The sequence below is a fragment of the Macaca nemestrina genome, chromosome 7 (assembly GCF_043159975.1).
Source record: "Macaca nemestrina isolate mMacNem1 chromosome 7, mMacNem.hap1, whole genome shotgun sequence".
NCBI classification, from domain to species: Eukaryota; Metazoa; Chordata; class Mammalia; order Primates; family Cercopithecidae; genus Macaca; species Macaca nemestrina.
The window spans coordinates 133,015,248-133,080,651 of NC_092131.1; the positions used below are offsets into that span (position 1 = coordinate 133,015,248).

Sequence of the window (65,404 nt, forward strand, 5' to 3'; positions counted from 1 at the left end):
AGTACGCCATGCTGCACTGTCCCTGGACATGACCACCTCTCTTTCTCTCTCTGCTGGAGCTCTGAACTCCTCCATGCCAGGCTTCCTCCTACATGACTGGCCTTCTCTCCCTACCTGGGCTCTGACCATGCCAGGACTTCCACTGTGGGGATGCTTTACTCACCTTTCTCAGGCTCTGATAATACTGTTCTAACCTATTGCAGCTGCCTCCCCCTACCTCACCAAATCCCCATCATGTGGCATGTTCTTACTAGCCGTTTATACATCTTCCTTTGTCAAACGTCTGATTGGGTTTTTGCCCACTTATAAAGTTGTTTTTCTTGTTTATTGGTTTGTAGGAGTTCATATATTCTGGATCCAAGTCCTTTTTAAATCAATACATTGAGAATGTTTTCAACCACACTGTGGCCTGCTTTTTATTTTCTTAATGGTATTGAGCAGAAATTTTTACTTATTACAAAGTCCAATGTGTAAGTTTTTAATTTTATGGCTAGTGTGCTTTTTTGTGTGTCCTGTCTGAAACACTTACCTAAATTCAGAAAGATATTCTCCCATTTAAAAATAAATTGTGTATGCTGTGAGACAGAGGTCAAAGTTATTTTTTTTAATGCAGATATCCAGTTTTCCAACACCATTTATTGAAAAATATATTCATTTCCTGATGAATGACCTTGGGTCTTTTGTCAAAAATCAATTACCAGGTGAACATGGTGGTTCACACCTGTATTCCCAGCATGTTGGGAGGCCAAAGCGGGAGGACTGCTTGAGATCAGGAGTTCAAGACCAGCCTGAGCAACACAGTGAGACTCTCTACAAAAATTTAAAAATTAGCCAGGTGTGGTGGTGTGCACCTGTAGTCCTAGCTACTCAGGAGGCTGAGGTGGATGATCACTTGAGCCCACGGGACAGAGGCTGCAGTGAGCTATAATTGTGCCACTGCAGTGCAGCCTGAGAGAGAGCAAGGCACTATCTCTAAAAAATAAACAAGTAAATAAATAAATTGCCATATATTGGAGATTCATTTCTGGACTCTATTCTATTCCATTGATCTGTAGTCTATCAATACACCAATATCCCATGGTACTTGGTTACCATAGCATTTATTTATTCATTCATTTAGAGACAGAGTTTTGCTCTTGTTGCCCAGGCTGGAGTACAATGGCACGATCTCGGCTCACCACAACCTCTGCCTCCCGGGTTCAAGCAATTCTCCTGCCTCAGCCTCCCAAGTAGCTGGGATTACAGGCATGTGCCACCACACCTGGCTAATTTTGTATTTTTAGTAGAGGCAGGGTTTCTCCATGTTGATCAGGCTGGTCTCAAACTCCTGACCTCAGGTGATCCGCCTGCCTCGGCTTCCCAAAGTGCTGGGATTACAGGTGTCAGCCACTGTGCCTGGCCACTATCGCATTGATAATCAGGTGGTATAAGCTCTCCAATTCTGTTCTTCTTTTGCAAGATTGCTTTTCCTAGGTCTTTGAATTTTCTATATCTAACTATGTGTATTGAAAACCATGAGTCTACAGCAATTCTTTATTTTTATTTTTAGTAAAGACAGGGTTTCCCAGCCTATTGCCCAGGCTGGTCTGGAACTCGTGGGCTCAAGCAATCTGCCCACCTCTGCCCCCTAAAGTGCTGGGTGGGATTACAGGTGTGAACCATCATGCCCATCTATGCCAACACTTCTAATTCCAATCCAATGCCATGTAAATATAAATTCTACACTCAGCTTGATTTGCTACAAAAAAAGTACTGCTTGGTATTTCGATCGGGATTATGTTGAATCTATATATCAAATTGGGGAAAATTGTTACCCTAATAATACTAAATTTCTATTCTATGAACATCATATATTGCCATTCATTTAGGTATTTGCTAAATTTTCTTACAATGTTTTATAGTTTGGAGTATAAATGTTTTGAAGATATTTTATCAAACTTATTCTCAAATATTTTATACTTCTGAAGAGTATCATAAGTGGTATTTTTAAAGTTTATATTTCAATTGTTTGTTGGTAGCATATACAAATATAGTTGACTGTATATTGACTTTGTATTACACATTTTTTTTTTTTTTTTTTTTTTTTGAGACGGAGTCTCGCTCTGCTGCCCAGGCTGGAGTGCAGTGGCCGGATCTCAGCTCACTGCAAGCTCCGCCTCCCGGGTTCATGCCATTCTCCCAATATTTTTAAATTTGCTTTTCAGTTTTAGTATTTTTTCATAGATTTTTAAGGATTTTAAATGTAAACAATCATGACTGCCATAAAGACAGTCTTGCTTCATTCTTTTTCAATCTGCATACCTATTTCTTTTTCCTGTCTTATCACACTGGCTAGGACTTTCAATATAATGTCAAACAGAAGTGGTGATAATGCATAGTCTTACCTTTTCCTAATTTTAGGGAAGTATCATTCTGGCGCTGTCACCCATGCTGGAGTACAGTGGCACAATCTCAGCTCACTGCAATCTCTACCTCCTGGTCTCAAGCAATCCTCCCACCTCAGCCTCCCACAGCTTGGTTAATTTTTTGAATTTTTTTGTAGAGACAGGGTCTCACTATGTTGCCCAAGATGGTACATTTAATTTTCTACTTATGTTATAAACCTTGCAAATATTTGTTATAATTGTTGTTTTAATAGTAAATGGTCTGCTGTGAGGCATGCTGGCTCACACCTGTAATCCCAGCATTTTGGGAGGCCAAGGCAGATGAATCACCTGGTCTCATTAGCAGTTCGAGACCAGCCTGGCCAACACAGTGAAACCCTGTCTCTACTAAAAATATAAAAATTAGCCGGGTATGGTGGCAGCTGCCTATAATCCCAGTTACTAGGGAGGCTGAGGCAGGAGAATTGCTTGAACCCAAGAGGTGGAGGTTACAGTGAACCAAGGTCATGCTACTGCACTCTAGCCTGGGTGGCAGAGCGAGACTCCATCTCAAAAAAAGAAAAAAAAGGAGAATGGTCTTCTTTCGTATTTACTGGGCAGGATGACATGGGATCATTTTCTTTTGACCTGATAAATTACTTTAGGATTTCTTCTCATGTTAGTCTACTAGGTGTGCAACTTCACAGTTCTTATTTGTCTGAGGACATTTTTTTCACTTTCATATTTGAAGTTTTTTTGTGGTGGAGGGTAACAGAATTCTAGGTTGACAGGGTTTTTGTTTAGCTTTGTATTTCTTTCAGCATTTTAAAGATGTTATTGTCTTCTGCTGTCCATAGGTTTTTGATAAGAGATCAGTTATCTTTACTGTTGTTCCCCAAGAGAAATTGTATCATTTTTTTCTCTGACTGCCTTTATTGTTATTATTATTATTTTTGTTGTTGTTGTTGAGACGGAGTCTCACTCTGTCACCCAGGCTGGAGTGCAGTGGCCGGATCTCAGCTCACTGCAAGCTCCGCCTCCTGGGTTTACGCCATTCTCCTGCCTCAGCCTCCCAAGTAGCTGGGACTACAGGCACCCGCCACCTCGCCCGGCTAGTTTTTTGTATTTTTTTAGTAGAGACGGGGTTTCACTGTGTTAGCCAGGATGGTCTCGATCTCCTGACCTCGTGATCCGCCCGTCTCGGCCTCCCAAAGTGCTGGGATTACAGGCTTGAGCCACCGCGCCCGGCCTATTATTATTTTTTTTTAAGGCTGAGTCTCACTCTATTGCCTAGGCTGGAGTACAGTGGCATGATTTCTGCTCACTGCAACCTCCGCCTTTCCGGTTCAAGTGATTCTCCTGCCTCAGCCTCCCGAGTAGCTGGGATTACAGGCACCCACCACCACGATTGGCTAACCTTTGTATTTTTAGTAGAGGCGAGGTTTCACCATATTGGCCAGGCTGGTCTCGAACTCCTGACTTGAGGTGATCCACCCGCTTCATCCTCCCAAAGTGCTGGGATTATGGGCATGAGGCACCACGCCTGGCCCCGGGCTGCTTTTAAGATTTTCTTTTTGGACCAGGTTTGGTGGCTCATGCCCATAATCCCAGCAGTTTGGGAGGCCAAAGAGGACGGATCACTTGAGGTCAGGGGTTCGAGACCAGCCTGGCCAACATGGCGAAATCCCATCTCTACTAAGAATACAAAAATTAGCTGGGTTTGGTGGCACGTGCATGTAGTCCCAGCCACTCAAGTGGCTGAAGCACAAGAATCGCTTGAACCCAGGAGGTGGAGGTTGCAGTGAGCTAAGATAGTGCCACTGCGCTCCAGCCTGGGCAACAGAACAAGACTTTATCTCAAAAAAAAGATATTTTCTTTTTATCTTAAGTTTTCAGAAGTTTTATTGTGCTGTGCTTAGGTGTGCATTTATTATCCTGCTTGAAGCTTTTCAAATCTGTGGACTTTATCATTTATTAGATTAGGAAAATTCTCAGCCATTATTTTTTCAAGATTACTTATGTTCTTTCTCTTTCTCTTCTCTTTCTAAATGCTAATTACACATACGTTAGACCTTTTGCCTATGCCCCACATCTCTCTGTTATTTTTTATCCCCATTATGTTTTTTCCTTCTGTGTTCCATTTGAATATTTTATATGACTATTTTTGAATCTAGACTGGTGCTGTAACCATTCAAATAGTTCTTAATTTCAGATATTTCAACTTGCATTTATAAATGTCCATTTGACTCCTATTCAGAGATTCAAATGATCAGTTAAAGTACTTTATCTTTTCATCCATGTTATCCATCTTTCCAATTTTTTAAAACATACTCATGATCATTATTTTGAAGTCCTTGTCCACTAACTCTTGTATCTGAATCATTTCTGGGTCTGCTTCTTTTACTGTTTTATCTCATGATTGGTTGTTTCTTCCTTTTTCTTTTTTTGTTGCATGTTCAGTGATTTTTTTTTTTTTTTTGTATGCTGGATATAGTGATTAAAACAGTGGATGGGCTCTAGATTATATTCTTCTGCATGTTTAATCTTGTTCTAGCAGCAAATTGAAATTTAGCCCTCACATGCCATAATTGACACGTCTTATTTGAGAATTACAAAATTGGATCATGATCATATTGTAGCCTATCAAAGTGCTCTAGAAATTTTCAGTGGTTTACATGAAGTGGTCATGGGTGTCTGGAGCACCCTGAAACTGTATCAAAGTTGTACATATTTCCAAACACTTTTATTTTATTTATTTTCAAGATATGCAGCAAGTTTAATACCTGAAGGTTAACAGAAATGACAACAGGACACAGATGCAATGCTACAGTAAAATGGGGCTGGGGGTAGAACAGGGCAGAGGGACACTGGATATCATCACAACCACCAGTGAATGACTCCTCTGGTGCCCTGAGGTCATGAGACACTTGACTGTGTCACAAAGAATGAAGTAAACGAACAACTCTGAAAGACAAGTAAGGTGGCAGCATTGCTGAGATTAGACTAGGGGCCAGGGCCTGGAGCTTTGTCACAGAGTGTTGATGCTCAAGCATGCCTGGGCTCAAGAGTGTCTGGTCAGCATTTTAACATAAGGAGAAGGGCTTCTTCAGGACATACTCCCTTCTCTTAACACGAGGTGAAGAAACCCATCTCATTCTGGGTAACGGGGCCCCATAATACCTTGGTCTTTTGATACACAGCAGCACTACACACAACTGTGCCCCCCAGCCAGCTTCACTCTGTCTGCTAAGCACCCACTTTGCAAACGGATCTCAAACAGAGAGAAGAAATCCAGAGGAGGTGGGAGGAGCACAGTGGTGGGATTTGAGGAACAGGAGTTGGCCAGAGAGCAGATGTGTCCCATGTCAGGTCCCTCCTAGGCATGGTGAAGACTGCTATCGCTCAGAAGCACCTTTTCCCCAAGTTTGAAGGCTGGCATCCCAAGGTAGGGGCGGCTGGCACAGCGGAAACTATCGCCCAGATAGCAGTTTCCACAAGCTGACTTGGGTTGGGAGCTCATCTGCTCCCTTGACTTCTCTTTTTCCAGTTCTTCAGCAAGGCCATGGGTGCAGCTCTGGCAGGTCTTCCTTTTTTTCCCTTCCCCACAAGCAGTCCACAGGGGAGCCAGATCTGGCTTCTTCAAATCTTCTGGATCCAGCAGCTCCTCTGAGTCAATGAGAGCCATGTTGTCATCCTCCATATCATTGGCTGAGAGGGTCCACAGCTTGGCAGCAGCAGGGTACCCAGCAAGCTTCACTGAAGATGACGTCTTGGTGATGGAAAGCTTAAGCTAACTAGAAGAACCTACTTCAAAGTTTGCTTGTTTTTTTTGCTTGTGATCTGAACAAACAGCAGGCTGTCACTTTCATGACCCAGGTGTTCTTGAACAGACTGTACCTCCTCAGGGCTTAAGGGCTCCCACGGCAGCTCTTTCACTTCCACAAGACCAGAAGGAGTCAAGGCTGAACACAGCTTGCTGTCTTCGCTTTGCTATTGTTACCTACAGCTGTCTCTATGGTTCTTTCAGAAAAAGACATCCACTAGGCTGAAGGATCCCGGCGATTTCAGGCAAAAATCTCAGCACTGTGCAGAGTGGTACTTCCCAGGCCTAAACCCAACAAAATAATGTCAAAGCTGGATTATTTGTGGGCAGACTGCAACAGGTGGCTGATGTTTTCCACAGACACGCGGCCTTTATTGCCAGTTAACATTTGAAGTTTATCCACCAGATCTTTCAGAGCCTCCACTGGGGATGACTTATCCCAGACCACTGCCATAAACTGGCTAGCAGAGATCCCGAGGTCTGCCATTCCTGCAGTTCAGTGCTGATGAACCTAAAAACTGCCGCCTGGGCTCGCTCCCAGCTTCTCCTCAGTCGTTGACCCCACGCAAACATTTTCAAAATGAAAAGCCACTCTCGTGTTCTCCTCCCTCTGTGCACTTTGCTGTTGGGGTGACAAGGCATCTAAAGATGTTTCTGGCTTTTTTTTTTTTTTTGGTAAGGTGGTGTTAACTATGTGGTTATTGGCTAGAAATTCTAAGTTATCAACTGTGTGTGTATATATGTATATATTATATATAAAATACACGTATATATTATATATAATATAATGTATATGTATATAATATATGCATATATTATATATAATATATACCTATATATAATATATACACATTATACATATAATACATGTATATATTATATATGTAATATTTATGTAATATATGTAATGTATATATTATATTGCATATATGTATATAATATGCATATATAACATATAATATGCATATATTGTATATTTTATATATATTTGTAAAAAGAACAAAACAAACGAGACGAATTCTTGACACTCCCTGCTTGGCGTCGAGGCAGTGGAGAAGATGCCTTTTGGAGGGGCGGTAGCTCAGGGCGTGCACTGCGAGGCTGGGCCTGTTGACTCTGCAGTGGCATCCATTTAGCTTCAGATTGTCTTGTTTCTGTATATAGTGACAGCATTCTGCTGCCATCTTAGCTGTGGACAAAGGGGGATCAGCTGGCATGAGGAGCTTTTTTGTTTCCTTTTGTTTTAGTTAAGTGCGGTAGTTTTTAAACTTTGTTTCTAAACAAATTGTAGAACTCTTCACTGTCAGCAAAGCGAAGAGCCACTGTATGAATGAAAGTTCAAGAATCTTCCATACTTAAACACAATTTGTTATTTTGTTGTTATTTTTTGTATGTTTAGAATGTTGAAATTTTTTGAGGTTAAATAAATGGCATTACATTAAAAATAGATAAATAAGTAAATAAATAAATTTAGCCTTCACTCCTACTGTGTAACACTGGTAATTCATGGTCCATAATCCTAGGATGTGGGCTTTCCAGTCTCTGTGAATACCTCGGCATCCATGAAGGTTTACACATTGTACATTAGAATGAGCCTAACGGCTTGCATATCCACATTATTGTGCAACCTCTGAAATCTCTGTTCAGCTCTCAGCCTCCCAAAAACTATTATCTGCTAGACATTCTGAAGTCTTGCCCTGAAAATACAGATCTTAACAGTGCGCTGAATAGCTGAGGGAAATTTTAATGCAATTTGCGAGGGCTCCTTTTCTGTAGCTCCTGTCTCCTTGCCCTCCAAACCCAACTGTGTTAGAAGGCCTGAGCTCCAATCTTTGTTTCTTCTGCCCAGAGACACTGCTGCTCTCTCTTTGGGCTCCATCTCTCTGTGCTGGGATGAATGTGAGGTTGGCCACAGGCTTCCTTTTTCTGAAGGATAATAATCCAGTGACGCATGTTGTCATTTTACGTAATGTGTCTAGCTTCTATTGTTGTTTACATCAGAAAGGTGAATCCAATACCAGCTCCTCAATCATGACTGGAACTGGATGTCAAGAAATTTATTTTTTTAAAGGAATAAATTTGAAAAACCATTATGCTTTCCCCATCTCTAGTTGTAGTGCACGGCTACACATAAAAAGGCTCTTACCACATACTCTGACTAAAATTCAGATTACAAGTTGTATTTTCCTGGCCAGTTCTAAGAGCCAAGAAAGTTCTATATTTTTATAGGGTTCTGTCTTTTATTTTCATACCTTCCATAAAACACTTAATCATGGCTGGGCGCGGTGGCTCATATCTGTAATCTCAGCACTTTGGGAGGCTGAGGTGGGTGGATCACCTGAGGTTAAAAGTTCGAGACCAGCCTGACCAATATGGTGAAACTCCGTCTCTACTAAAAAGTACAAAAAAATGACCGGGTGCGGTGGCTCATGCCTGTAATTCTAGCACTTTGGGAGGCCAAGGCTTGTGAATCACCTGAGGTCAGGGGTTTGAGACCAGCCTGGCCAAAATGGCAACACCTCGTCTCTACTAAAAATACAAAAATTAGACAGGCGTGGTGGCGGGCACCTGTAATCCCAGCTACTCAGGAGGCTTAGGCAGGAGAATCGCTTGAACCCAGGAGGTGGAGGTTGCAGTGAGCTGAGATCACACCACCACATTCCAGCCTGGGCAATAAGAGTGAAACTCAATCTCATAAAAACAAAAAACAACCCCCAAAACGATTAATAACAAGATAGAATATATTTGACCTAATCTTTGAGGATTTTTCTATTATTCCTATAAGAGGAATAAAACTTTAAAATTTACTTTTCTTTTTTTTTTTTTTTTTTTTTGAGACATTTGGTTCTTGTCACCCAGGCTAGAGAGCAATGGCACGATCACAGCTCACTGCAACCTCCACCTCCAGGGTTCAAGCGATTCTCCTGCCTCAGCCTCCCGAGTAGCTGGGATTACAGGTGTGTGCCACCATGCCAAGCTAATTTTTATATTTTTAGTAGAGACAGTGTTTCATCATGTTGGCCAGGGTGGTCTTGAACTCCTGACCTCAGGTGATCTGCCGGCCTCAGCCTCCCAAGTGCTGGGACTACAGGCGTGAGCCACCGTGCTCGGCCAATATTGATTTTCATAATAATAGCACACTATAAAAAAAAATATTTCTTAGGTCAAAGACAGAACATGGAAGTACAAGTGCTCAGATTTCCTTCAAAAGTGAAATAAGAGGGAAATAGATGAGTTTTGTCACCCCATTTTTTTCTTGCTTTTTGGTGAAAACAAAATCTAAAGGAATAAAAGCCGTGCCCAAGTACCTTCACTAAAAATGGCTTGTACACAAAATTAGATCAGAGTTAGGAAGATCTGTAATTCCTATTTCTCCTACAAATTGTCTTTTAAGACAATTCAATTCCTGGTTAGGGCCCTAAAATAAAAGACAATTCCTGGGTAGGAGCCCAAAATAAAATCTTTATAGTAGAAAAATCTTCTGTTATGGTCATAGAAACTGGAATTTATTTTTGTTTCCTTCATTTTGGAAAGAATAAACAAGTTACTTAGCAATCTGTTTCCCCAATACCCTATTGTTATTTACTTGACATTGAAGATTAAAGTTATTTAAACGTTTCGGCCGGGCGCAGGGGCTCAAGCCTGTAATCCCAGCACTTTGGGAGGCCGAGACGGGCGGATCACGAGGTCAGGAGATCGAGACCATCCTGGGTAACACAGTGAAACCCCGTCTCTACTAAAAATACAAAAACTTAGCCAGGCGAGGTGGCAGGCGCCTGTAGTCCCAGCTACTCGGGAGGCTGAGGCAGGAGAATGGCGTGAACCCGGGAGGCGGAGCTTGCAGTGAGCTGAGATCCAGCCACTGCACTCCAGCCTGGGTGACAGAGCGAGACTCCGTCTCAAAAAAAAAAAAAAAAAAAAAATAATAATAATAATAATAAAGTTATTTAAACGTTTCAAAGATACTTTTTAAAGTCTGGAGCTCACTATGTTTAAAGTATTCATTAAGTCATTAAATATATATTAAATATTTAATGTTCAAATAATGGAGGGGTAATAAAAATGAATCAAACATTTTTCTTCAAGGATTTATTGTAATTTTGTGGGAGAGGTAAATAAGCACAGCATGTGGAAGAAAGCAGCCACTTGCTATACTTTACAATGTTATGCAAGTTCAAGGAGAGGAAAGCTCTTGTTTGTGTGGGTAAAGTGGATCAAAGGTTTCAAAGGAGGCAGTGATATCAAATGTGGTCTTAAATTTTGGGTAGAATTTTGAGTGGTGGGGAAAAAAGGAGAGACTGTACAGGTGCAATAACTGCATAGTCAAAGAGAGGAAACAAAAAGGAATAATGGAAGGTCTAATTTGCCTGGAAATTAGGAGATAACACTGGAAAGGTAGTGTGAGGTCTTCTCTGGGGAGTTTTAATGCCAGGTTGGGGAAAGCAGGCCACAGGGAACCAGAGAGGCTGTTGTTGACCAGAGGAGCACTGGAACTGGAACTCAGAAACATTCATCTGGCCACAAGACCACATCAAGACCTCAGGGCCAGTGCTGATCTAGGCAAGACTTTCCAACTACCCAATCTTGAACAAGGTAGTGAATTCTCATAAAATTAAATTCAATGTAGAGGAGTGTCCTATATTCTAAAGCTGAGTCCTCTCTACATTACCATTCTTAAAATAGTCTATAGAATAAAAGATAAGTTTTTTAAAGAATGTCTTTATCTGGCAAAATTAAAAGTTTGGAATTCTATGTTGGTCCTAAACCCTTTTTTGAAATGTTATTGGTGAGAAAACCCAAAGCCTGGGAACTCTTAGCACACGGTGCCAATTTAGACATGAGAGAGTGGGGCGAGCTTGCTTGGATAGCGTGGTGAAAAAGTGGGGCTGGTAGGAGGAAAGGTAGTTGGAAATTTAAGAGGACGAGGTAACTATTTGGTTATGGGAGTCAACAGAGGACAATTCCAAGGGTACCATTAATCAAAACAGGAGAGCCAGGAGGATAAAGGTAGTTTGGTGGAAGCAGAGTAGGCAGAGGCTGGCAAGGAAGAGATTCATTTTGGAAATGTCATGTAGTTTGTTCCTGTAAGACAGCTGTTTGGAAATGCCCAATGAGCAATTAAAATGTGAGTCTGCAGCTTGGGAGGGGACGGTTACTTATTGATGAAACAACAGGCATTTATTTTATACTTACTATGAGCCAAGCACTAAGTTTGGGGGAAAGAGACACATTTACATGTTATTCTATAGACTCCCTTGCACTGACCTTTTCTTCAATAAGTACTTGTTAATATAATCCTTCTATCTGTTTTATGTTGCTTTGAACATGTAAGCCAAGATACAATGGAAATACAATATTCACATTTACAATTGGTCTACAAATGAATAGAAAACTAAGACCGAAAAAAACCTTTATTATTGTACTAGTTACTAGCATAGGCTACAGTAACAAACAGATACAAGCACATAATGGCACAGCCCCATAAAAGTTTCTTGGTCACAATTCATCTCTTGGTGGACAAGTAAATAGGTTGCTGAAATGACTCTTAAGAGATACAGCCTGAGAGGGGGTCCACCTCATAAACACAAGGTTTCCAAGGGTCACTGCATCTCAGTCAGTATGCAGTGGCACTTTCAAGCCTTTAAGTGGCAGCATCACTTCCACTTATAATCAACAAGCTAGAACCCAGTCACATGGCCCCATCTAACTGCAAGGGTCATCTAGGAAACATAGTCAAGTTTTGTGTTCAAGGAGAAGAGGAAATGGATTTTGTTGAACAATGAGCAGACTGCCATAATTTTCATTAAATTATCTGAGAAAAAAAGTTAAATTATAAGAAATAAAACACTGGGTCATGAAGAACACTTAGTGTACCAATGAACAGAATCTTTAGCACTGATTCTCTGAAGTAATTTGCACTTATAAGGAACTTCTATCCAGGTAACAGTTAAACCATGTTTTATTAGAAACAAAACAGCTGAATTCCAATATTGTTCAGAGTCCTTGCAAGGGTGTAATTTGTTTTTTTCTAGCTGAATAGTAATCTAAGCTAACTGATCTGAAATGATGGGAAAGAAGACAATATTCCAGTATTAATATGTTTTCTACAAGCACATCATTGATAATCTTCCTCTTTGTTCCCAGGAATATAGGCCTCTTCAATGTGTTTGTGGTTTTTGCATTCGCTTCACCATCAGCATTTTTTCTTCACAATTGTCCTTCAATGACTGCATCCTGTTATGAACCCTTACTTAGCCTGTGACCACTTGCCTACTTCCAGATTTTGACTAAATTCTCAAACCCTTCATGTTAGTTCTGCACTTGAGCCTGAACTTGTGCTCAGAGTAGCAGACAGAAATCCATTAGCAGTAATCCATCACTGCTCAAGATCTTCTATCATCTGATATCTAGAGATATTTCCATTTATCTATGAAATATATAGATTATCCCTTAGAACTAAATTCCTTGTAATTTAAAAATCAAATATCTCTACTAGGGATATTTCTTTTCCAAGTCTTAAGATTATCACCAGTTCTGCTTTGGTAGAGTTTTTTTTTTTTTTTTTTTTTTTTTTGAGATGGAGTCTCACTCTGTCACCCAGGCTGGAGTGCAGTGGCACCATATTGGCTAGCTGCAACCTCCACTTCCCAGGTTCAAGCCATCCTCCTGCCTCAGCCTCCCAAGCAGATGGGATTACAGGTGTGCGCCACCACGCTGAGCTAACTTTTGTATTTTTAGTAGAGATGGGGTTTCACCATGTTGGCCAGGCTGGTCTTAAACTCCTGACTTCAACTGATCTGCCCACCTCGGTCTCAAAAAGTGCTGGGATTACAGGTGTGAGCCACGATGCCCAGCTGAGGAAGTCTTATTGACATCAGCAGGAATACATTGTTTCTTCTGACTTCAAATTTGGGAAGGCAAGCATTTGAAAAGAAATTGGGATTTCAGATATTAGCTCTGCTTTACATTGATCCTAAATAGGTGATATGGTCTCTTGCTGGTAAGTAGTAGGGAGGAAGAGAGGAGATACTATGGGAGTAACATGGATCATCAGGAAACCTTCACAGCATTATTTTGTTAGAACATGTTCATGGATTTTTGGTTTTGGTCACCTAGCACCAGAACACTTTGTTTAGGCAGAGTCCTAAGATAGGCAGGAGGCAGGGTCACACATCCCACCGTAGAAGCTGAAGGAGGAAGATAATCTTTTTTCTCTGACAGCTGGGGCATCTGCAAATGTTCTTGCCAAGGGCTTTCAACCTCGAGGGAGTGACACAAAAAGGCAGGATGCTGAGATCATTGTAGGTATGGTGGGGTTCACAGCCCACAGCATAGAGATGACTTCTGAGGTGTGGGGTCCTCTGAAGACTGTACCTAGGGCAGGGACCATCTTGGCTGTGCTCCAGGTTGCCAGCTTCCCTGGCTGCTTATTCTTTCCTGGACCTTGTTCTTCTTCTTTAGCTCTGTGACAGACTTATAAAAATTGCCTTTTTCTTGCGTTGGTCAGGGTACATTTCTGTTGTCTTCACCAAAAATTCTGACTAGCATAAACATTCCACATATCATCTACACCTATAATTTCCATTAAAATAACTGTTTCATTGCAAAAATTATCAATGGAAAACTTTTAAAATATAGACAAATAAAAGACCCCAAAACCAAAAACCACTATGACCTCATCACCCATGCAAAACCATTGTAATCAAAGTTTTAAAACATTTTTTGGTACATACTCTCCCAGACTTTTTTCCTGGGCATATGAGTCTTTTCTGTTTTTTTTTTTTTCTTTTTCATTTTCCCTCTTCCCCTTTCTTTTCTTCTTTTTTTTGCTATTATAAAAGTGCTATGATACGATGATCAACACGTCTGCTATACATCTTTGCACACTTGTATCCTGAGTTTGTCTGCTCTTCTGCCTCATCTATAGAATTACTTCTCAACATGAACACAGACATGAGTTGGTCTAGCCTAGTGAAAAATGTTTGTCACACTTACTTGACTTGCCCTCCAACAAATAGATGTAGAAGTGGTAATTCTCATATACAAGAAGGCATATACAATAATTTCACGTACATTATTGAGTTATAAGACCAATGCAAGGCTGGGCAGCACGGCTCACATCTGTAATCCCAGCACTTTGGAAGGCCCAGGCAGGAGGATCGCTTGAGCCCAGGAGTTTGAGACTAGCCTGGCCAACATGGTGAGAGCTCATCTCCATAAAAATTTAAAAATTAGCCAGGTGTGCTAGCACATACCTGTGGCCCCAGTTACTTGGGAGACTGAGGCAGGAGGATTGCTTGAGCCCAAGAAGTCAAGGCTGCAGTGAGCCATGATCGCATCACTGCACTCCAGCCTGGGTGACAGTGAGACCCTGTCTCAAAAAGAAAGGAAAAAAAAAAAAAAAAAAAAGACCAACGCAGCAGAGTAAAACATGAAACATGTTCCTCCACTGGGTAAAAGTCCTCTAACACCTATCATGGCTATCTCATTTCGTCATGTACAAATTAATTCAAAGTTTTTATACTATAGTTGCTAGGATCCAGAACTTCCAAAGAAAGTTTAGGGTATACATATACTCTCGCCTGAAAGGACCCAATATTTCAACTAGAAATACATTAAAAATTTACTAGTTTCTCAGAATGCATTAAATTGATTTCTAATTCAAGAGGCGTTGTAGAAAATGTTTTACAGATAGATCATTACTTAAGAGGTACAAATAACAATTGCCATTACAAAGCAGAGAATCTAAGAGGATTTAATTATTGTACACATAATTTTACTATGTATATGAAAGTTACAAATGCCATTTGCAAATAGCAAAAATATTAAAAGTTCCTAAAAAGTCTGATCTCTACCTCACATCTTAATAGATTTTAGTATTCTTTTCTTCATAGAGGTAAACCTCAACTCCAGATGGATTAAAACAAATCAGTAGAATCTAACTTAATTGTATTTCTATTTTACAACCAAAATTGCTTTAGGTCACTTTGTTCTATAGCTCCTCATTCCATTATCTGTCTTTAAGGCATTTATTTTTTTCCTTCACAGTCATATTTTAATACTAAAAGTAAGAGCTTACAGCTCTGGTTTTCTTCCTGATGAATGGTAAACAAACTTCCCTCATTGCTACTTCAAAATTGTCTTTAATATATTTAAGAAACTGATTCACAAAATTTTTAGAGACTTCCAAACAAGTGTGCAAGTGTTTTTTTTTTTTTTTTTGAGACGGAGTTTTGCTCTTGTTGCCCAGGCTGGAGTGCAATGGCGCAATCTTGGCACATGGCAACCTCTGCCTCCTGGGTTCAAGTAATTTTCCCACCTCAGTCTCAGCCTCCCGAGTAGCTGGGATTATAGGCATGTGCCACCAAGCCCGGCTTTTTTTTTTTTTTTTTTTTGTATTTTTAGTAGAGATGGGGTTTTACCATGTTGGCCAGGCTGGTCTTGAACTCCTGAGCTCTGGTGATACACCTGCCTTGGCCTCCCAAAGTGCTGGGATTACAGGCATGAGCCACCACACCTGGCATTTTTTTTTTTTTTTAATGAGACAGGGTCTGGCTATGTTGCCCAGGCTGGAGTGCAGAAGTGCGACCTCGGCTCACTGCAACCTCCACCTCCCAGGCTCAAGTGATCCTCCCACCTCAGCCTCTGGAGTAGCTGGGACTACAGGTGCACGCCACCATGCCTGGATAATTTCTTTTTTTTTTTTTTTTCATTTTTGGTAAAGATGGTTTCACTATGTTCCCCAGGCTGGTCTCGAACTCCAGAGCTCAAGCAATCTGCCTGTAGCTTCCCAAAGTGCTGGGATTGCAGGCGTGAGCCACCGCACCCAGGCCTTTTTTTCCTTTTTAAAAGAAACCAACCATCTTAAAGCTGTTTGTAAAGATTTTGACTATTTTTTGTCTTTAGAGAAACAGGTCTTGCTATGTTGTCTGAGCTGTTCTTGAACTCTTGGGCTCAAGCGATCCTTTCACTTCAGCCTCCCAAGTAGCTGGGCCTACAGGGGCACATCACCATGCCTGGCTTATTAATTTTAAAAGTCACATATATGACTGTTTTCATCCAACAGTGCTTTTTGTCCATGACCAACCCATTGATAAAGTAACTACCCAATCATTTAAAAAAAAAAAAAAAAAATCCTTTTTCTAAATTATCAAATACTTTATTAAGCAAAAGAAAATAAGGAATAAACTTTTTAGATCCCAGGCTTCAACATTATTTTGCTATTCAAATAAAAATGTAGTATTTTTCACATTTGTTACCACAGATTTCAAAATAATAATCTACATTCCTAAAAACTATTTACATATACAAACAAAAGAGAATATAATTAAGCTGGAGTTTTTCCATGTCATTGTCTTTGGGGTTCAAGCAGCAGAACTATGATGTAGGTAAGAGTACTATGGCCGATTGCCAGTGATGTGATTCAAGTTCAAAAACAAAAAGCTGAGCTGTGGGTATATTAGCTTGACTCATAAAAAGGATGTTAACCAAAAGGTCTCCATCTTCAGAGACCAAACAAGGGCAAATGTGCTATTGGTGCAAAAGTAATTGTGGTTTTGCCTTTTTTTAAAATGGTAATTACTTTTGCACCAACCTAATAAAATGGCAATAGTAACGATATGGTTATTTGTAAAACAGTACTCTCCTACACATTTCAAAAGAGCCTAAAGATACTCATAGATCACAGGTCTTTAAGAACAAAATAGGCTGCTTATTTATTTGGAATGGTTCTTGATGGAGGATATTCTGGAAGGCGGGAAGATCTTTCCTCCCTTGGCCATCTCTCTCTCTAGGGGGTCAAACTTTGAATTGTATCTCATTTATTTTTCTCAGTGTGACTCAAACCTAGTTTCAGAGGTTAGAGATTCTACATCTTTCAAACACAATTCCTATTGTAGAATTACACAGTAGATAGGAACTCTTACCTGTTCCCAACTCCGTTTCAAAATTCAGCCAAGATTCCTTGATATAGGATTTCTTTTCTTTCTATATTTTCTGCATTGCCACTTAGAACACTTATTTACTCCTATAATATACAATAAAATGTAATTTAAAAAACAACTTTGTAAAATAAGGTATGTAAGAGCAGTGTTTTTTTGTTTTTTTGTATTTGGTCATGTTGTGTGGGGCAAATACAGCTCCGCTTTGGCTGAGCTATATTCCTTTTTTTAATAATAAAAAAGCAAAATCATATGAAAATTTTCTTACAAATAGATCTATTTGTAAAAGCAAAAGAAAAATTCTTATTTCAAGTATGTAAGGAAAGCGGAAAGTATTCAATTGGTTATACATATACTTTTAGATATTTCAGTCTCTGTAATGACTGACATCCAGTGAAGCCTTCTTTCAATTTTCTAACATTAATACAAAAGTTATCAAAATGCATAAAAGTAAGATGCTTCTAAAAACAACTGTCACATTTAATGTTGTGATTTAGTAATCAGGTCATGATTTTTTCAACTCTAACTTTAATTTGTTTCTGTACTTTCTCTTTAATGGGAGAGGGGGTGGGCTTCTAAGTCTTCCTCTTGAGTCTTTGTACAATAAAGTGAGCTATTTGCTTCTATTTAGCAGAGTTGGATGGGGCATATCTCTGCATTTGATTGGTTGGTTTTTAAGGGATTACTCCTCTGGAAAGACACTGTCTCATATCGAATTGCCAGCAGCGTGGTCTTAACTGTGGTTCAACTTTTAAATAGAAGATGAACATTTACCATCAAAGAGAACACAAACTTCAGGACTCCTGTGTTACACAGATCATACACACTATATTGACCTGTTTTGATAAGGTTCTGTTTGAATACAACCCTAAACACCATCTCCAGAAACAACAACTGTCTCAATGGCATAAATCGGTAATTTGGGGTTCCTCGTGTATTACAAAGAAGCCAATAAAACTTAGAATAAATTCCAACTATACAAATAGGCTTCAGTAAGATTAACAAAATCTGAGGATGACAGGTAAGTCAACAAGTTAAATAAATTATACTATTTATACCCAGATGAAATAAAACAATGACTTCTTTTATGTTGCATTCCCACCTACTCAGAGTAAACATCAGACTTCAAATTCCATTTATCATTTTATCTGAAAGAATTTCCTCAGTCAAATCCTTAGTTGCAGGGCTTTACACTTGCAATCCATCAGGTTGCAACATTAAAGTTACTACAGCTTCTTCCCCAGTGTAAGCATTCTGTATGTGTTTTATTTACATTGTCACTTTTTACTTCCTCCTCAACTTTATATGTCTAAGAATGAAACTGTATTGCTATTATGTAACAGAATTTTAACTTTGCAACATACATACTGGTTTCTCTCTCCTTTGAACCCGTGTTCCTGAAAAATAAACACAATGTATCCGGAAAAACTATCTTGAGGTGTGTGGGGAAGAATGCAGACATGTAGAAACAGACACTAAAATACAGTTGTGTGGAAAGGTAAGGATGTATCTGTCCTTGTTGACAACAATCCCCGTGGTTTATTAACAGCCACAGGCAGCCAACTTAGTGCCATAAGTCGGTAACCCAGTGGGCATCAGGGCTTTAGGGTCTCTTAAAACTTAATGTGATTCAAAAATACCCAAGGCAAGCACGCCGAAAAACCTGGAGAAAGTGCTCCAGTTAGAGCCTCCTTGGCAACCCAAACCGAACCAAATGACTCAGGTGGACGATTAGAATAAACCGTGCGCCGTTCTCTTTCACTAGGTCTATAAAGCCCATAAATTATGTTTGGTCCAGAAAACCAGGAGTTATGAGCACCTTCCTTTTCCACCTTTTAATATTCTGTATATCCAGCAACAGTTCTTAATCCATGGTCTTCATTCCTTTATTGCCTAAACAAGATCTTGGGTGTCTCTTGGTGATCACTTCTTCCAAGCTGACCTTATGTGACAGCAAACTGAAAAGCCTCTTCGTGGGAAGGGTCGCGACCGCGCGGTAAGTCATCCAAAAGTGGAAGCATCTTGCTTTTACTGACTTATGTATACGCGGGTGGCGACGGCGGCGGCCTGACCGGGACGAGGCCGGAGGGGAAGAGGGGCGCGGGCTGGGCGGCCGCGGCGGGGGTGACGGGGGCAGCCACGTTCCCCAGCGCTAGCCGCCGGACCCGGGACACGACGAGCCCCTCCCCGCATTGCACCCTGACCCCTCCCCTCCTTCCAGGCCTTTCATCTGCCCTCCCGCTGGGCAGCCCGCGGCCCCCGGACCTCAAGCCTCCCGCCTCCTTCCGCAACCCCGTCGCGCCGCCTCGCGAAGCCCTCAGCCGGGCGGGGACCCCGACCCGACCCCTCCGGCCGCGCCCCTCCCCCTCGTAGAACGCACCTGCGGCCCCGCCCCCGGCCGAACGCTGAGGCGGCGGCGGGCTGGCGAGGCCGGGCGGCTCGGCCCTCGAGGCACAGTCACCTTCCCTTCCCCCGCCATTCCACCCACCCCCCTCACTCAGCCACAGAGCAGCCGCTGCGCTCCTCAGCCGCCCCGAAATCTAAAGGGGTCCGTCTCCGGCACCACAACCAAATGGCCGAGCCTCCCTGGCCGGCTGCGCAGCCCGCCCATTGGTCCCTTCCCCCCCCGCCGCCGCTGCCATTGGCTGTTGCCCGGAGACCCTCGGCGGCGATTGGCTCGGGCCGCTGCCGCTCGTCCGCGGGGCCGCAGATCCCGCCTCCACGGCGATCAGGTTAGTGTGCGCCGCGGGTGCTGGGGGCTCGAGAACCGAGCGGAGCTGGTTGAGCCTTCAAAGTCCTAAAACGCGCGGCCGTGGGTTCGGGGTTTATTGATTGAATTCCGCCGGCGCGGGAGCCTCTGCAGAGAGAGAGCGCGAGAGATGGAGATGGGCAGACGGATTCATTTAGAGCTGCGGAACAGGACGCCCTCTGATGTGAGCATTTGCCAAAAATATCTCTGTCGGTCCATTCTCCTACTTTGTGTGTGTGTGTGCGCGCTGGGGGGAGGCACTTTTTTTGGGGGGGCGCCCGGGAGGTGCGGGTTTGGGGGTCGGACTGCAAGCGAATTGGCAAGGCTGGGGGGTTGCAATGCCATCCGAGCATGTTCCGGCTGCCGCCGCCGCTGCCCTTGGTGTGTGACTACCTGTGCGTGTGCTCCCGCGTGTGCGAGTGTGGGTGCGAGAGTGTGCGTGCGAGTGTGCACCCATCGGGGGCCGGCGGGCGCACGCGTTTGGGTCGGAGAGAATGAGGCGAAATCACCCTCGCAGATCGCTGCTCCCGTGACTCCGTCTGGGGGGAAGATTAACGAGGGAGGAGGAGGAGAGGGGCTGCCTCCTGAATTTAACAACAAAAAAAGGGGGTTTTACATTTTATAAATGTATCCCCCCTTCCGCCCCCCTCCCGCGCCTCCCCCCTCCCTTTCTCTCGCTCGCTCGCTCGCACACACAATAAGTTTGGGGCTTCGCGAGTCCGGTTTAGTTTCTGATAAATGTGGGCCGAGGGCCCCGGGGAGAGCGCGTGGGGAGGGGGCTGCAGCGGAGTTGGGAATGGCTGGAGTTTAAAGTGCGTCTTCATTTCTTTGCAGTGATGAGGCGAGAGACGGGGGAGCCATATTTGTAACTTTGTAGTGTTCGTGAACGCGCCCTTTCTCTCCCTCCCTCCCTTTCTCTGCCTCCCTTCCTCTCCTCCTCTTTCTCCCTCACTCTTTCCACCCCACCTTCGGGCCAGATGCTGATGTTTCTTCCTTTCCTTCCGAAGGGAGGATAAATTAGAAGGAGGGGGAGGGATTTTCGAACGTGCAAAGGCACAGATAATCCCCGCGCCTCCCTGCCTCCAGTGATCGCTGGTGCAAGTTGCCCAAAGGCTACGTCCCGGTCCCCCCTCGCCCCAGCTCCTTCCGGCCTCCCCAAGATGCCAGCCTTTGGGCCCTGGTGTCCCCCAGCTCGAACCCCCGGCCCGTCTTTCTCAGGGCTGGGCTCGTCGGCAGCCATTCGGCGCCTGCTTAATAAATGGGCACGGGAAACTTTGTCAGGACGCGAGCTGCCCGGAGCTGGCGCCGGTGGTGGGTACTGGCTGGGTCCACGTTTATGCGGGCATGGCAAACACGCAGCTCTAGGATGGGAGTTTGCCCGCTAGCCGCCGTTATTGATTGGGCAGCGGCGGGAGCACAGCCGGAGGAAACTTACACGGGTGGGAATCGCCAGGCTCGAGCGAAAGCCCACCCCCGAGGAGGGGGAAGGTGAGGGTGGGTGACTCGAACGCTGGTTTTTATTTCTGCCTCCCTCTCGCTTTCAAACCTGAGTGTTTTCGGCGAGTTGGCGGCTCTGGGGCGGAGACCCCGGCCAACTCCCCTCTTGGCCCCTCGGGGGGACCGGGGACGCGCTGGCGGGAGGACGCCCCCAGTCTCGGTGGCCCGAGCTCCACGGAGTTGGGAGTTTGGGCAGCACCGTGCGCTGGCCTGTCGCTCCTCCAGCCCGTTAAACCCGAATCCCCGCGAAGGCAGGCCTCGCTTCCTCTTTTCCCTAGTTCCTCCCCCCAAACCTGAGTGAGACTTTTGAAAACAAGATCCTTTTTGTCTACCCCCTCCCCGCCTTAACGCAGCTGTGGACTGGAGACGTGCGAGTGCCTTATGGCGCGCAGGGCGGGGAGGGGGCGGTCGCGGGAGAGTAGGGGGCGCCGCCGGAGGAGGCCGGAGTTTCCCCGCACTATTTGCCATTGGTTTGCTTCTCTCCGGCCGCTTTCGTCCTGGCCGGGACCCGGCGCCTTGCGTTTGGGGGCTGGGTGTGGTGATGGGGGAGGGGGTCGGGGCCGCGGTCTTCCCGCGTACTTTCCGGAAGCCCCCTGCGCGGAGGGGGAAGGGCGCCGAGCGCGGGGTCGGGGTCGCCGCGGGTGGGTGTGGGGGCGCGGCTGGCCTGGCGAACCCGACTGACGCTGCCGGCCCCCCGGGAGCGAGCCGGAAAGCGGGTCGAACCGGCTCTTTAAACTTCCCCGAGTGTGTGTGTGTGTTGGGGAGGGGAGCGCACCGCGCCGTTCTGGGAGCGATTTCTCACGCTTCGCCCCCTCGCCTCCCAGCCTCGCGGCCCACACGCCTGCCCCCTGCCTGGAGGCGGGGTGGGGCGCGGGTGGCGGAGGAGGGGGCACTTTCTGCACATTTGCGGGGGTGGGGGAGAAAGCTAGCGAAAGAGGGACAAAAGGGGTGGGGGAGGAGGAACTGTATTTTTTTAAACGTTCTTAAGACAAATGGCTCCCAGAGCGCGCCCCCTGCGCCCCTCCCCGCCGCGCTGCTCCCGGGCCCCCCACACACCCACCTTCGGCACCTCTCCCAACTGGGCTCCGGGAGCTGGTGGCCATGCCGCGACGCCGAAATAGGACGAGCAGCCATGTTTCCCGGGGCTCGCGCCGCACGCCCCGCCCCTCCTCCCCGGCGCGGGGCGCGGGGCTCGGAATGCGGGCTCCGGGCTCCATGCGGCGCGGGGCGCGGGCAGGCGGGCGGTGGGGGTGCAGTACGCGCGGGGCCGGCCTTGTGGCTTCCCGGGCTGGTTTCGAGCTCCAGGTTTTATTTTTATTATTTGTTTTTGTTTATTTATTTATTTTAACGGCTAGGCCCGCCAGGGGCTGAGCCCGAAGGGCGCCCAGGCGTTACTGGGGGGCAGGAGCCGCCGCCAGGGCCCTGCGCGCCTGTGGCACGACTGCCGGGCGCCGGGCTGCCATTTTGTCACCGTGGCTGTTGTCGCTGTGGGGGGCGGGGGGAGCGGAGTCTTGCGCCATCGCCCCGACAGCCTCCCGCGCGGAGGCGGCAGGGGGAGCCGGCATTGGGGACCCCCAGTTGTGCTCTGAGCCCCGATGGGGGTTTCCCCCCGGCGCCAGCGGCCTGAGGCTGTGCTGGAGCGTCACGGCGGCCGCGGCGCCGGGAGGACGACGATCCTCTGTGCAAGTGCCCCCCCACGCGCTCCCTGCCTCCCACGCCCTCCTCTCCGGGGTTTCGCTGTTCCTCCTGCAGGCGTTCAGACGTAGTTAAATGTGGCCTTAAGGACTAACCGTTCGCTCTGGTGTTTGCTCTTTCGGCGGAAGTGATAGAGTAAGGGGAACATTAAACATGAGGTTCTTTTGGCGGGGGTGAAGGGTGTCGCGCACGCGACTGTAGTGGCCCTGACTGAAGCCAAGGACAGCAGCCTCTTCCCCGGGAGGGAAGAGTTGTCGATCCGTTGGGGAAACGCCCTCCCGGGCTGGGCTCTCCGGGAAGGTAGGTCGAGCTCCGTGTTTCAGGTGGATGTTGCAGCGCCCTGCAGGCTAGGGGAACCCTCCTCGGTCTTAACCTGCTCCTTCACCCTTTTATTTTTGCCTGGGGGAAGACAGCTACAATAGTAATGAGGTCCTAAACCGAAAGAGAGGGATGAAGGTTTGCTTTTGAAAAAAGTAAACCGCCTTTCTCCGGCTGTTGACTTAGGAGCCAGGCAATTCGTCGTGTCGGGTCCTCCGGTGCTGGCGTCTCTGAGAATTTTTAAAAGCCGGTATTTAGGTGCTGGTTAAGCACCTCACGAGCTGAACTCTGGTATCTGCAGAGACTAACTTTCATGGCAGTGTCCAGCAGAGACTGCCTTGGAAGCCAGCTTTTACTTTGACCTTTGGAATACATCGCATGATGTTTTCCAGGCTGACTTACTGCCTAATTGGGTTCAAGTAGCTTGGTATTAACTCCAGTTTATGCAAGCCAACCAGGAACTCACAGGCAGAAAATTGAGCCTGAAGTTCCCGTATGGTCATAGTCAGTTGAGTTCTGCTGCTGATAGTTTAGAGTCTGGGGGGCTCCATGATGAAGATGGGCTTAGGAATTACACAGACCTGGGTTTGAATTCCCCCTGCCACAAGGAGGTAGGTTACGTTTACCTGCCCTTGTGACCTTGGACTGGTGAGCTTAACCCACCTTTTTGAAACTTGGTTTCTTCACCTGTAAAATGAAATAATTCCATTTAATCAGTAAATGATGACAAAACTGGTTTGATATGACTCTCAGTATATGCTGTCTATATGACAGTGTTAGTCTCCGAGACATATCAGGGTGCTTCCAGGCATTACTTTGAGCTCCTCCATGGTTTAGGATAATAACAATATTAGCTAATGCTTACATAGCAGCCACGCTGTGTCTGGCACATTTCTTAAGTGGATTACATGTATCAACTAATTTAGTCCCCACAACAGCACTGTGAGGTAAGTATTATTATCATCATTATTGTGCATATGGAAATTGAGGCATACAGGGGTTGTCATGTGACCAGGGAGTGGCAGAACCAGGACTCAAACTCAGCCAGTCTGCATACACAACCTCTACACACTCCTTTGAAACACCCTTTTTTCTTAAGATACCGTAAGAAAGAGCTTTTACTTCTCCAGCTTTGGAGTGGTGCCACCTTAGAAAGAGAATGAGTTTTCTATTATTGAAGATGCTGAAATGAAGAGTGGATAGCATCCTAGTTGAAGATATTAGAGGGCCAGGAGGTTCAGGACCAGGGGCTCTGGATTATCATTTTATGAAGCCATGCATTGAGTTTACTTTAGCACATCACAGTGGGTTAGATTGAAGTGGATCTGGCCTTTAAGGTGCTGGGGGACACGTTTTGAGTAAGGAGAAGACAAGCAGGAGCTGCTCAGGCAGTCTGCATCTGCAGCCAAAAAAAACTCAACATAATTGGCATGTCGTTAGTATCTGGGACATAGTATACTCATAACACCTCATGGATCATCTCACTTAATCATCCCAGCAACTCTTTAAGGGTAGGCCAAGCAGTGCAATGCCATCCCTGTTGTGAGGATGAATCATCTGATTTTTGGAGAGGTTGAGCAACTGGTAGGTGGCACAGCCGGGTTCTCGCACTGCAAAACCACAGTCCCCTTTGGTGGACAGTGGACAGAGACTCCGAGGATTGGATAGTCCGTTGGATCCATGGCCCATTACCAGAATCATGTGAGAGGCATGTAAAATGTGGATTTCTGGGCTCTACCCCTAGTCACAGGAGTACCACAGCGATCACCAAACTGTAACTGAGCTCCCTGTTTTTGTACAGCCATGAGCTAAGAATTATTTGTACATACAAACATTGCAGTCAATCTGATGGTATGGAACACTATCTTTGAATCCCAATGACGAGATGTTATTCCCTCCCGAAATAAGAAATCCACTTGTCTCGTTAGCAGATCTCATTGCAAAAAAAAAAAAAAAAAAAAAAAGTACTCTATATATTCTGAACTTTATCAATAAAAGAATTGTGGAAATGTGTTAGATTTTTCTCTTGTAAAAGTGCCTATGTAGTGTTCTCAATTTTGGCTCTTGATGAAGTTTACTGTCTGTCTCCTTTGCAGAAGAGGTTTGGTGAAAAGGTGGTTCAGTAGATTGGCCCCTGGGATCTGGTGTTTTGCTTTGTTTAAGCAAATGGCAAGCCATATATTTGGGTGGTACTCTCAGGGTCTTTTTAAGTCCTTTTATGTGTTCTGTGCCCTTTAAGTAATTGGCGCCTAGTGGAAATCAGCCTCAACCCAGGAACCTCCACAGGAAGAGAAATTATCCTTGTTACTGGTTTAATATGAAGCACTTCTTATCTAGAGTTCTGTATAGCCAACTGAAATTCTTCCTTATGTACCCAGAACATGTCAAAGCCTTCTGTGTATCTTGTAGTTGAATGGTCACTCTTAGGTTCTAGATGTCATCTCAGACAGAAGGAGCTTTGGATTGCAACAGTTAGAGCTTTGAGGCTTGAACCAAAGGTGGGGCCCCAGTGGCTGACATCAGCCTTTCAGAGCACAGATCTTTGAAAACAACAGATAATCCTGGAATCTCTAGTTTTTGGCCTGCTGCTTTTCTACCATGTGTGTTTCCCGGGGAATGAACCAGCAGCATAGTGGCTTTGAGTTTCAGAACAGTTTTTCCCTCTAGCCTCTTATGCCTGAGCTAATGAACGGAAGGAATGGTTATAAAATTGGCCAGGTCAAGGGAAGGAGGAGATAAATTCAAGGGGACAAATTCTAGTCCCCGTAACGGCAGCCTGTGTTATGACAGCAAACCACAACCCCAGTTCCCTCTCTCGTACTGCTGCTGCACCACCAGCCTCTCAGGGTGACTTACTCTAGACTTAGACAGTTGGCCATCCTTCTTTTTTTTTTTTTTTCTTTTCCTCTAGCAGTATGAGACTTGTTTCCTTTATTTATTTATTTTATAATTTTTGTAGAGACGGGGTTTTGCCATGTTGACCAGGCTGGTCTCAAACTCCTGGACTCAAGTGATCTGCCCACCTAGGCATCCCAAAGTGCTGGGATTACGGGTGTGAGCCAGCGCGCCTGGCCCCCTTCTTCAGTACCACTGGAAAACACCTGCTTGAGCTTTCAGAGCTGGCCATCCCAGAACTTGGGTCCAAATTAATTACATCACACTGAAATTAAAAACTTCCTGGAAATTGTGTAGGATACTCTTCAGACATCTCATGCCTTCTCTATTTTGGTGCAGTCACTTAGGAAAGGAGCAGGGAGCTTGTTGGTGATTGGGCCCTGGCCCAGTGAACGTGGTCCAATTGTCTGGCCTGAATTCTAACTTAGTTTAAGAGGAGGCTCATAGCTCTGGTGTCCAGAGAGGCATTTCTTTAGAAACGTTTGCCACCAGGATCCCTCCTCCTTGTTCTGGCAGTCCATCCCTTGCTCTAGCTAGTTCTCTGGTCTCCTAGGAACTACCCTCTCCCAGTCCCCCAGCACCGCTGCCTTCAAGTAGAGAAACATGGACCTGACTCTGAATCTTCTATTGCTTTGAAATATAATTATACAACAAATGATAAATACCCAACAATGATGTTTTCATTAAAGAGATGGAGTCTGGCAGGGACAGAGATTTGTGAAGGCATCTGTTATTCAGAACTTCTCATTTAATAAAATTTGTTGAAACTAGATGAGCAAAGCACCATGGCCCTGAGCCACCTTCTCAGACATGGAAGCAGCCTCCTTGTCTAGAACTAGTTGTCCTGATGATATACAGACTCTAAAGAAGATAGACGTCCCTTTATTCTACCATACCAAGCCCTGTGCTGGGCCACACCCTGCAACCCCCTGCTTTCCCTCGGATTTATTTTGTTTGTAGCTCCACAGCTGCCCCCTGAATTCATTCAGCTACTGTTTCCTTTACCAAAACTTGCTCCAGGCAGCAGATCTAAAAGATCAGCTTACTTACTACTCCACTGTTATTTACTCTAATGTGGATTAAAGTCAGCGCTGTTTTTCCCAGAGGTATTTACATTTGGAGATTCTGGTTTGGTAAGGAAATTACCGGACAACTATTAAAGACTTGGATGCTTTGCTATTAACTAAGTTGAACAAGTTGTTTGGCTTCTTTGGGCCTCTGTTTTCTCCATTCTAAAATGGGAGTGTTGAATTAGATCAGTGGCTTTCAAACTTTCTGGTCCTAATAGTAAGAAATCCATTTTACACCACTACCCATTGTGTACATGTATTCCTGTGTTCTGTGAAAAACCGACGCCACACTCCTCCCTTACTACATGTAAAATATTTTTATTCATTAAAAAGAAAACTGACTGGCTTGGACCTACAAATTAGTTTCATTACTTGTTAATGTTTGAAAGCCATTAAAAGATGGATATGCCCTTGGTAACTTTGTGAGGCCTCTCCACTGAGGGTCAATCATGACTTGTTTTAAACCAGCCCACCCCATCTTCTCCAGCTGCTCTCCTCTGTCTTGCTCCTCTCCCCGCAGACCTCACAGCATAAGGACTCAATCCTAGGCTCCTACCCCAGACTGGTGCCTTCCAAAGTTCCTGGTGCCAGTGGCCCCCCATCAGCCATGTTCCCCTAGCCCCTTCTCCACACTCTTGTCACCCAGGGCACCCATCCTTCAGTGCATTGCACACTTTGTGTGCTGGGTCAGGGTAGACTGTGGAGAGAGGACAGTGCACCCGGTTTCCCCACATAGACTGCGTGGGGGTATGTCCTGCCTCCCCTACTTCCAACTGTGGCACTTGGGCATGCCCCTCTCAGGGCACCTTCCCTTTTTGTCTCAGCAAAATGAGGTTGTAATAGTGCCTGCCACACTGTGGCACACAGTAAGCTCTCAAGAAATGTTAGCTGTTGTTGCCATTAGAACACCATAGCTGGAATACCATAACTGGTATTCACTTAAAAAAAAAAAACAAAACCTTAGGGCTGGGCGCAGCGGCTCACGCCTGTAATCCCAGCACTTTGGGAGGCCAAGATGGCAGATCACCTGAGGCCAGGAGTTCAAGACCAGCCTGGCCTTGTCTCTACTAAAAATACAAAAAAAAAAAAAAAAAAAAAAAAAAATCAGCCGGGTGTGGTGGCGGGTGCCTGTAATTCCAGCTACTCGGGAGGCTGAGGCAGGAGAATCGCTTGAACCCAGCAGATGGAGGTTGCAGTGTGAGCCAAGATCATGCCACTGCACTCCAGCCTGGGCAACAAGAGCGAAACTCTGTCTCAAGAAAATAACCAGCTTATATTATTCACAGACAAATTACATTAAAAAAGTGACATTTCTTTCAATGGGAAAAGAGGTTTAGAAGCCAGAGATTCAAACTTACCAGAAGTTACTTTTTCCCACTAGGAATTCACTACAGTCATGATATTGGACTCTGGGTAGTTTCTACTGAGGATAAAGCGACTCGTCCCTCTTCTGGGCAGCTCTTCTTACTGCCCTCAGCAACTATTTCAGGCCTCCACCCGTTCCCTCCCAGCCAGGACATCCTCCTCACAGAAAATGGAAACCTCCTGGTTTCCTAAGCAACTGTGAGGCTGAACCTTCCTTAATCCCTCCCAGTTCAGCGGTCCTCTTGTCTTGGCCACCCCTGCCTAGTTCCCTTGTTCCTCCTGGGCACCTAGCCACTCCTGTCCTTTGGATTCTTCTCCAGCTGGGGATGCTTCTCCCATCTTAAAGCAAAGACTCCCTTAATTGATCCTGTGTTGTGCTATAGTTACTGCCCATCACACTCGTCTCCCTATTCCCTAAACTTTCTGAATTGTCTATCTTCTCCACCCTGTCACCTCTCTGACTCCACCCCGTGAAGTCTGGTTTGTTTCCAGATAGTGCCAAGAATCCCAACAGCCTTCATTTCTTATCTTGCATGATGTCTCAGTGGCGGGATTCAGCATTCTTTTTTTTTTTTTCCAGACAGAGTCTTGCTCTATCCAGGCTGGAGTGCGCAGTGGCGTGATATCAGCTCACTACAGCCTCCACCTCCTGGGTTCAAGCAACTCTCATGCCTCAGCCTCCCAAGTAGCTGGGATTACAGGTGCGCACCACCACGCCTGGCTAACTTTTCTGTTTTTAGTAGAGATAGGGTTTTACCATGTTGGCATGGCTGGTCTCGAACTCCTGACCTCAAGTGATCCACCTGCCTCGGCCTCCCAAAGTGCTGGGATTACAGGCATGAGCCACCACGCCTGGCCGGGATTCAGCGTTCTTGACTTTATGAAAGATGTTCCCCCCTTGGCTCTCCCTTTCTCTGGTATGTCTTCTACGGCTCTAGTCACTCCTCAGTTTCTGGTGTCCTGTTGCTCTCCTGTTTAGCCATGAAGTACTGACTTAGTCAAACGTGGGCACTGGGCCTTCTTATCCTGTATTCTCTCCAAAGGGAAATTTGCCCTCCCTCACAGCTGCAGGTACTATGTGCTGCTCCCTGAGGTTTGATGTTTACTGCTTGGGTAAGCTCGAGACCCACCTGATGTCTCCACCTGGGTGCTCCAACAGTGTCCTACTCTTAAGTCCAAAGGGAACCCGTGTCCTCTGTCCCTTGCCCCCCACCACCCACACACACACACACACACACACACACACACACACTCATGATCCTCTTTCCATCCATCACCATTACAAGTCCTGTCTGTTTAAAACATGCTCTGTTGCTTGCCACTGATCTCCCTGTATCATAGTCTAGTCCTCTTGAAGCCATGCTATGACCTTCGACTAGAATGATCTTATCAAAGCACACATGTAACCATGTCACCCCATACTTAAAATTCACCATTGTTCCTAGGATAAAGTCCCAAATCTTTAATAAAGACCAACAAGGTGCTGCATGGTCTGGCCACTGCTGGCCTCTTCCTGTCATCTGTTCCCTTGCCCCACCCTCTCTGGGCCTTCCCGGCTACCTCTCATTCCTGCAAATCTGCACTACACGGAGATTGCCACTGTATCCAGTTAGCATCTAGTCATCTTTACTGTCTCCAGCCTCCTCTCTCAGGTTTAGATCTAGTTCTTTTGCCAGAAAACTCTTACAGAACTTTTCCCTCAGAGTGCTTCAGTTTATAACTACATATTCCAGATTATGAGTGTTTAATTAGCATCTCTGTCCCCTTGCCTTGTGGGTACACTGCACGATTTGAGGGACTTGCTTTTGCTGATCATTATAGTCCTCAGAGCTCCACACTGTGCCCGGCACATGGTAAGCATTCTAGAAGTACTGATGGAGAGAAAGATCTGCGGTACTTACACCTTCTTGTCACTTTCACCACCTACCGGTTGGTACATCAAGCAGGGAAGCCACTGAAACGAAGCCCACACCTTCGCACCCCCACCCCCACCCATGCTGGTGTGAGTTTCTGATTGGAGTTGCCTCTGGGTGGGTGATGCATACTTTGCAGGTCGCTGGTCATCACGTTTTTCTCATTATCACATCCCTTACCAGTAAACAATTTGAACCTGAGCCCCAGTATGTCTATCTTGCAGTTACAGTTATTCACATACACTACCTATAAATATGTACATTATAAAATGTAACACCAAAAATATAAATTAAAAAGGCTGCGTTTAAAAATCTAAGAAGTCCTGAAATTCTTGCATCCCAGTGGTTTGTCTTGGGCAGTCCACATAAGAGACGACTGTTCTAATTAATTGCTCATTTTATTTTAAATTCAGTTACTAAAGTTCACTCTGTAAAAGAAATGCTCATACCTTCCCAGACACTGTTTGCTTGTTAAGATCTCTCCAGCCCTAGCGTGTGATGAGTAGGGGTGGGGGACATTCACAGTCCCCCTTTAATATAATAAGCTAGCTTGCCCGAGATCCTTGGTGAATCAAGGCTCCATTGCCATGTGTCAGCTTGGTACTCTTTGTTTAGGCTGTGTGGACAGATCCACCAAAGTCCCCTCCAGTCACCCCTGGGCTCCCACGTTGATAAATCCCCAGGTTCTCTCTGCCCATGTCCTGAGAGGCCAAGAAGTAGCTATGATAAGGATTCCATCAGCCATAGACTCAGGGTGGGTGGGAACGTGGCTTTCTCCTAGTTATCTTGGAGTGGGGAACAGGTAAGAGGCAGCATATGTGGGCTGGAAGGGCAGAGACAGAGGTACACAGTGAAGCTTGAAAGAGAGGCCCGCAGAGTCTCTTTGCTGAAAGATTTCAGCAAAGTTGTGCTGGGACTCTGCAGCCGGTAGTGCCCACCCCTGGGTTTCTGGATTCTGCTGCCTCCTATAGAATTCGTGAGAACTATGTGTGTATGCATGTGCGTGTGCAGGGGGTGATAGGGTGGAGGCAAGGGCCTGTCATTCTAAATTTAGAGGAATTACTTTCAGATTTCTTCAGGGACCATGCATCTGGAGGAGGGACTCATCTTCACTTTATGTAACCAACTGTCACCTTAGCCACTGGCTTCACAGGCAGGCCTAAGTAGTATAACTGAATGGAGGGGTGAGGGGAGTCCACTGACATGGCCTGTGTGCCCAGCATCCAGAATGAGGCAAGGAGTTGTATAAATGCTGTGTAAGTATTTTTGTAGCAAATTTCATTTCTTGAATCCAGTCTTTGCATCCTGGGCTGGGTAGGGGAGAGTGATTATAGAGGATGGTGGTGTCTGGCTCCCGTGGTGGAGCTGGGGTGATGGAGCATAGCACATACACTGGAGGGAAGAAGGTGTGTGGTTAGTAAAGCAGATTTCAACCCCAGCTGTGGATCAGAACTGCCAGGAGAGCATCTGAAGCAATACCCAGGCTCTGCCTGAACTGAATCAGTCTCTGAGGGTGTTGCCCCAGTCCGTGTATTTTTAGAAAGCTCTAAAGGGGACTCTAAAGCACAGTTGGGAACCACCCCATGGAGCAGGGTGCAGAGCTTCACAGCAGGTAGAAAGAAGTAACTAAGTGGAAACTAGAGGAAAATGCAGCAGAGAAACCAGGAAATAGGAAAGAAGGATGCAGGATTTAATCTGCTGGGGTATAGGGATCCGCTCCTTGACTTGCCCCCCACATCCCGACCACCACGGGGTTCACACGAGCACGTTCTGCTCATCACACTTGGAATTTTTCATTTACGTGTATTTCAGGATGCTGCTGCTGGGAGTGTCGAGTGGGCCTTACTGATCAAGACTGGACTTGGCCCATCCTTCATGTCCAGCTCTTGAGAGGCCGTGGACCTTTTGTAAAATGACAGGGGCCCAGGCACAGACCCAGGCAATCAGATACAGTGGGCAGTAGTGCTTGAGGACTACTGAGCCTGAGGATGTTGGCAAGTCACCTCACTGAGCCTTAGTTGGCACATCTGTGAAATGGTGAATAACAGTACTACCTGCTTCCCAGGGCTTATTGTTAGGACTGAAAGAGATATCCTTTATGCCAGGTATGTGTCGTAGAAGGACTGAAGGTTTAATTCTACCCGTCAGGGCTTGAATGAGCTGTTTGGTCAGCGGTGGGGGTGGGGTGGAGTCAGCCCCTATCCAGAAGGCGCTTGCTGGGGTGGGAGCAAAGTCGGAAGAGCTGTCTCGGCCTGCCCCAGGAGGAGGCCTCGCCTGGAGCTGTTGAAGCGGAGGAGAGGGGGCAGGGAGGCTCTGGGCAAAGGAGAGACTCCCCCCAGTTTTTTGGGGCGTTGGGGCTGGAGGGATACCAGCCAAGCTGCAGGCATCCCCTGCCCCCTGCCAGGCCTCTTCTGGAGTGTGGGCTCTCGCCCTGGCTCACCTTTTCTGTAGCAGTTATTCTGTGACCCTAGCCTTCTTGCCTCTAAACTCCCCTTCTGGCTGCAGAACTCTGGGCAAGCCTCTCGCTGTCCTTTATCTTTCATTCACACAGCTCCTGAGAGGTCCCCTTTTCTGGGAAGCCCTCCTCAACTCATTGGAAGAAAGGGAGCAAATTGTGTCCACCCAGGTGATGTAAGTCCCCACCCTGGGGACTTCCAGGGCACACAGCAGCGTTCGCCTCTCAGCCAAGTCCGGTACCACTCACTTAGGTGTGCATCTGTGGCTTTCTCTGTGTCTGGTCAGTGCTCCTTTATATGTCCATACCCCCTGCCAGAGGGCAGCATTGAGGGTGTGCAGAACCCAGTGTGACTCTCCTGCAGCTGGGGACATAGAAGAGCTCTGTGATGATAGCAGATGTGGTTCTCCAGCCTCCCGCCTGGCTGCCAGTGGGAATAGCCTGTCTGCTCTGGCACAGGGGCCTGTTCCGTATGGAGGGCCAGGAACTGGCCTTCACAGCCACCCAGGCATTCCTTCCACTTCTGTACGTCTTCCTTTCCCCGTGAAGATTTGGGTGTACCCTGTTTGTGGCCTGTGAAGACTGGGCAGGCATGTACTTTGTGAAGCTTTCTGCTCTCTCTGGTAGGCCCGATGAAGCCTATCTGCAGAGGTTGGCCTGAAGCCATAATGAGCAGTTCTGTTCTTTTTAGCCCTTGTCTAGTTTATGACTGTGTTGCAGACATGCCTTTCTGTGTCTTGGTTAAAAGTACTGGTGTGTCTGGGCATTTAGGTGTGGTCTATGAGTCTGGGAAAGCTTCTCCTAGAGGAGAGCCCTCCAGGGTTGCTCTTTGGGGTGGGAGTAGTGGGAGCGGAAATGGAACGCTAGCTGCCCTCTTAAAGCCAAAAGCCTACTTCGTTCAGGGCAGGCAGTTGGCATGTGTAGGCACTCAGGAGCCTTCCTTCAGTTCCAGCGGCCAGTGTGGTCATCATCAGGAGCGATAAGGTCGGATGTGGGAGTGAGAATGTGCCTCTGAGATTGACCAGTAGCCATAGACTCCAGCAAGATGAGGATCTTGGTCTGAGAGGTGCCCACTGTATCAGAAACTAGACTTGTATTGAGCAAATGGCTTGTTAGCCCCAGGAGGCTTTTTACGGCCACAAATGTCCCTGATGGTGAGCAGCACTTGGCCACTACTGTCTGATGTTAACCAGAGTTATGGGGGTGGTTTCTGCAAATACACAATACTGTGGAGGGGTTATGTGGCTTACCCAGAGGTGCCCAGATAGCAAATGAAGGTGCAAGATTGGAATCCCTGTCTTTCTGGTTGACCCTTGGCTTGGCTAACTCACTCATTCATTCATTCCATTCCACACACACTGATGAATGCCGACTCTGAACTGGGTTCTGTTCTAGGAACTAGATAAGACACATCACCTATGCTGCTCTTGTGGGGCTTCTGTTCCACTAGGGGAGACAGTCAGTAGTAAGCCATCAAGCAAAGGCATGGCTGCTGGTGTGATGAGTTCCATGAAGACCCATAAAGCTGTGTTAAAGGAGATGGGTGGTCCAGGAAGGCCTCTCTGAGGAGGTGGCATTTGAGCACTCAAGTGACTTACACTGGATTTCTGACCCCATGAGCTGGAACTTAGGATATCTGATCTAGAAGTACCTCTAGAAGTCCTTTTCCCAGTAAACAAGCTAGGGTCCAGTGAGGTTAAGGTGTGAATTCATGGTACGACTCACGGGAAAGATGAAATTATATCCAAGAAGGACAAGTATAATAGCTGGCCACTGCTCTGCCCACACCAGCCTTGGGCTCTAGCCATCTGCCTTTTCATCCCAGAATGTGTTTTATTTTCCTCAAGACTCAGCCCTTTGAAAGATTTAGACTTCCAAATTGCATTTATTAGCAATAATAAATGTATTTTCTCATGGCTGGGTGTGGGGATGGGGTAGAAATTTTGAACACATTTGTGATGGTTGATCAGCCCTCCAGGTAAGGCAAGGGCTGACTACCTGGAGCTGGTGTTTTTCCTGCCTAGGCAGAGACACGGCCCAATTTTGTACCACCAGCTGCTGTCAATGTCTGTCAGAGTGGAATTTCTGTTGGTGTTTCTGAAATAGCAGTGTTTCTTGGAAGACCCCCATTAGTACTTTCTGGATTCCATCTGGACCTGGTTTAGGGGGTTAGATGCTTTTGAATGGAGGCTGGAGAGACCCTACTGATGCCTCTGACCAGAGATGGTGAAGCAGGACTCAGAGGGCCCCCAGGGCTTATTTCAGGGAGAGAGAGGCCCACAGTTAAATCAGAGGTCACAAATAAAGCAGCGGACCCCACCTCTCCCAAGGACCAGGCTGAGCCATAATTGGCCAATAGTTTCATCTAGAAGCAGGCATCCTACATCAATTTGAAAGGAGCTTCTGGTTGAAGTAAGACTTTATTAATTAGCCTGTTAGGAAAACAGCTTCCCAGTATTATGAGGGCTGGATAATTTCATGCCTAATATTTTTCTTGGAGCTTCTAAAAGGAAGACACGGCCGCGCACAGTGGCTCACGCCTGCAGTCTCAGCACGTTGAGAGGACAAGGCAGGTGGATCACGAGGTCAGGAGATCGAGACCATCCTGGCCAATATGGTGAAACCCCATCTCTACTAAAAATAGGAAAATTATCTGGGCTTGGTGGCACACACTTGTAATCCCAGCTACTCAGGAGGCTGAGGCAGGAGAATCGCTTGAACCCAGGAGGCGGAGGTTGCAGTGAACCGAGGTCGCGCCACTACACTCCAGCCAGGCAACAGAGCAAGACTCTGTCTCAAAAAAAAAAAAAAAAGTTTGATTGTGAAATAGAGCACATAAAACCAAACAATATGTGTGAGATTTAATGATTTTTTGCCTATTTTTTTCTATTTAAATTATTATTTAATACTTTCAGGGATATCCTAGTAAAAGCGACTTTCCCTGTGCCTGCCTGTGCCTTTCTGTGCTAGGGCGTTAGAAATGTGTCTGGGTTTCCCCTGTGGCTCTGACACTCGATCAGACACCAGGGCTTGTGCACGCAGGTGAGAAGCATCCCCAGGTGCCTCAGAGATACCGAAGAGAGTCTGGAATGTGGGAGAAAGGCAAATAGTTTTCCAATAAAAGTAGGCTAAGACATAATTAGGGGCTTAGGTGCTGCTTTAAAAAATAAGTAGCAGCGTATTCCAGACTCCTCTAAGAAAAGAGAATTGCTCATTGTGGAACAGGTGTGGCAATGCAGTGCCTTTGCCTGGAGCACCTTGCTGCTGCCATCACTTAAGACCCATTCTGGGATAAGAGGAGGCTTACCCGTTATTGATTATCTACCATGAGCTTTGTATGGTCCTTGCTTGCCAGGTACTTGGCAAGCAGCATCTTTTTGACCTTTTAGAACACCCCTGAGGTGTAGGTATGGCCACCCATTTCCAGACAGAGATTGGCCTAGAGGTCCAGATGGCTTCCAGGGCACACTGAGCAGCCCTTGTGTGTTGTAGTGGTCCCTTCTGTTTGTCCTTCCCAGGCTGGACACTTTGGGAGCAGAAGTCAAAGACACCTTTATCATTGTACCCTTAGCACCTGGTGTAGTCCCTGGGATTTAGTAGGTTCCGAGGAGCGTGTATTGAATGAATGGAGGTTAAGTAACTTAGACATTAGATAATAGGACTCTGGGCTGGGCGCAATGGCTCATGCCTGTAATCCCAGCACTTTGGGAGGCTGAGGTGGGTGAATCATCTGAGATCAGGAGCTCGAGACCAGCCTGACCAACATGGTGAAACCCCATCTCTACCAAAAATATAAAAAATTAGCCGGGCATGATGGCACATACCTGTAATCCCAGCTACTTGGGAGGCTGACGCAGGAGAATCGCTTGAACCTGGGAGGTGGAAGTTGCAGTGAGCCCAGATGGCGTCACTGCACTCCAGCCTGGGCGACTAGAACAAACCTCCGTCTCAAATAAATAAATAAATAAATAAATAAGATAATAGGACTCTGAGGCTCTATGACTGCCACCCTGTAGGTCAGAAATGGGATCTCATTCCAGCTCTTATCAATAAGCTAGGGGAATGCAAACTGACATGCCCAAGCTTATTGATATTGCAAAATTATTTATTACAGCAAAAGATTGGAAGCAACCCAGATATTCATCAATAAGAGACTGGTTAAGAAAAATGATCTCACACTATGTAGTTGCAAATAAGAAACGAAAAAGGTTTTTATGTGCTCTGTTACACAAACTCCATGAAAAAAAGGCAAGGCAATGATTAGGATAATATGCTAGATTTTTAATAAAAGAGAGAAGAAATAAGATTCTGAATTTGCTTGTATGTGTGTGAATGTTCTAGAGAGATACTTAGCAGGTAGTATGGTTGACTGGGCAGACAGAGGATAAGATGGGAGGGAGAGTTAACTGTGTATCTTCTTATACTTTTTAGTTTTAAAACCATCAGAATGAATGTACTAGTCAAAAAATTGAAAAGAAAAAAAAATAAAAGAGGTGACCTCGAACCAGCGATTCCACTGACCTGGCGTTAGTCTCCCTATCTGTATGTGAGGCAGTTGGACCAGATTGTGACTCCTTAGTCTGAAGTGGAATGTTGTGAATATTGTATTTCCCAGGCTTTCGTGGACTTTTCCAGGAGATCCTGACCTTGTGCTAGGGTAATCTGCAGTCCCTTTCATTGGTGGCCTGGCCTGGCCCTCTCAGGATCTTTGAGAAAGGTTGGAGGCCACAGAGAGCAAGGAGCCTTCCCCAGAGGAGTCAGGCCTTGTTCCTGTCCCCTTTCCTCAGTTTATCCTCTGAGCACATGCCTCTGATGTGACTCAGTTGGTTCTTCCTCCAAAGTGAAGGATTTCAGTGAAGAGAGACTGTTCTGGAGCATTCTGGCAAAGTGCTACAGTTTAATAGGAAGGAAAAAAATGGCAGAACATTTTCCGGGTTATTTTTAATGCTTCTCAGTTCTGCAAACATTTATTGAAAGCTAAGTGCAAGGCAGTGTGGGAGAATCAGTTGTGTAATACCTCACCTCTGCTTTCCGGGGTGCAAAGTCTTAAGTAAGAAACATGCTCATAAAATTCATCATAGTAACCTCTAGGACAGCCTGTGCTTACCCATGCTCTCATTGGGTCCCATGGAGACATGTGGGATTGGTAGGGATTCTTCCCATTTTACAGGTGAAGAAACTGACTCGCAGTGAAGTCTTGCTCAAAGCCACACGGTTTGGAACCAAACAAGATTTTCCGACTACTTCTCACGTGTCCTAACCCCCGTAATCAAAACATTCTCCCATAGGAGATATCTGGGGTGTAGATTAGGCCGGTTTCCACCTGGAAACATGGGGCAAGCACAGTCCTGATTAAAGCTTCTTCTCCTTCACTTTTCTCCATTGCTTTTTTTCTTCCTTTAAGGCAGAGCAAGGTAACTCTTAGGCTTATGGCCAGATCTCAGGTCTTATCTCCTTTCCTGTGGTCCAAGCAATTCTTCTTGCTTTGCCTGTGAAACCCACTATCCTACCACCAGTTGCATGCGGAATGTCCCATGTGGGTAAAGGTGTGTGTAACCTGTGTAACCTACAGCAGCCTTCTCTCCACCCCAATCTCATGCTGCCACCTCCTTTCATTCCCTTCCACAAATTCTCTCGTACCAACCTGGCTTCCTAGCTGTTCCCCAATAGAGCCAAGCATGCTGCCCACTCAGGGTCTTTGCCCTGGCTGTTCCTTCTTTCTGCCTGGAAGGCCCTTCCCGGTTGTAGACTTGGCCTTACGTCTCTGCTGAAAGCTCACTTTGGATAGGCCTTCCTGGTTACCCTTTCTAAAGTAGTATCCCTTGTCACTATTGCTTTTCTGTCCTTTTTTTTTTCTTTGAAGCATTCATACACATTATATACACATGTATATATTTATTGGTTTATTATTTGGCTCCCCTACTGGAATGTAAACCCGTGAGATAGGCACCTAGTTTTGTTTACCACGGTATCACTAATGCCTAGCATGGTACCTAGCATGGCATGTAGTATATACTCTATATGGACTGTTGAATGACTGTATCAGGCCTGCATCCTAAAGCAAGTAATATTTAAGAAGAAGGAATCGGCCGGGCGCGGTGGCTCAAGCCTGTAATCCCAGCACTTTGGGGGGCCAAGACGGGCGGATCACGAGGTCAGGAGTTCGAGACCATCCTGGCTAACACGGTGAAACCCCGTCTCTACTAAAAAATACAAAAAAAAAAAAAAAAAAAAACTAGCCGGGCAAGGTGGCGGGCGCCTGTAGTCCCGGCTACTCAGGAGGCTGAGTCAGGAGAATGGCGTAAAAACCCGGGAGGCGGAGCTTGCAGTGAGCTGAGATCCGGCCACTGCACTCCAGCCTGGGAGACACAGCGAGACTCCGTCTCAAAAAAAAAAAAGAAGAAGGAATCAAATCATAGCATTTTAAGAGGGGAAGAGACTCAGGGCTCTCTTTGTAGGGCTTTATCATACAATATTATTAATTCATCTAATAAGCATCCAGCACTGTTTATGTATGAAGCTCTTTGCAGACAGTCACTTACAGCCTTCTGATTCATACAGGGATGAGAAGCTCCCAAATTTTCAGAGCAGCCCATTATTTTGTGAGACAGCCATAATGATCTGGGGACCTTCTTACAAAGTACACTGGGGAGAAAGCTGTCCCTATGATTCCTGCACTCTGATCTTAGTTCTTGAACCGCTGGAAAACACAATAAACATACATGACACTCCTTCAAATAAGTGGAGAGAGAGAGAGAGATCATGGTCTCCCCTACCCTCAGGCCTAAACATCACTAGTTCCCTCAGTTATTCTTCTAGTATCCCAGTTTTCAGATGCCTTCCTACCCTGGTTGCCTTCCTCAAGTTTGTTCTTCAAATGTTGGAATTTCAGGTCTAGTCCTGTCAGTGCAGAGTGTTTCGGGACCAAGGAACCCTGGTCCATCCCACGTGTTCCTATCAGCATAGCCTTCAATGGCTCGTCTGTGTTGGCTGCCATGGTAGAAGCCTCCTTCATGAGCCTCTGATGAAGACTAAAATCATTAAGCTCCGTTTTACATTGTCTCGAGTCATGTGGACCCTCCCTGACTCTTCATAGTTTTTTTGGTTTGGGGGTTTTGTTTTTTAGCATTTTGAGATTAAAGCAGCCATAGACTTGTGAACAACAATAAACTTAACCTGCACTCTTTTTAAAAAACAACAAGTGTAAGTAAAGTTCTATCACCAAACCCAGGGGAAGGAGATGGAACTCTGGAAGTTCAGCAATACATGCAAAGCCTCTAACTCCTTTCTTCCCTCTCCGTGTCTTTCTCTGCGTCTGTCTCCCTCTCCCCTTCCTTCCAGCAGCCCCTCACTTTGCCATAGCTTCCTTGCTCTCCCTCATTCCATTGCTTTTATTAATCCTCCTTCCAATTAGAAATATGGAGCTAACATATACTGCTAGCATTTCTTGCACTTCCATCACTAATATTTTTTGCCATACATGTGTAATTTACAGATTAAGGAAGCTGCACATTTCACACTTGTCTAAGGGAGAAATAACTAATGTTAAATGGCTTCTTATGTGTAGCCCTTGGCTAATTTGTTTTGTGGCCTTGGATAGAAAAAACTTTCAGCCCCAGCCTTAGGTTCTTCTGCATGATTGGTTCCCATTTCTGCCCAAATCAGCGATTTCCCATTGGTGGTTGGACACTAGGGCTTCAGTGCCGAGGCGGCGTTTGCTCTGCTTCTGTCATTGCTGATGCTGCTGTCATTTTGCATAGAGGTGGCAGGGAAGGAGGCCAAGGTCGAGGTTTCATCTATGAGGCCATTTAGCTTTCCCTGCCTCTTCTGCATTTGCAGCCCTGCCTGCGTGTGTGGAAGGTGGGAGGGGAGAGCAGGGGCTGAGTTCAGGCCGGGGCTCTTCCTAACAGCTAATTTTGTTTTTCACCTTTCTTTCCTCTTGCTTCAAGGAGGATGGAGAGGCCTGTAACTTTGAGGGTGTGGGCCCTAAGTTAGGAGTCTTGAGAGAATGGCCTAAGGTTCGATTCTACAATGGGGTAACTGTTTAGCCTTGGGTGAGTCAGAGTTAGTTTCCACCCAGCTTCGTCAATTGCTAGGGAAGTTGGATTAGATACAGTGGTTCCCGAAAAGTGGCATTGATGGGGTCCTTTATTTCTTTGAAGCATTTTTTAAAAGCTATCTGGAAATGGAGCAGACGCTCACACCACGGCTGTGGGATGTGTCCCGGCCTCTGAGTCTGATTGGCATGTTTTCTTAGATGGGTTACGCTGGGGGCTGGAATAGGCAGAAACTTTGAACTGCCAGCTCCTGGGTCTCTGAATAGTAACACTGGGGAAATGAATTAACTTCTGTTTTGCTGACAGTTCCTCCACTCGGGGGTCCATCCCGGACTCCGAGGCAGAAACCCTGGGCTGCTCCCTGAAGACTCCAATGGGATTTCCTTAGCAGACAGCTCCCGCAGTCCGCAAGCTGTCCCAGCCAAGTTGGGCTTCAATCTCCCAATCTGATTTCAGCAGCCAGAATTAACCCTATCTGTATCTGTCAGCTGGGACAGTTGATTTTTCTGAGTGGTTTTAGTGGGGAGCTTTGCCTCAGAAAGTGAATAAAGGGTTTGCCTTCTATAATCTAGATGATTCTCCAGAGCTATTCCCCACCCACACCCCAACCCCTCCCCTAGCCTGTTTGGCCATTCAGCAGGCATTTACTGAAAGCCAGCCCCTCTGGGGAGGGCACCAAGGTGACCCTGAGACCTCGGACCTTAGCAAGGCTGTGTTGGGGGAGAGACAGGAGGAAGAATGACTGGCCTTCAGCAGCTCTCAGGGCCCTGGTAGACAGGGGCAGGTTGCCTGGGAGGGACAGAAGGGGTAAAATTTCCATTGTCTAGGAGGGGAAGCACTTTGTAAACTGTAACATGCAGCACCCATTATTTTTGCTGTCATTATTTTGTGTCATTATTTTTGCTGCACATCAGGGAGGCTAGCAGAGGGCTGAGATGGGAGGAAGCACAGGGTTTTTGCCAGAGGACACTGATGGGTGGGGGGCCTGGGAATCCTACTCTGGATTTACACTTGATCCCTGTGGCCATTAAAAGCTTTTGGACAGGGGAGTAATGAGACATGATGTGATGTGATCAAAGCAGCATTTTAGGAAGATTGAGCAGGATTTACCCTCTTTGCTCTCTAGGCCTTGGTCTTCATTCTCTGTGGCTTTTCTGTTGCATGGGTGCAGTGCTGTGGCTCTGTAATAAGATCACCAAGAATGGCTGTGGTTTGTGTTGTGAATCACCGAATTGTCAGCTCACGGATCTGAGTAGTGATTGGTGATCCTAGTCTCTCCTCTCCTCCCACCCCAGGCATCTTGGAGGCCACGCAATGACCTGTGAGAGGAAAGACATCAGATGGGACAATGCCGGACTCCCACATTCGGAACCCAGCACCCGGGGCCTCTGGGGGGTGTTTTTATATCCTGATGTGTGGTTCTTAAAAACTTGTAATTAATTTTACAAATTGATATAGTTGTACTTACTTTGGGGGTGCTGATACGTTTTAAGAGATTAGATGATTGAGTTTCCCATTTCACTCACCCAGGGTAACTGCCCCGTGTCCCAGATTTCCTTTCTGGCATCCCTCAGTGATGAATCCTGGGCCCCTTGGCCCACGAAATTGGCCACATTCTTTCAGGAACAGTGACTGAGTTTGGATGTGGCGTGGGCACTCAGGCTCAAAGTGTATGTACCGAGAGAATTTTGAAACTAGAGGGACCTTATTTCTGTACTCAGGCTCTATTGTCCAGTGTGTGGACTAGAGAACTTGGAGAAGCCCAGAGAGTGGTAGTGACTTCCTGAAGGGTACGCAGCAAGTTAGTGGCAAGGCAGACCAGAGCCCAGGTCATCAGAGTGCCTGACAAGTATTATGTGCACTACACCTTGGTGCATCTTGGCCCCCTTTCCTTCTCTTCCCTGGTTATTGTTCACACACCACCTGCTGGGACTCTACTTCCAGTGCCTACCACTTCAGTCTTCCAGCATTCACTGAAGGTAGGAAGGGAACAACCATTTAGAAGAGTCAAGTCTGTGGCTGGGTGCGGTGGCTCATGCCTGTAATCCCAGCACTTTGGGAGGTGGAGGCAGGTGGAACACATGAGGTCAGGAGTTTGAGACCAGCCTGACCAACATGGTGAAACCCCATCTCTACTGAAAATACAAAATTAGCCAGGTGTGGTGGTGGGCGCCTATAATCCCAGCACTTTGGGAGGCTGAGGCAGGTGGATCACCTGAGGTCAGGAGTTCAAGACCAGCCTGACTGACATGGTGAAACCCCGTCTCTACTGAAAATACAAAATTAGCCAGGCCTGGTAGTGGGTGCCTGTAATCCCAACTACTTGGGAGGCTGAGGCAAGAGAATCGCTTGAATCTGGGTGGCAGAGGTTGCAGTGAGCCGAGATCATGCCACTACACTCCAGCCTAGGTGACAAGAATGAAACTCTGTCTCAAAATAAAATTTAAAAAAAAGAAGAGTCGTCGAGTCTGTGAGATTTTCACTGGGTCATGTAACCCGCCAGTTCTAAAACCTTCATCTCCCCTTTTCCATACTGCAGCTCACATCCCCCAGCAAAGCTAGACCCAAGACCCCTCCTTCCCTTCTTCAGACCCCAAAACAGTTCCTGCTCCTCCTGTGAACACTTTTAAGAGCTATACATGCTCTTAAACCAGTCAGGCCTGGGCTAGAGGCTGGGCAATCATGGAAGGCTTCCTGCAGGAGGTAGAACTGACAGGTCCTTGATGTAGAGTCTATACCAGCTGGTAGATAGGAAGGAGGTTTAAGGGGAGGAAGTGAAGGAACAATATCAGGGAGGGGCCCAGCTAGGATTTACCAGCTAAATAGGCCCATTTGGCAAGCCCAAAACTCAGGTCCGGCAGCCACCCCAGCCTGCAGAGTACTGCCCTGAGTCTGTTTCTGGCTGGAGGAACATCTGCGGTGGAACCAGCTCCTCTGCTTTGGTGAAGCAGAAACCCAAGTCCCTCTCACACCCACGGGAGGAGAGAGAGGAAGCCGGTTCCAGGCGGTGCAGGAGCAAGTCACAGGGTTTATGTTAATGAGGGCCCTCCCCGCGCCGGCGGCTTAGCCTATGAGCTGGGGCCCTGGCAGACAGCTTAATTACCGCTGCAGCGCGCCTCAGCTTGTGTTCCTTGGCTCCCTAAAATAATAAGGATGGCGTCACCGACTTCCCCGGGCCATGTGCTCCCCGCCTGCCTTCAGAGCTCTATTGTAGGAAACAAACAACAACAAAAAAAACATCAGAGACATGGATGCTTTTTTCTTGGGGAGATTTTTTGTTTGTTTTAAAGTAATAGGGGACTCTGCCCCTAGTTAAGATTTTAAAAGATCTTTGAGAGGTGTAGAGATCCGGATCTACTACTGTTGAGGCTTCAGGCCTCCTGTTAGCAGAAACTTGAAAGCTGCATGGGTGATCTGTTAATTCCATGGTCTTCCATTGGGGATGTGAGTTCTGATGCCTAGTGGTGGTGTGTTCTGCCAGGAAACGAATCGCCCAGCTCACAGTGACTCTGGGCCCAACTCTGGACCTTGCTTCTTCCTCTGGAAAAAGAGAGCTGAGCTACACCAGAGTTTTGCAGACTGTGGGTCACGCTACACAGATTTTGTTCTAAGTAACATAAGAAAGTAATTGGAAGTGTTAAGTTTTGTTTTCAGTTGTGTCTATGTACACATAAAAACGTGTGTACTGAGCCACGCTGTAAAATGTGGAAAGCCACTGGCCTAGGAGATCCCTAAGACCTTTCTAGCTTTCAAAGTGTCTAACTTTTCTCCCAGAGCTGTTGCTTTTCCCTAACATGGAACCTGACTGATTTTTGCAGGTTTTGCCACACTGGCTGTTCAGCAAAACAATCGATTTTATGGTTAAAACAACAAAATCACAAGCATCTATCACCCCAGTCTAAAACCTCGGTGTCTCAGACAGTTTGGCCTTCTAGCTGAAATGGGATCTGCAACAGGGGATGGCCCATTTAAAAGCTGACCTATTTAAAACCCACGAGCACCAAAAAACACAGGGTCAATTTGATATGAGTCTTCTCTTGTGTGCAAAGACTGGAACCTGAAAACCAAATTGGTCAGGGACTGACAAGGTTGAAACCAAAGCTACAAATATTTACTGAATTCTTGCTCCGTGCAGGAAAAGAAAATCAAGGGTAGTCAGGGTTAGTGTGAAAAACAAAACAAGGTGTGAATGTAAATATCCAAAGGGGTTTGTTTTGAGCACACCATTCCTGGTTCCCCAATAGGTTAAGAGACCTCGTATTTCTGTAAGGAAGCTGTACAGACAGCTTAATTGACTCAAATCTGCTAACCTGCCTTTTGTTCCCATTCTTGTGCCTTGACTGTACACAACAGTAAAGATGGCCGTGGAAAAAGGGGAAGGCAAGTGGCTTTTTCCAAGCTGGGGATGCTCTAAGTACATTCTTATTTAATCCAACCCTAGGTGATGGACATTATAGTCACTAAAGGAAACGGAAGCTCAGAAAGGTAAGCTGGGCTAAAAAGAAGAAAAATTGAACTCGAGCCAGTTCTCTTGGACTCGAGAGCCTGCCTTCTGTCCACCTTTCCATGTTGCCTCAGGAAGTACTAGAAAAAGAAGGAGCAGTTCTTACTGTAAGCTTCCTTCTCTCTGGTCCTGTCCTTCAAAGGGCTCTGTTTCAGGCCCAAACTGTCTACTTGAATCAGGGCCAGCTTCACAGGCATGCGACCCCTGCAGCATGCACTTGGTTTAATGCGCTGCTGTCACTGTCTTGGAATTCTTAATAATTTTTAAGCAAGGGGCTCTGTGTTTTTCATTTTATGCTGGGCCCTGTAAGCCAGTCCTGGCTTTTGATACAGTGTATCTCCTCTGTAGGTCCTTCTGGGTCCCCCTCATCTGCCTTTAGCATGCCTGTTCTATCTGGTAGAGGCATTTGAAGAATGCACCCTGGCCCGGCCCATGTCCTGCTACCTGGCACACTGGACTGGAGTTGTTTACTGGTGGCTGTCTCCTCCCAGCCGGCCACCACACCTCTTGCTGGCAAGGACCCCGACTTTGGCTTACTGTTTCTTCCGTGTCCCCTCAGCCAACAATGTCGCAGGCGTGCCCCATGTGGAGAGGGCTGGAGACCTGCATGCAGAACACTGGGCCAGTCAGGTCGGGGGGAGTGTGCACAGCTGACCTGCCTCTCAGGGGCTTATGCTTGTCTTGGGGCACAAGAAAGACTCCAAAAAAAAAAACACTGGTGTTTATAAAAGGTAGGGTTCACTCAACATTTATTCGTCATACTGTTGAATACGTTTCATGACAGTTTGACTCACCTCTATATTCCCAGTACCTAATGTTATACCTGGCGCAATAAACAGGACATTTGTTAAGCAGTTGCTCTGGTCTCCGCTCCCTGCTAGGCTGATTACGGAGGACAGTCCCTGACCTCTAGGAGGATCGGATGCTTAATACACGATTAAATGATTCATGCAGCAGCTGCCCTTGGTGCCCCAGGATGCACAGAGCTGGGCTGGACAAGGCTTCCTGGGAGGGGAACTGGATTTGTAGGGTAAGAGTGAGAGATGGGGGGTGCTGAGGCTGGATGAAGGGGAGGGAGCTGCAAGAGTGGAGAACCTTGGAGGTCATGTGTAGGAAAACTTGAATTTTTCCCAAGGCAGTGAGAAACCAGGAACGTTTTTCAGGCTGGAGTTTACCCTTTATAGGTTAAATAGATCTCATCATCCCCTTTCTACAGAGGCAGAAGCCTGAGGCCTGGGGGAAAGAGCTGAGATCATTGAGCCAGTTGGGTCCTTGCCCTCTAGGTCGAGGCCTGTTCCCAGTAATCGAGGCTGCCTCTTGACCACTTCCATCCTCATAGTCATAGAGACCTGGTTTGGAGGCAAAAGCAGGCTTGAAGTGACTTGAGGTGACAGTGCAATGTTGGGAACAGAGAGGAAAGGCCAAATTTGAGAGATTTGTAAAGACAAGATTTCAGTTTTAAACAACAAGTTGTTCCTTGGAGTAATCACGTATTTGTGTTTATCATGGAATTTTCAGGTTCCATTGGTGAAAAATGACTGACAGGTCTTTGCTTTGGGGACAAGTTTTTCAGGAAATACAGGACCCCCAGCAATCTGACATCTTGGGAACCTTCACTGCCTCCTCACTGACCTCTCTTACGAGTATGAGGGCCCCTTTTAGGTGTTCACTTGAGGAATGAAGCATTGGGTCCTGTGTAGGTTTCTCTTTGGGGTGTTGGAAAAGCTCCTGATACAAGCAGAGTAATTTCAGTTCAACTAGATAGAGTAACCACATTCGGATATTTTTAAATGGCCAGTGGAATTGGGGAAAAGTCTACGAAAGTACAAATTTTCAGTTTAATTTTAACTTTGCACTTCGCTCACATCCAGGACTTGGCAGGGGAAGTGGGCCTTGATTTTTTTTTTTTTTCTTTTTAAAGCGGAACACACCCTGGATGGAAAAGGGATGTTCTCTTCGCATGTAAGGGTTAGAGCCAAGTACAGAGGAAATGGGTTGGTATTGTAGCAAGAGTTCAGGGGTGGGTCTAGTGTTTGAAACTGGAGCAGTAGGAAAGTGTGGCCCTCGTGGAGGCAGGCAGGGAAGGGGATGGGTTCACAGGCAGCTGTTGGGCTGGCGTTTTTGTTTTGTCCTGTTTGATGCATTTCAGATACTTCACAGCTCACCTGCTGCTCCCATTGGGACCCCTTTTCACCTCACAACAAAGCAGTGGGTCTTTCCCCCATGTGATTTGGGCTTTTTGGTGGTATCAGCAACCTCAGGTCTAAGCCCTGTCCCCTCCCTCCCCTCTGTGATCCCACCCTGCACAGTGCTGAAACCAATCAAGGAGGAAATGCAGAAACAGTGGGGATTCTGAAGACCTCACCTTTAAAAAGATGGGGATTTCCCAAGAGAGTGGAAGCAACCTCTTGCTGTTTGGGGAAGAGCAGGGTCCCAGGTCCCTCTCTGTATCCTTGCCCACTCCTGCAGTGTCATCTGAGCCAGGGCAGGGTTGGGCTCTGTGCTTTGGTTGCTAAGGATGTGTAACCAGAGCAGAGACCTCTGGGGGTGGTGCCCACCTGGTTGGTAGAACAGTTAGAAGAGGAGCTGAAAAGGAACAGTTACAGCCGTAGGGGCGGAAAGGTGTGTTCCCTTTCCTCACCCATCATAAGAGTCATGGCCAACACTTAACAAAAGAAAGGCTAACAAAAGAAAAGCATAACAAATTTATTTAATTAAAGTTGTGACATGAGAACCTTCAGAGAAGATGACCCAAAGACCCAGGGAAACTGCCTATTTTTATACTTCGGTTTGATGAAGAAAAGACAGCCATGAAGAAATGTGACTGGACAAAGGGGTGTAGGCTGAGAGGGAACCCAGAAAGGCCTGTCTGTTCAGATAATTTGTGGCCTCCAGTGTAGCATTCCTTCCTCCTGGATATGGGGCAGGACCTCTCTGGAATGAGGGTCTTCAAGGGAGAAGGGAGAGGAGACAGTAGCCTTTCTCAGTTTTGCTTTGGGAGACAGGAATTCTAGTTTCTGTGGCCTGCCTTGGGGAAGAGAAGTTCTGGATTCTATGACTTCTGGGGAGAGAGGGTGAGATAAATTCACAGAGCTTGCTTCTGAGGCCTTCCAGTCTTCTTTAGTTCAAAGTACCCAGCACGCCAAAGCCCCTTACATTGGGGGTATTGTGTTCTGAGCCCCAACACAGTCAAGAACTTGTAGAATTGACTTGGGGGTCTGGAGAGAGCTTGCGCCTGAGCTTCCTGTCCCAAGAAGCCACCAGGGGCCCCTCCGCATCTTGTGGCTAACACCAGCCACCTGAGTGCAGTAGACACCCACCCTCCTGTGACCTTCTTTTGGGATTTTAGGATAAGCAGTTCGGATATGCCTTTAAAACAGAGAGAACACACCCCAAGGAATGGTTATGGAGATTAAACGAGACTGTGTATGAAGCACCTAGAGTGTGCCTAGCGAGTGTTCGAGAAAGGTACGATGATTATTTTTAATAAAAGCATTGATAGTGGTTGCTTGCATATTGTCCTCGAGAGGAGCAGCCACCAGTTTTGGTGTGGTGGTAGGAGCCGGGGACTGGCCTCGTCAGGACTCCGAAACCTATGTCTATCTGTAGCATTCCTGGGCAGGGGTGACAGGCAGCACTGTTCCTCTCCAGGAAGGAGGCCAACTTCCTAGATGAATTCCCTGGGCTCCCCAGCACCGCACTCTGAGGCCCTCCTCTCCTTGGCAAACAGCAGTAAGAGGAGAAGCCATTGACCTGTCTAGAAAAACCGCATGTCTGCAGTCTTTGAGGGTAGACTGGAATCTCTTCTCATATTTGCCTTGCTTTGGTGGAGCTTCAAGAATTCCCAGGCCTTCCAAGAAAACCAATTACTAAAGAAGACTGTGGGCCATGTGACTCCAGTGTTTACTGCAAACGAAGGAGATGTCTCCCCTCCCCCAATACAGTTACTCTCCCTCCATCTGCACTGGTCCCCTAAGGCCTGGCTTCCTGGCTCTATACTGCTTTCCTGTCCTAGGGCAGAAGGCCTTAGAGGATTTATTCCCAGGCACTCTTGCCATGACCTTGAGAAGGTGGCTTGACCTGGACATCTGGATCTCAGGGACTGAGGGGGTGGGAAAGGACTGAACCTCCCCCTCCCAGACCCAAACAGGAAGGTGGGCCTTGGTGACCATTTCCTAGGCTGAGAACGCCTTAGCTCCAGGAGAGGGCTGCGCTCGCTGGCTCTCCCGCTCTGTGGGCTGTGCTAGATGAAAGCCACAAATTGCTGCTGTCCCTGGCGGAGCGGCATGCCTCCACCCACCAGTGAAGAATGAAGGCAGGGCAGCTGCAGGGCCCTGCAGGACTCTGAGATCCAGATGTACCCCAGTGCTCCCCTGCTCTGCCCACTGGCAAGAGGGGGCTGAGGAGGGGCATAGCAGGCCTCACGTGGACTCTGTTTCCATCTCCTTTCCACCCATATCTCTGTTTGGCCCAGAGATGCCTGAGTAACAGGGGTACCTGGTCACTCTGGGCCCAGAAGGAAGAAGGTAGGCATGTTGGCCTGCTCAAAGGAGCAGGAGCGGCCCTGGACAGGGACAGGTTAGAAAGCCTGGCTGCTTATCCAAGAGAAGAAAAGGCCCTGAGGGGCAGGAGCAACCCTTTGAACAATGCCGTACTGCTATTGAGAAGGACAGGCTTGTACCATGTGACCCATTGGTGAGAAATCAGGGCCTGTGGATGGAAGTTCCAGGGAGGGAGGCAACAAATCCAGTTGACATTGGTAAGTGTTTCCTGGCACCTACTGGGAGCTTGGGCTGCTGCGTCTTGGGCTGAAGGGACTCTTTCAGATACCAGGTGCAGGCAGGGATCACCTTTAAGGTGTCTTCCAGTCCAGAGAGGCCAGGTTTCCCAGAAGCTGGCTGCTCTGGGGCAGGATGGAGAACTCTGGGCCAGCTACCACACGCCGGGTCTCCCTGGCTTACTCCAAGGGTCATTTCGTGCCTGCGACCTGGTTACTCTTCTCGGCCTGTCTCCTTACCTTCATTAGAACCTGCAGTTTCACCTTCAGCTAAGTCTACCTCTTAACAGCCCCGTGAGAGGGTGGCCTTTTATTCGTTCTTTCTACCTCATTAGAAATAAAGGATTTAGGACCCAAATTGTGGGTAAGGGAGCTGAGTGGGGAAAAAGACAGCCACAGAAGTGCCTCCAAAGACAGCCTTTGAGACAGACCTCAGCATTTCATTATGGGCCCATCCTAGGTTTGTGGGTTTCCACTCTCCTTCCACGTCTATGCTGGACCATGAAGAGCAAAGTCTAGAGCTGTGCTATCCAATATAATAGTTACTTGTGTCTGTTTATACTTAAATTAATTGAAATTAAATAGAATTAAAAACTCCATTCCTTAGTCTCACTGGCTACACTGCAAGTGCTCCATGGCCACACGTGGCTAGTGGCCCCTGTCTTGGACAGTACAGACTGTTGCCATCCTTGAAGGAAGTTCTATTGGACAGTGCTGGGCTAGAGGTGGGAGAGTTGGAGGAGCCCCTGGTCTGCTGCCCCTGCCTCAGGACAGGCCACATGGGTACTGCTGTGTGAATGCCAGCTACAGGGGCAGGCTCTGCTGTGATGACAGGAGTGGGTGAAAGCAAATGGGCATGTGGGGGCATTGGGGTGGCGGGCCAAGCCCAGAAGTCCCTAACAACGCTGTGGCTGATGTGTGTGCGTTTTGGGATAATGGGAGAACAGGGTTGGAATGAGACCATCAACCTTGCAAAGGCAGCAGGGCTTACTGGGTTTGTCTTCTGCAGTCCAACCAAGGCCCCTGTCTGGAGTGGCCCCCTGGTTCTGCAGCTTAGCTCACCACAGACTTCTTCTCACCCCAATGTTGAAAAGGCAGAAAAGTCAGGGTGGGCAACTCCATCCTGTGGTCGTTGGCAGCACAGTGATCCGGAAAGCTAGAAGAAGTGATGGAATGACGGACCGCTTCCTGCCTCTGTCTCCCTGTCCCCTAAGGAGTCCTCTAACACCCTTCCCCTGCTTCAGCCCCATTCCTCACCCCCACTCACACAGCTGGGCCTTCTTTCAGGTGAAAGAACTTGTCCTGGACAACAGTCGGTCGAATGAAGGCAAACTCGAAGGCCTCACAGATGAGTTTGAAGAACTGGAATTCTTAAGTACAATCAACGTAGGCCTCACCTCAATCGCAAACTTACCAAAGTTAAACAAACTTAAGAAGGTAAATAGAGTGTTTGGAGTCTGTGTGTGCTGGGAGGCGGGGGTGGGGAGGGGAAGGGTTATTACCTGTGTTTAGGAAGCGTAATTGAAGGGAAAGCCAGGTGCTTGCACTAACATGCCAGACAATTCCCTGAGACTGCTTTCCCTTCTTGCCCGTCTGGGGAAAGCCAGGCAGCTCTGAGCCAGGAGCCTTCATTTTAAAAGCCTTTTCTGATTTTTCTCTCCCTGCCTTGTTTAGCTTGAACTAAGCGATAACAGAGTCTCAGGGGGCCTGGAAGTATTGGCAGAAAAGTGTCCGAACCTCACGCATCTAAATTTAAGTGGCAACAAAATTAAAGACCTCAGCACAATAGAGCCACTGGTAAGTCATTCGGACCCTCCCCTCCCTGCAGGGGTAGGAGGTGGGAGGAATTGGCATCAGCGAATACTACTTTTGCATTTATCCTTTTCCCACTTAATTTCTTTGACTCTCATGATGTGCTGTGAGATAGAATTGAGCTGTTGTTTCTGCTGAGTCCATAGAGAAACTGAGGCCCAGAGAAGTTAAATACCTTGACCAAGGTCACACAGACAGAATGGGCAGCTTTTGTATGGGTAGGGTAGAACCCTAGTCTCAATTTCTGCTCCTGCTTTTCCACTCATAGTTTCTGCTCAGCTTTGGAAACCTGAGCTGTAATGTCTTCAGGTTCTGGGCGTGGCTTGTTGCCTCTTTTTGGGAAGGGAGGAGCAATCCAAGAATTAAACTGTCCCTGGAGGTGGACTCCAGTTTTCTCCTTGGGTCGCTGGCCCCTGAACTGTGGGAGATGAGTCAGTCCTGACATAGAACCCTGGAATGACTGAGAGCCGTGTGGTGTGAGAGCCTCATGCAGGCAGGCCTTCCTCAATGTGGTGTGGAGAAGACTGACCCCTGGTCTCCAGTCCTTGGTGCAATAGTGAACAGGCTCTCAGGGGCCTGGGCAGCGTTTCTGGCTCCTCTGCTCATCCTTGTAGAGATGGACATCCCCTAAGCTTCACCTATTTACCAGCCAGAAAGGGGCAGGTCATGTTCAGAACAATGCTTTCTTTATTACCAGGATCTGATTTGCTGTATTCCTTTGATTTTTAAGGAAATCAACTGTAAGATGTGTCACTGAAAACAACTCTTTTGGAATAGGAAATACTACCACATGAAGTAAATACACCTGTTGTGAATATACATACAGGAGTCACCTCATAAGGCCAGGCGTGGTAGCTCACACCTTTAATCCCAGCACTTTGGGAGGGCGAGGCAGGTGGATCACCTGAGGTTAGGAGTTTGAGACCAGCCTTTCCAACATGGTGACAACCCTATCTCTACTAAAAATACAAAAATTAGCCGGGTGTGGTGGCAGGTGCCTGTAGTCCCAGCCACTCCGGAGGCTGAGGCAGGAGAATTGCTTGAACCTGGGAGGCGGAGGTTGCTGTGAGCTGAGATCGCATCATTGCACTCCAGCCTGGGTGACAGAGCGAGACTCCGTCTCCAAAAAAAAAAAAATGGGGGGCAGCAGCAGCACCTCAGGCATCTTAGAATTGGGGGAAAGACCAGGAGGACAATTGGCCACGTTTGCCAAATTTCCGTTCTGGGTTTATAGGGGAGGTGGGGTATCCCTCAGATTGGGTTGGAGTTTTCAGGGTTTCTGTCCCAAAAGGCACTCCTTGCTCTCCATGGATGCTCATGGGACTTGCTGGTGGCCAATGTGGCAGAACAGGACACTGGCATTTCTTTTCCAAGCTCTTTACCTGTCCATCAATGGCATTGGGGCCAATTAGTAGAATGTACTTCCCACAGAACTTCTTTTCAGGCCTTCCACTGGTCTTCCAGGAGAAAGCCAAACTATTCTGATCTGTCTGGAAGTCTTGATTTTATGTTATTACAAAAGGAAAACGTCTTTGAAGTTCTGTGTATGGGCGAGGTATGGGGATTGAGTATATAAAATCCTTGTAAAACATTGTGATTCGGTCACCATTAGGGATCAGGCACTCAGGCACGCCCATGTTCACACTTTCCACTGCCCCCTGCCCAGATCACCCGTGTCTCAGTGCTTTCCCTGCCCCTGCTTGTCAGTGTGTGTTACCTTACCTCCCTGGGGCAGGAAGCTGCTTTTGGTAGGGGGTGCTGGGCTTGCCTACACAGTCCACTGTCAAGACTTCCCCCCTGCCCTTGGCTTCTGCTGAGAATGACCCAGGTCTCAACTGCAAGGTCGTAGAGAGAGAGAGCAACCTAGCTCCCGACATTGACTCCAAGGAGCAGTGTTTTACTCCCTTGTTAGACCTGGCCCCCTTTGGAATGGGGACTCAGCCTGGGATGGGATTTTTTTGTACCTGGTGCCTCGAAGGTGGGTGAGGTGGGAAGTCAAAATGCAAATCAGTTACTTTCAAGCAGTATGACCCTTCACTTCCTGGGCCTCAGTTTCCTCTACCATCAAATAGGGATAACATTGGCTAGAACCCGTCTGGTGTGAAGCTTTGACAGAGCACATGATGTCAGATACTACAGACAGAATTGGAATCCTCCATCGCTTTTTCTCTTATCCTTTTCTGAGAGGTAGTATTTCAAAGAGTAAGAGCACAGGTCTGAAGTTGGGCTGCCTGATGAATTACCAAATCCTGTACTCTCCATTTCCACATAGGTGAAATGAACTAATAATTATTTCTACCTTACAGGGGTTGTGAGATAAAGTGACTCAGTACATGAAGTGCTATGTTAACTGCCCTCATCATCATCATTATCAGATACAGAAGGAGTTCGTTTGTTAGTTCAAGTTGCTTTTGGTTTCCCTCTCGTTCCTTAGTCTCAGGGAAAGGCAGCAAACCTCTTGGCTCATGCACCAAGAAAGCCCCAGGCTAATTTCAAGTCAATCACTGTTAAGAGAAGCTATAATTGCAAAATAAAAGTGTTAACATTAGATAAGGCTTCAAAGATCCTCCAGTCCAACCCCGTATTTTCCAGATGGAGACACTGAGGCCCACAAATTGCAGGTGATAAGTCTGGGCAAACACTGTGGCTAAGCAGAGCCAAATCCAAGCTTCCTTATCACCTGGAAGTCGTGGTCTGTCCACTGTATCTCATGGCATCCTTGCCTTTTTGCTAGGGCTGTTCCCCCGCCTTCCTCCCACAAATCACTTACTGTTGGTTTCATTTTTCCACTTGCAGAAAAAGTTAGAAAACCTCAAGAGCTTAGACCTTTTCAATTGCGAGGTAACCAACCTGAACGACTACCGAGAAAATGTGTTCAAGCTCCTCCCGCAGCTCACATATCTCGACGGCTACGACCGAGACGACAAGGAGGCCCCTGACTCGGATGCTGAGGGCTACGTGGAGGGCCTGGATGACGAGGAGGAGGATGAGGATGGTGGGTGACAGGGGGTGGCCCAGGGCTGCAGGGGCCCAGCTGAGGCCTTGGGGCTCCTCCTTGGCTTTGCAGAGGTGGGTGGGCTGGGTGTTGGGAGGCCCCCACCCAGCTACTGAAGGCTGGCTGGCTGGCTGGCTGGCTGGCTAGCTGGCAGCTACCTCCTTCCAAAGCTAGGGAGGGGAGTGGGGCTGTCTGCTTTATTTTCCATAGTCCCTAACCTGTCTCATTGGTTGTCTTCCCTAAAAGAACAAAGTATGAGTCCCATGCTCATGGAAATATCCTGAGATTCTCCAACTGCGTAATAACTCCTTTAAAATCATCCAGCTGAATCCCCACTTCAATTTTTGTCCCTTTCCAAAGCCCTTCAGGGAGTGGTATTCTACTGTCATCCTATAGTGTGACCCGCACTTAGACACTCTCTCAGGGAGGGAGGGAGGGGATAGAGAGAGAAGAGGGTGTAGACCCCCCTTTCCTGTCTAGGTATTCAGTAGTGGAGAGGAGGTCCAGAGCTAGAGGGGTTGTGGGGCCCCCTGGTAGTTGCAGCCCACAGCCCCACACTTAGGGGCACTGGCTCAGGTGCTCAGGAGCCACAAGTGCTGGGAAGTTGAGGGCTGCAGGCCGCCTGTAGGGTTCCCTGGCAGTGTGGTGTGCAGTCGCGGCCTACAGGAAGGAAAGAGGGAAAAGAATGGGGTTCTTCGTCCTGTTACATCCCCTTCTCCCTTGCCACCAGCACAGTGCAGCTTTCCCATGGGTCTTCGTGGCCAGATAAAGTTGAGAATGGAGACACTTGCCTGATTGATTCAGATACAGGATTTTGGTTTTCCTTGTTCAATTGGGAGTGTTTTGCAAGATACTCAGGGACCGTGTTTGCCTTGGTGGGGATCTTGTGATATGGCAGAAAGGAGCCAAAACTGGCAGTCCCAGTACCAGGTCCCCTAGGCCCAGCTCAACCAGTGACTCAATGTGTGACCTTGAACAAGTCAGTTCTCTCTGTGCCTCGGATCTCTCACCTTTAATGTGAGGAGTTTGGATTGACCTTGCCGCTCTCCCGGGCCCTGGAACTTATTGTTCCGCTCTGACAATTTCCTGGTGGTCTCAGTGTGAGAGACCTCCAGAAGGGGGGGGTCTTTCACATTCATAACACTTGTGAGGGGGGGCTTATCTTTGGCACAACTTCAGGATGTGTTTAATTATGTCGGCATTGTTTTCATGAGAGTTAGTGTGTTCAATCTTTGGGCTTAGGTGGGTGTGGCAGGGTCGTGAGCCCCACACTGAAGACGCTACAGGGGCCTGTGCTGTGTGGGGGCGGAGCCAGCTCACCACTAGTTCTGTTTCCATTCCCCATTTCCATTGCACAGAGGAGGAGTATGATGAAGATGCTCAGGTAGTGGAAGACGAGGAGGACGAGGATGAGGAGGAGGAAGGTGAAGAGGAGGACGTGAGTGGAGAGGAGGAGGTAAGGAGGCTGGGCTGGGCTGGGCTGGGCAGGGCCACCGTCTGCCCCTTTGAGGCAGTCCCACTGACTGCCTCTGTGATCAGTCTTGGCAACCCTGGAGCCCTGGTTAGGAAAGTCGCTCCCCCGTGGGTAGTGAAGTGAGTCCATTTCAGAGCCTTTCACTGGACTGTTTCTGGGGAGACAAGACTTGCAGCAAGCTCTGGGGAGGCTGGATCAGAAGAGGGGAAGAGGATTTTAGAGGCAGGGACTGAACCTGCTGGGGTAAGCCTGGCCATTGTTTCTGTGTGAAGAAGTACAGAATGCATGACCCCATTTTCTGCCTTTTGCTTTCATATGCTAATTAAGATATTCATTGAGCACTTAAACTGTGCTGGGGAAAACCAAAGACTGCCTTGAACTGATAGGTAGCAGGATAACACTGCTGGATCCCAAATCAGAGAGTGACACTATGGAAATAGAGCGTCAGGAGTTGGCCATTTTCCTAAACAGATTGGCTGGTTCCCAGTTTTTTAACAAGATCTGTGAGGGGGTGAGTCCTAGATCTACCACTCACTAGCTGTGTGTCCCCGGACAATTTACCTGACCTTTCTGAGCCTATTTCTTCATCTGTAAAACAGGGATCATGATAGCTTTCTCACAGGGTTGTTAAGAGGATAAAGTGAAGTGTAAGTAAAATGCTTAAGGACAATGTCTGACAAGGGGTAAGTGTCTGACTGCTTATTGTAGGCGTTCACACCCTCCTCCAGGTTCCTGGCACTGTGTTGGGTTTTGTGTTTGTGTGTTCTGAGTCTCTCTGTAGCAGAGTCATTTTCTATAACTTGCTCAGAATTCTAAATCAACTCTTGCTAATTGCAGAAGTTAGACCTAGAGAGTTTTAAAGTGACAATAGCATGGACAAGGTACCTGTGTCCCCTCCCAACTCCCCCCGCAGTTTCCTGTCTCCCTCAATGGAGGATGCAGACACATCCGCTTGCCACACGGACTCACTCAGATAGTGTCTTCCAGTTTCAGCCAGCCGGCCCAGGCTTGAGAGACACAGGCCAATGACAATAGAAAAGCGGAGGCCAGGCGCGGTGGCTTATGCCTATAATCCTAACACTTTGGGAGGCCGAGGTGAGCAGATCGCTTGAGGTCAGGAGTTCGAGGCCAGTCTAGGCAACATGGCGAGACTCCTTCTCTACTAAAAATATAAAAATTACCCAGGCATGTTGACGGACACCTGCAATTCCAGCTACGCAGGAGGCTGGGGCACGAGAATCACTTGAACCTGGGAGGCAGAGGTTGCAGTGAGCCAAGATGGCACCACTGCACTCCAGCCTGGGCAATAGAACGAGACTCAGTCCAAAAAAAAAAGCTGGCGAGATGAGCTTGGTTTCTGTTTAGTTGTGCTGCTGGCTTTGTCTTCTCCCTAGGTCTAGACTCTTAGGCTCATCTCTAAAGAATATTGTATTTTAAAAATAAAGTCTTAGTAAAACAGGTTTCCCTAGAACAGGGCAGTAAGTTGTATTGGCTAATAGCTGTTTCGTCTTCCCCTTCCTGTCACAGAAGTGCTGCATGTGGGGTTTGGCGGCGGTGCAGGGCGGGGAGGATTGTGGGGTTTTTTTTGTTTTTTTTTTTTTTTTGAATAATCTCACTGACCATCTGCATATTTCCAACTTTCAGTAAAGGAGAGCTTATACATGCAGAAAAACCCAGAACCTTAGCAAACAGACTTATGAGGGAACTCTTTGGTGACATTTTAAAAGAATATTTCCCTTGACAAAAAAGAAGTCTGTCACCAAGTTCTTTTAAACTTCAGGAACTGGGTTTAACAAGCAGAGGTTCAGCTTGCATATACTTTCAGGAGCAGAGGAAAGCCACGGTCCTGTGTTGAGAAGGAAAGTCGTATACCTTGCTGAACCTCAAGCTGGTTGGCAATGATGTCCTCAGGGGGGTCTTGAATTTATCTTCCCCATCCCTTCCAGGTGGTCCAAGTTTGCAAGCTAGGGAAGGGACTGGATCGGGTGACATTGGACTTGCCCACAGAATCTGGATTTGCTGAAACTGGGGTCTTCCCTTGAAGCCAAAACTAGATTGAGGACAGATGCAAGAAAGGATGGCCTACTTTGCACGGCAGGGAGTCTGCTCGGGAACTTGCTCTCCTCAGAGAACGCGCAGACGGGAAAGCTGCCTGCCTTACAGGGACTTCAGATGGGAGTTCTTAACCTGGGTGCTGGAATCCATCACCCCCTGAAACTGCTTGCAAATATTATAAACAATGCGGACATTTTCTGGAGAAGGAGTTCAAAGCTTTCTGCAGATTCCCCAATGGGTCCTTGATCCAAAATAAATTAAGAACCTTTGCTTTACATTCCTCCCGAGATGGCAAGTCTTGGTGGGGGCTCTGAGAGGCTGGGGGTGACCCCGGCCTTTTTGTGCTCTGTGTGGCTTCCTCAGCGTGTCTCAAGGCGGGGCGTTTCTAATGTTCTGGTGTCCGTCTTTTCTCCTAGGAGGATGAAGAAGGTTATAATGATGGAGAGGTAGATGACGAGGAAGATGAAGAAGAGCTTGGTGGTATGGCAGCCTTTTTACTCTCAACTGGTAGCAGCCTGGCCCTTTTACTTTGGCCTTAGATCGCTGAGGCTCTGAGTCCCCTGGCAGTGGGCAGGACACTCCTGTCAGAGGCCTCAGGTTCCCCCTCCAGCTGTGCAGATGTCTTGCCTTGGTTTCCAAGGATGGCACAGCTTGGTAGTCGTGGGCCCCGTGGCTTCTCATTGGGTGGGTTGAGTTAAAGAGGTGGGATTCATAACTAATCTAAATGCCACTTTCTTGCTCTTCCAGAAGAAGAAAGGGGTCAGAAGCGAAAACGAGAACCTGAAGATGAGGGAGAAGATGATGACTAAGTGGAATAACCTATTTTGAAAAATTCCTATTGTGATTTGACTGTTTTTACCCATATCCCCTCCCCCTCCTCCAATCCTGCCCCCTGAAACTTATTTTTTTCTGATTGTAACGTTGCTGTGGGAACGAGAGGGGAAAAGTGTACTGGGGGTTGCGGGGGGAGGGAGGGCGGGTGGGGGTGGAATAAAATACTATTTTTACTGCCACTCTTTATTTTTTCCCCCTACTTTTTCTTTGTGTCCGGTTTTTGTCCCTGTAAATGCGATAGCTAAGTACACACTAAGTGAGCATTTGTTCCTGACTCTCAAAGAGGATGGTTTGGAGTTCTCTTACGTTTCCTGGTATTTCCCAAGTCTCTTGGGTTGGGTGGAAGGCTGTGGCTGGTCTCAGTTTGGTTTCTCAATGCCCAGGAGGGGCTGAGCACCAGCCATGTTTTTTTGCTTTGGTTCATGTGATACCTACTTTTCTCGGGCCTGCTAGAGGCATCCAACGCCCTGGTTTGTAAATAGCAACCTAAAGGCGTATTTTGGCACTGGTCTGGGGACATTCCCCATCTCTCATCCCTTTTCCCCCTTCACAGATGGTGGTGGGCTTCGCTCTACAAAGAGGACTCTGATGTTACTCTTGAGAGCTTATGAGCCAGAGAGCTGAAAACGGCAGGCTTGTAAGTTACAAGGAAAATGGATTTGGTAATTAAAATTAAAAGAGAAGAAACACACCCTCAAACTTCAACTTCTTTAAAAGAAAAAAAAAAAAATACTGTCCTATCTTGTTCTGTAAAATATTAGAACGCTTTGTTTTACAAAAATGATGAGAGAATTCTTCCACATGTACTTCTGTGCTTAGAACATTTTTACAGTCCTAAGCGCTGGAGACGTTGCTGCATGTCGGCTGGGTTTTTTTTTCATACACCCGAGCACGGAAAAACTAACGCAAAATTGTATTTTCTTACCTAGTGGAAATCTGAAATGACTGCAAATTCCTAGTGAATGTACAGGTTTGCTTTCGTGTCCCTCTTCTGGTTGCTTTAGAAGTGACGTGTAATTTCTGAACCCATGTTTCATCTGTATAAAAGAACATCTGCACCAGTTTTTCTCCTGCCCCTCAGAAGAGCCAAACTTTGAGTTTTATGTCTGTTTGTCATTGATAAATTTCAATAAATCTTTTTATACAATTTTTTTGGGGATGGCTTCTTTGAGTCCAACAGGCCATTGATCTTGTCAAGATGCATTCCAGATGAACTGCTAGGTGAGGGGGAAGCTTCATTTTTGTTACCTGACAGAATAGCTTTTCTTATGAGATATATATATATAATGTGATACTAAGTTTGGATATTTTTGGTCTTAAAGCAAGACTCAGTGGTGTATCTTCATTAAAAGCTTCCTTTAAAAAAGTTACAGAGTTACTAAAAAAACAAGTACCCAAACAATCAAGTTGGGCTAACCTTGGAACCTTGTTTTGAATATCTTTCATTGTTTTGTTTGTCGTATTGTAAAAAGAATGTATGGTTGAAAACTCAGGAATGTTTATAAAACAAATTATTTCACAAACCCAGAGGTTTACATATGGTGTTTTATTTTGTTACTTTACTTAACAGTATTAGAATCATTTCCTTGTACCTTTAATTTTCAAAAGCATGTATCTTAAATGGCTACATAGTAGTCCATCAACTATATTCTGATTTACTTAATTCTAACCAAATGGTTAGATGTTTTCGTTATGTCCAACTTACCCCTAGAATGGATATTGTTATATTACTACTTATTCATACTTTTTGTGGATTTCTTAGTACAAACTCTTAGAAGTAGTACAGTCATTGGACCAGAAGCTGAAAACATTTATGAGGCTCATGTACAAGGTTCCATGTTTTCCAGAAGAGTTAAGCCAATTTACTGTGGTGGTTTATACATGTTCACATGTACTCATTCTTATGTATTCATTCTTTATAGCCTTGAACCCACAACAAGCCCTAATTCCTTACAGTGTCTTATAGTTATTGTGTGATTCCAGCAGTGTAAAGTGTTTCCAGAAGAGTCTGTGACCCACCTCACCCTCTGGGTGGTACCCTGGCACCTACTGCCCTTTGGAGCAAGCTGCCTGTGGTTCCAAGCATGGGATGGATGGGATGGAGAAGTGACCTCCTCCGGGCCAAGTGCTGTGCTAATAAGCACCTGGGCTGTGAAAATGAACTAGGCAAGCATGTTCTTGTGCCTCTCAGAGTGAAAGAACATGGAAGTGGGGTGAAATTGAGAGATACTCTGGTCTGGCCTCAGGTTTTCTGACCCTGACTTCCCTCCATGGGGCCTTTAAGGATCAGGTGACTAACAGATACAGCAATAAATACCATAGGCCAGGCACGGTGGCTTATGCCTATAATCTCAGCACCTTGGGAGGCCAAGGCGGATGCATTGCTTGAGCCTAGGAGATTGCTTGAGACCCACGTGGGCAACAGAAGGAGATCCCGTCTCTACAAAAAATACAGAAATTAGCCAGGCGTGGTGGTGCATGCCTGTAGTCCACTTGAGCAAGGGAAGTTGAGGCTGCAGTGGGTCATGATCACCCCACTACACTCCAGCCTGGACGACAGGCTGAGGACCTGTCTCACAAAGAAAGAACTAAAAAATGTAAGGAAAAAGGGAAGGTGGTGAACAGGTTGATGTTAATGGGCCTCGGGGAGGAGAACCCTTTCTGTATTGATCATGCCAAGCATTCGTGTTAACCCTTGAGGAAGATCGTATTATGCCCATTTAACAGATAAGGAAAACAGGTCAAGTCACTTGGAAAAAGTGGAATCAGCATGCAACCCAGGCCCATCTGGGGCTATTTGCATTTCGTGGAACTTACGAGTGGCACAGAAAGCTCAGACAAAGAGGAGAGAGGGGCAGGGCTGGCTTTTCCTGAGCTCTTGCTATGTTCTAGGCCCTTTGCTTCAAATGCAGCATCTCATTAATCTTACCGAATCATCACAGCCACCTTAGGTAGATGCTGTTACCCTTGCTACACAGTGGCTTAGAGGGTAATGCCCAAGGCCATACAGCCAGGAAGAAGAGCACCATCAGGAACTAACCAGGTGTGCGATTCCAGAGCCGGCCCTCTTGCCTGTACCATAAGTGCCTCCCACGTCCTGACTCCTGCTCCCCAGATCAGACCACTTGTGTGAGTGAGGTGTGTTGGAGTAGTTCCTCACCCTGACCATCACGGCTTCAGCGAGGGAAGTTTCACCACTCAGTGTGCTAGTAAATACCATAGGACAGACCCCTGAGATAGAAGGACTTAGGTTTCTAAGTCACCCCGTGCAACCCTCTTATTTGACCAAAGAGGAAATCGAAGCCCAGAGAAGGCAAGTGACGTGCCCAAGGTTTCACTGCAGGGGAGTGACAGCCAAGCCTGGAAACCAGGACTCCCATCCGTGGGCTTCTGCACCGTCTCACACACAGCTGTACTGTTTGGGTTGGGGGAGGCCAGCTGCAGTGAGAAGACACACCATGCAGTGTGTCTTCCAGGAAGGAAACAGCTGAGCCTTGAGTGAACAGGATATAGTGAGTGCCATGGCCAGGTATGTGTTTTAGGTGGCTTTGGAATGCATCATAGGTTCTTGCTATTCACAGTGGAAAATTTGGCTCCCTGACATTGTCCTATCTGACACTGATCACCACTGAAGGGCTGCGTGTTTCCTGGTGCAGACCGGTGCCTGGAGAGGACAGTAATGACGATGCTTCTTGATTATGAGCTACTGTGTGTAATGTGCTTTCCATCCATTGCCTCCTCTAATCTTTGCGGATTTCACAGAGGAAACCGAGGCTCAGAAAGTGAGACAACTAGCCCAGCTAGTAAGTGAAGGGCCTCAAAACGACATCCTTCTGACTCCAGAGACCTTGTTCTTAGCCACTGTGTTCAAAGTACCAGGCAGATGAGGGAAGGGGGGTTGAGCAATTCAGTTTGTCTCATTTGCTGACTTGCAAAGGCTGTTTTTATCCTGGTTTAGAAACTCATTGTTCATGGTTGGAAGAATTCCCACAGTGGGTCTCTAATAAGCAGCTTTGGACAACAGCAGCTCTAAGTCCCTGGTCCAGCCCTTGGACAGGCCCCTGGGACAGGCCGGCCCAAGGGTGAACAGGCCAAGGAGGGGGCTGGAGATGGTTGCACCGATGAGGGTGGGTCAAAGGCTGGGTCATCCGACTGAGACCCTCAAGTCTGGCGGTGGTCGCACTAGCAGAGGAGAGATTGCCAGAAGCTCCGGAGTCACTGAGGCATCTGGAGGCTGCTGGCTAACTGCAAACTGGGGAGCTGATGCAGGGAACGTCCGTGGGGCTGCCTGCCAACCATCCGTTTTTCTTGGCCTAGCAACAACTCCAATGGACCATTGGAAAGACTCACATGGATATGGACCATTCTCCACTCCTGAAGTTCAGATGGGCTGGCCCCCATCCCTCTGGGTCTTAGGTAAGCAAGTTATTTTGTCCTGGCCAATCAGCCTAGTCCAAATCCTAACCACAGTGACTGGTACAAGGAAGGACCTGAAACCCAAATTGGTCAAATGAGGCTTGCTGCCTGAAATCTAGAAAACAAGAATCTTCCCATGGGAGGTGCTGGGCTAGAGGATGGAGGCCTGGAGTTGAGGAGGCACAGCACTTGGATAGAGCCAGGACAGAGAACCAGCGAACCTCCAGGTGATCCCATCCCATCCTGGGAGTCCTGATGAGTGCAATGAAGTGAGGACTCCAACAGATACTTACAACTTACTGTTTGCCAGGCACTATACGTTATTATTCTTGTGTTTCATCATAACCCTATCTGGTAATCATTATTATCCACATTTCAAAGATTGAACCCATCTAAGCGCTCAATATTGGCTGCTTAGTGCCAGACACAACAATAAATGCTTTATAAAAATCAACCTAGTGTTTCCCAAATTTCCCTGATAATCCCTGGGGCCTGTCAGACTGCCAGGCCTCATCCCTGGGAATTCTAGTTCAGTAGCCCTGGACTAGGGCCCAGGAATTTGTGATTTTAACAATACCCAGAGGATTCTCATCATGAGGGAAGTTTGGGAAATGCTGCATTAAACTCAATAGCCACAGCTAATATGGCCATACTCATTTAAACAAAAAAGTGAGGCTCAAAGAGGTTAACTGACCTGCCCAATATCACACAAGTGGCAAGCAGAATTCAAATCTGGGTCAACATGTCTTTTACACCTCTTGTAGAAAGGGGATGATAATAGCCAACTGTGTATCTCACAGGCTGTGAGATGATGGAAAGATGGTGTGTCAGTCAGTTCTTACCTCACTCTAAAGAAATGCCTGTCTGGGTATGGTGGCTCATGCCTGTAATCCCAATACTTTGGGAGGCTGAGGCAGGCAGATCTCTTGAGCCTAGGAGTTAGAGACCAGCCTAGGCAACATGGTGAGACCCTGTCTCTACAAAAAATACAAAAATTAGCTAGGTGTGGTGATGTGCACCTGCAGTCCTGGCTACTTGGGAGGCTGAGGTGGGAGGATCGCTTGAGCCTAGGAGGTCACGACTGCAGTGAGCTGTGATTGCACCACTGCACTCCAGCCTCAGCAACAGTGCAAGCAAGACTCCATCTCAAAAAAAGAAAAGAGTTTTAATTCGCTCATGGTTCTGCAGGCTGTACATTAAGTGTAGTCCCGATATCTGCTCGGCATCTGGTGAGTCCTCAGGGAACTTTTTTTTTTTTTCTGAGACGGAGTCTCGCTCTGTCGCCCAGGCTAGAGTGCAGTGGCCGGATCTCAGCTCATCGCAAGCTCCGCCTCCCGGGTTTAGGCCATTCTCCTGCCTCAGCCTCCTGAGTAGCTGGGACTACAGGCGCCCGCCGC

General features: G+C 46.8%; 1 protein-coding gene and 1 pseudogene across 1 annotated transcript; one reads left to right on the plus strand and one right to left on the minus strand.

Annotated features, from left to right (window-relative positions):
• Positions 1 to 4,275: 4,275 nt before the first annotated feature.
• On the minus strand, positions 4,276 to 6,905 carry LOC105487919 (anamorsin pseudogene; annotated as a pseudogene).
• Positions 6,906 to 19,853: 12,948 nt separating this feature from the next.
• Positions 19,854 to 60,740, plus strand: LOC105487927 (acidic nuclear phosphoprotein 32 family member A). The gene is made up of 7 exons (XM_011751596.2): positions 19,854 to 20,059; positions 51,709 to 51,858; positions 52,096 to 52,218; positions 55,030 to 55,228; positions 56,587 to 56,684; positions 59,174 to 59,237; positions 59,505 to 60,740. The coding sequence occupies exons 1-7, from the start codon at positions 20,006 to 20,008 to the stop codon at positions 59,564 to 59,566; spliced, it is 750 nt and encodes a 249-aa protein (XP_011749898.1). The 5' UTR covers positions 19,854 to 20,005; the 3' UTR covers positions 59,567 to 60,740.
• Positions 60,741 to 65,404: the final 4,664 nt, after the last annotated feature.

Bases quoted from the DNA above. Each gene is read 5' to 3' on its own strand.
- LOC105487927 (XM_011751596.2), top strand. From the start codon at position 20,006: ATGGAGATGGGCAGACGGATTCATTTAGAGCTGCGGAACAGGACGCCC. The intron at 20,060-51,708 runs GTGAGCATTTGC...GCCTTCTTTCAG, and splicing joins GGAACAGGACGCCCTCTGAT to GTGAAAGAACTTGTCCTGGA. The intron at 52,219-55,029 runs GTAAGTCATTCG...TTCCACTTGCAG, and splicing joins TCAGCACAATAGAGCCACTG to AAAAAGTTAGAAAACCTCAA.